The 72,089-nt window shown below is 38.2% G+C and overlaps 1 protein-coding gene across 2 annotated transcripts; it reads left to right on the top strand.

The window, feature by feature from the left end:
* The first annotated feature begins 56,782 nt into the window (after nt 1–56,782).
* Nucleotides 56,783–67,044, top strand: LOC118455180 (uncharacterized). 2 transcript variants are annotated; one of them, XM_087844442.1, is made up of 4 exons: nt 56,783–56,890; nt 59,028–59,624; nt 65,884–66,032; nt 66,320–67,044. In XM_087844442.1, exons 1-4 carry the CDS (start codon nt 56,873–56,875, stop codon nt 66,849–66,851), a joined length of 1,296 nt encoding a protein of 431 aa, XP_087700568.1. In that variant the 5' UTR covers nt 56,783–56,872; the 3' UTR covers nt 66,852–67,044. The 2 variants fall into 2 exon arrangements, with proteins under 2 accessions (XP_087700568.1, XP_087700569.1); XM_087844443.1 differs by lacking the exon at nt 56,783–56,890 and having other exon boundaries at nt 58,980–59,624.
* The last annotated feature ends 5,045 nt before the right edge of the window (nt 67,045–72,089 follow it).

The following is a 72,089-nucleotide window of genomic DNA, read 5'->3' as shown; positions in this document are numbered from 1 at the left end:
GATCCCCGTGCTGGGCAAACAGGTTTTGAAGCTGTTTGAGCTAAGATTTTCAAGTTATTCACATAATGAAAACCTATACTTTGTTTTGGACGAGTTCCCCATTCAAATGCATGTAATCGTAGGAAACGCACTGTCTTGACGAAATAAAGCGTTTATACAACTTCATATAAATAGCTGTAAGTCTTGATAGAAGAAGCATACACACATATTTAAGGCGTTATCTTATACAGTTCAAGATCCCCGTGCTGGGCAAACAGGTTTTGAAGCTGTTTGAGCTAAGATTTTCAAGTTATTCACATAATGAAAACCTATACTTTGTTTCGGGCGAGTTCCCCATTCAAATGCATGTAATTGTAGGAAACGCACTGTCTTGACGAAATAAAGCGTTTATACAACTTCATATAAATAGCTGTAAGTCTTGATAGACGACTCAGACACACATATTTAAGGCGTTATCTTATACAGTTCAAGATCCCCGTGCTGGGCAAACAGGTTTTGAAGCTGTTTGAGCTAAGATTTTCAAGTTATTCACATAATGAAAACCTATACTTTGTTTCGGGCGAGTTCCCCATTCAAATGCATGTAATCGTAGGAAACGCACTGTCTTGACGAAATAAAGCGTTTATACAACTTCATATAAATAGCTGTAAGTCTTGATAGAAGAAGCATACACACATATTTAAGGCGTTATCTTATACAGTTCAAGATCCCCGTGCTGGGCAAACAGGTTTTGAAGCTGTTTGAGCTAAGATTTTCAAGTTATTCACATAATGAAAACCTATACTTTGTTTCGGGCGAGTTCCCCATTCAAATGCATGTAATCGTAGGAAACGCACTGTCTTGACGAAATAAAGCGTTTTTGTACAACTTCATATAAATAACTGTAAGTCTTGATAGAAGAAGCATACACAAATATTTAAGGCGTTATCTTATACAGTTCAAGATCCCCGTGCTGGGCAAACAGGTTTTGAAGCTGTTTGAGCTAAGATTTTCAAGTTATTCACATAATGAAAACCTATACTTTGTTTTGGACGAGTTCCCCATTCAAATGCATGTAATCGTAGGAAACGCACTGTCTTGACGAAATAAAGCGTTTATACAACTTCATATAAATAGCTGTAAGTCTTGATAGAAGAAGCATACACACATATTTAAGGCGTTATCTTATACAGTTCAAGATCCCCGTGCTGGGCAAACAGGTTTTGAAGCTGTTTGAGCTAAGATTTTCAAGTTATTCACATAATGAAAACCTATACTTTGTTTCGGGCGAGTTCCCCATTCAAATGCATGTAATCGTAGGAAACGCACTGTCTTGACGAAATAAAGCGTTTATACAACTTCATATAAATAGCTGTAAGTCTTGATAGACGACTCAGACACACATATTTAAGGCGTTATCTTATACAGTTCAAGATCCCCGTGCTGGGCAAACAGGTTTTGAAGCTGTTTGAGCTAAGATTTTCAAGTTATTCACATAATGAAAACCTATACTTTGTTTCGGGCGAGTTCCCCATTCAAATGCATGTAATCGTAGGAAACGCACTGTCTTGACGAAATAAAGCGTTTATACAACTTCATATAAATAGCTGTAAGTCTTGATAGACGACTCAGACACACATATTTAAGGCGTTATCTTATACAGTTCAAGATCCCCGTGCTGGGCAAACAGGTTTTGAAGCTGTTTGAGCTAAGATTTTCAAGTTATTCACATAATGAAAACCTATACTTTGTTTTGGACGAGTTCCCCATTCAAATGCATGTAATCGTAGGAAACGCACTGTCTTGACGAAATAAAGCGTTTATACAACTTCATATAAATAGCTGTAAGTCTTGATAGAAGAAGCATACACACATATTTAAGGCGTTATCTTATACAGTTCAAGATCCCCGTGCTGGGCAAACAGGTTTTGAAGCTGTTTGAGCTAAGATTTTCAAGTTATTCACATAATGAAAACCTATACTTTGTTTCGGGCGAGTTCCCCATTCAAATGCATGTAATCGTAGGAAACGCACTGTCTTGACGAAATAAAGCGTTTATACAACTTCATATAAATAGCTGTAAGTCTTGATAGACGACTCAGACACACATATTTAAGGCGTTATCTTATACAGTTCAAGATCCCCGTGCTGGGCAAACAGGTTTTGAAGCTGTTTGAGATAAGATTTTCAAGTTATTCACATAATGAAAACCTATACTTTGTTTCGGGCGAGTTCCCCATTCAAATGCATGTAATCGTAGGAAACGCACTGTCTTGACGAAATAAAGCGTTTATACAACTTCATATAAATAGCTGTAAGTCTTGATAGACGACTCAGACACACATATTTAAGGCGTTATCTTATACAGTTCAAGATCCCCGTGCTGGGCAAACAGGTTTTGAAGCTGTTTGAGCTAAGATTTTCAAGTTATTCACATAATGAAAACCTATACTTTGTTTCGGACGAGTTCCCCATTCAAATGCATGTAATCGTAGGAAACGCACTGTCTTGACGAAATAAAGCGTTTATACAACTTCATATAAATAGCTGTAAGTCTTGATAGAAGAAGCATACACACATATTTAAGGCGTTATCTTATACAGTTCAAGATCCCCGTGCTGGGCAAACAGGTTTTGAAGCTGTTTGAGCTAAGATTTTCAAGTTATTCACATAATGAAAACCTATACTTTGTTTCGGGCGAGTTCCCCATTCAAATGCATGTAATCGTAGGAAACGCACTGTCTTGACGAAATAAAGCGTTTTTGTACAACTTCATATAAATAACTGTAAGTCTTGATAGAAGAAGCATACACAAATATTTAAGGCGTTATCTTATACAGTTCAAGATCCCCGTGCTGGGCAAACAGGTTTTGAAGCTGTTTGAGCTAAGATTTTCAAGTTATTCACATAATGAAAACCTATACTTTGTTTTGGACGAGTTCCCCATTCAAATGCATGTAATCGTAGGAAACGCACTGTCTTGACGAAATAAAGCGTTTATACAACTTCATATAAATAGCTGTAAGTCTTGATAGAAGAAGCATACACACATATTTAAGGCGTTATCTTATACAGTTCAAGATCCCCGTGCTGGGCAAACAGGTTTTGAAGCTATTTGAGCTAAGATTTTCAAGTTATTCACATAATGAAAACCTATACTTTGTTTTGGACGAGTTCCCCATTCAAATGCATGTAATCGTAGGAAACGCACTGTCTTGACGAAATAAAGCGTTTTTGTACAACTTCATATAAATAGCTGTAAGTCTTGATAGAAGAAGCATACACACATATTTAAGGCGTTATCTTATACAGTTCAAGATCCCCGTGCTGGGCAAACAGGTTTTAAAGCTGTTTGAGCTAAGATTTTCAAGTTATTCACATAATGAAAACCTATACTTTGTTTCGGGCGAGTTCCCCATTCAAATGCATGTCCGCACTGTCTTGACGAAATAAATTGTTTCTACAACTTCATATATATAGCTGTAAGTCTTGATAGAAGAAGCATACAAACATATTTACGGCGTTATCTTATACAGTTCAAGATCCCCGTGCTGGGCAAACAGGTTTTGAAGCTGTTTGAGCTAAGATTTTCAAGTTATTCACATAATGAAAACCTATACTTTGTTTCGGGCGAGTTCCCCATTCAAATGCATGTAATCGTAGGAAACGCACTATCTTGACGAAATAAAGCGTTTTTGTACAACTTCATATAAATAGCTGTAAGTTTTGATAGACGACTCAGACACACATATTTAAGGCGTTATCTTATACAGTTCAAGATCCCCGTGCTGGGCAAACAGGTTTTGAAGCTGTTTGAGCTAAGATTTTCAAGTTATTCACATAATGAAAACCTATACTTTGTTTCGGGCGAGTTCCCCATTCAAATGCATGTAATCGTAGGAAACGCACTGTCTTGACGAAATAAAGCGTTTTTGTACAACTTCATATAAATAGCTGTAAGTCTTGATAGAAGAAGCATACACACATATTTAAGGCGTTATCTTATACAGTTCAAGATCCCCGTGCTGGGCAAACAGGTTTTGAAGCTGTTTGAGCTAAGATTTTCAAGTTATTCACATAATGAAAACCTATACTTTGTTTCGGGCGAGTTCCCCATTCAAATGCATGTAATCGTAGGAAACGCACTATCTTGACGAAATAAAGCGTTTTTGTACAACTTCATATAAATAGCTGTAAGTTTTGATAGACGACTCAGACACACATATTTAAGGCGTTATCTTATACAGTTCAAGATCCCCGTGCTGGACAAACAGGTTGTGAAGCTGTTTGAGCTAAGATTTTCAAGTTATTCACATAATGAAAACCTATACTTTGTTTTGGACGAGTTCCCCATTCAAATGCATGTAATCGTAGGAAACGCACTGTCTTGACGAAATAAAGCGTTTTTGTACAACTTCATATAAATAGCTGTAAATTTTGAGAGACGACTCAGACACACATATTTAAGGCGTTATCTTATACAGTTCAAGATCCCCGTGCTGGGCAAACAGGTTTTGAAGCTGTTTGAGCTAAGATTTTCAAGTTATTCACATAATGAAAACCTATACTTTGTTTCGGACGAGTTCCCCATTCAAATGCATGTAATCGTAGGAAACGCACTGTCTTGACGAAATAAAGCGTTTTTGTACAACTTCATATAAATAGCTGTAAGTCTTGATAGAAGAAGCATACACACATATTTAAGGCGTTATCTTATACAGTTCAAGATCCCCGTGCTGGACAAACAGGTTTTGAAGCTGTTTGAGCTAAGATTTTCAAGTTATTCACATAATGAAAACCTATACTTTGTTTCGGGCGAGTTCCCCATTCAAATGCATGTAATCGTAGGAAACGCACTATCTTGACGAAATAAAGCGTTTTTGTACAACTTCATATAAATAGCTGTAAGTCTTGATAGAAGAAGCATACACACATATTTAAGGCGTTATCTTATACAGTTCAAGATCCCCGTGCTGGACAAACAGGTTTTGAAGCTGTTTGAGCTAAGATTTTCAAGTCATTCACATAATGAAAACCTATACTTTGTTTCGGGCGAGTTCCCCGTTCAAATGCATGTAATCGTAGGAAACGCACTATCTTGACGAAATAAAGCGTTTTTGTACAACTTCATATAAATAGCTGTAAGTTTTGATAGACGACTCAGACACACATATTTAAGGCGTTATCTTATACAGTTCAAGATCCCCGTACTGGACAAACAGGTTGTGAAGCTGTTTGAGCTAAGATTTTCAAGTTATTCACATAATGAAAACCTATACTTTGTTTCGGACGAGTTCCCCATTCAAATGCATGTAATCGTAGGAAACGCACTGTCTTGACGAAATAAAGCGTTTATACAACTTCATATAAATAGCTGTAAGTCTTGATAGAAGAAGCATACACACATATTTAAGGCGTTATCTTATACAGTTCAAGATCCCCGTGCTGGGCAAACAGGTTTTGAAGCTGTTTGAGCTAAGATTTTCAAGTTATTCACATAATGAAAACCTATACTTTGTTTCGGGCGAGATCCCCATTCAAATGCATGTAAACGTGGGAAACGCACTGTCTTGACGAAATAAAGCGTTTTTGTACAACTTCATATAAATAGCTGTAAGTCTTGATAGAAGAAGCATACACACATATTTAAGGCGTTATCTTATACAGTTCAAGATCCCCGTGCTGGGCAAACAGGTTTTGAAGCTGTTTGAGCTAAGATTTTCAAGTTATTCACATAATGAAAACCTATACTTTGTTTCGGGCGAGTTCCCCATTCAAATGCATGTAATCGTAGGAAACGCACTGTCTTGACGAAATAAAGCGTTTTTGTACAACTTCATATAAATAGCTGTAAGTCTTGATAGAAGAAGCATACACACACATTTAAGGCGTTATCTTATACAGTTCAAGATCCCCGTGCTGGGCAAACAGGTTTTGAAGCTGCTTGAGCTAAGATTTTCAAGTTATTCACATATTGAAAACCTATACATTGTTTCGGGCGAGTTCCCCATTAAAATGCATGTAATCGTAGGAAACGCACTGTCCTGACGAAATAAAGCGTTTTTGTACAACTTCATAAAAATAGCTGTAAGTCTTGATAGAAGAAGCATACACACATATTTAAGGCGTTATCTTATACAGTTCAAGATCCCCGTGCTGGGCAAACAGGTTTTGAAGCTGTTTGAGCTAAGATTTTCAAGTTATTCACATAATGAAAACCTATACTTTGTTTCGGGCGAGTTCCCCATTCAAATGCATGTAATCGTAGGAAACGCACTGTCTTGACGAAATAAAGCGTTTTTGTACAACTTCATATAAATAGCTGTAAGTTTTGATAGACGACTCAGACTCACATATTTAAGGCGTTATCTTATACAGTTCAAGATCCCCGTGCTGGACAAACAGGTTTTGAAGCTGTTTGAGCTAAGATTTTCAAGTTATTCACATAATGAAAACCTATACTTTGTTTCGGGCGAGTTCCCCATTCAAATGCATGTAATCGTAGGAAACGCACTGTCTTGACGAAATAAAGCGTTTTTGTACAACTTCATATAAATAGCTGTAAGTCTTGATAGAAGAAGCATACACACATATTTAAGGCGTTATCTTATACAGTTCAAGATCCCCGTGCTGGGCAAAAAGGTTTTGAAGCTGTTTGAGCTAAGATTTTAAAGTTATTCACATAATGAAAACCTATACTTTGTTTCGGCGAGTTCCCCATTCAAATGCATGTAATCGTAGGAAACGCACTGTCTTGACGAAATAAAGCGTTTTTGTACAACTTCATATAAATTAGCTGTAAGTTTTGATAGACGACTCAGACACACATATTTAAGGCGTTATCTTATACAGTTCAAGATCCCCGTGCTGGGCAAACAGGTTTTGAAGCTGTTTGAGCTAAGATTTTCAAGTTATTCACATAATGAAAACCTATACTTTGTTTCGGACGAGTTCCCCATTCAAATGCATGTAATCGTAGGAAACGCACTGTCTTGACGAAATAAAGCGTTTTTGTACAACTTCATATAAATAGCTGTAAGTTTTGATAGACAACTAAGACACACATATTTAAGGCGTTATCTTATACAGTTCAAGATCCCCGTGCTGGGCAAACAGGTTTTGAAGCTGTTTGAGCTAAGATTTTCAAGTTATTCACATAATGAAAACCTATACTTTGTTTCGGGCGAGTTCCCCATTCAAATGCATGTAATCGTAGTAAACGCACTGTCTTGACGAAATAAAGCGTTTTTGTACAACTTCATATAAATAGCTGTAAGTTTTGATAGACGACTCAGACACACATATTTAAGGCGTTATCTTATACAGTTCAAGATCCCCGTGCTGGGCAAACAGGTTTTGAAGCTGTTTGAGCTAAGATTTTCAAGTTATTCACATAATGAAAACCTATACTTTGTTTCGGGCGAGTTCCCCATTCAAATGCATGTAATCGTAGGAAACGCACTGTCTTGACGAAATAAAGCGTTTTTGTACAACTTCATATAAATAGCTGTAAGTCTTGATAGAAGAGGCATACACACATATTTAAGGCGTTATCTTATACAGTTCAAGATCCCCGTGCTGGGCAAACAGGTTTTGAAGCTGTTTGAGCTAAGATTTTCAAGTTATTCACATATTGAAAACCTATACATTGTTTCGGGCGAGTTCCCCATTCAAATGCATGTAATCGTAGGAAACGCACTGTCTTGACGAAATAAAGCGTTTTTGTACAACTTCATATAAATAGCTGTAAGTTTTGATAGACGACTCAGACTCACATATTTAAGGTGTTATCTTATACAGTTCAAGATCCCCGTGCTGGGCAAACAGGTTGTGAAGCTGTTTGAGCTAAGATTTTCAAGTTATTCACATAATGAAAACCTATACTTTGTTTCGGGCGAGTTCCCCATTCAAATGCATGTAATCGTAGGAAACGCACTGTCTTGACGAAATAAAGCGTTTTTGTACAACTTCATATAAATAGCTGTAGGTTTTGATAGACGACTCAGACACACATATTTAAGGCGTTATCTTATACAGTTCAAGATCCCCGTGCTGGACAAACAGGTTTTGAAGCTGTTTGAGCTAAGATTTTCAAGTTATTCACATAATGAAAACCTATACTTTGTTTCGGACGAGTTCCCCATTCAAATGCATGTAATCGTAGGAAACGCACTGTCTTGACGAAATAAAGCGTTTATACAACTTCATATAAATAGCTGTAAGTCTTGATAGAAGAAGCATACACACATATTTAAGGCGTTATCTTATACAGTTCAAGATCCCCGTGCTGAGCAAACAGGTTTTGAAGCTGTTTGAGCTAAGATTTTCAACTTATTCACATAATGAAAACCTATACTTTGTTTCGGGCGAGATCCCCATTCAAATGCATGTAAACGTGGGAAACGCACTGTCTTGACGAAATAAAGCGTTTTTGTACAACTTCATATAAATAGCTGTAAGTCTTGATAGAAGAAGCATACACACATATTTAAGGCGTTATCTTATACAGTTCAAGATCCCCGTGCTGGACAAACAGGTTTTGAAGCTGTTTGAGCTAAGATTTTCAAGTTATTCACATAATGAAAACCTATACTTTGTTTCGGACGAGTTCCCTATTCAAATGCATGTAATCGTAGGAAACGCACTGTCTTGACGAAATAAAGCGTTTATACAACTTCATATAAATAGCTGTAAGTCTTGATAGAAGAAGCATACACACATATTTAAGGCGTTATCTTATACAGTTCAAGATCCCCGTGCTGAGCAAACAGGTTTTGAAGCTGTTTGAGCTAAGATTTTCAAGTTATTCACATAATGAAAACCTATACTTTGTTTCGGGCGAGTTCCCCATTCAAATGCATGTAATCGTAGTAAACGCACTGTCTTGACGAAATAAAGCGTTTTTGTACAACTTCATATAAATAGCTGTAAGTTTTGATAGACGACTCAGACACACATATTTAAGGCGTTATCTTATACAGTTCAAGATCCCCGTGCTGGGCAAACAGGTTTCGAAGCTGTTTGAGCTAAGATTTTCAAGTTATTCACATAATGAAAACCTATACTCTGTTTCGGACGAGTTCCCCATTCAAATGCATGTAATCGTAGGAAACGCACTGTCTTGACGAAATAAAGCGTTTATACAACTTCATATAAATAGCTGTAAGTCTTGATAGAAGAAGCATACACACATATTTAAGGCGTTATCTTATACAGTTCAAGATCCCCGTGCTGGGCAAACAGGTTTTGAAGCTGTTTGAGCTAAGATTTTCAAGTTATTCACATAATGAAAACCTATACTTTGTTTCGGGCGAGTTCCCCATTAAAATGCATGTAATCGTAGGAAACGCACTGTCTTGACGAAATAAAGCGTTTTTGTACAACTTCATATAAATAGCTGTAAGTCTTGATAGAAGAAGCATACACACATATTTAAGGCGTTATCTTATACAGTTCAAGATCCCCGTGCTGGGCAAACAGGTTTTGAAGCTGTTTGAGCTAAGATTTTCAAGTTATTCACATAATGAAAACCTATACTTTGTTTCGGGCGAGTTCCCCATTCAAATGCATGTAATCGTAGGAAACGCACTGTCTTGACGAAATAAAGCGTTTTTGTACAACTTCATATAAATAGCTGTAAGTTTTGATAGACGACTCAGACTCACATATTTAAGGTGTTATCTTATACAGTTCAAGATCCCCGTGCTGGACAAACAGGTTGTGAAGCTGTTTGAGCTAAGATTTTCAAGTTATTCACATAATGAAAACCTATACTTTGTTTCGGGCGAGTTCCCCATTCAAATGCATGTAATCGTAGGAAACGCACTATCTTGACGAAATAAAGCGTTTTTGTACAACTTCATATAAATAGCTGTAAGTTTTGATAGACGACTCAGACACACATATTTAAGGCGTTATCTTATACAGTTCAAGATCCCCGTGCTGAGCAAACAGGTTTTGAAGCTGTTTGAGCTAAGATTTTCAAGTTATTCACATAATGAAAACCTATACTTTGTTTTGGGCGAGTTCCCCATTCAAATGCATGTAATCGTAGGAAACGCACTGTCTTGACGAAATAAAGCGTTTTTGTACAACTTCATATAAATAGCTGTAGGTTTTGATAGACGACTCAGACACACATATTTAAGGCGTTATCTTATACAGTTCAAGATCCCCGTGCTGGACAAACAGGTTTTGAAGCTGTTTGAGCTAAGATTTTCAAGTTATTCACATAATGAAAACCTATACTTTGTTTTGGGCGAGTTCCCCATTCAAATGCATGTAATCGTAGGAAACGCACTGTCTTGACGAAATAAAGCGTTTTTGTACAACTTCATATAAATAGCTGTAAGTTTTGATAGACGACTCAGACACACATATTTAAGGCGTTATCTTATACAGTTCAAGATCCCCGTGCTGGGCAAACAGGTTTCAAAGCTGTTTGAGCTAAGATTTTCAAGTTATTCACATAATGAAAACCTATACTCTGTTTCGGACGAGTTCCCCATTCAAATGCATGTAATCGTAGGAAACGCACTGTCTTGACGAAATAAAGCGTTTATACAACTTCATATAAATAGCTGTAAGTCTTGATAGAAGAAGCATACACACATATTTAAGGCGTTATCTTATACAGTTCAAGATCCCCGTGCTGGGCAAACAGGTTTTGAAGCTGTTTGAGCTAAGATTTTCAAGTTATTCACATAATGAAAACCTATACTTTGTTTCGGGCGAGTTCCCCATTCAAATGCATGTAATCGTAGTAAACGCACTGTCTTGACGAAATAAAGCGTTTTTGTACAACTTCATATAAATAGCTGTAAGTTTTGATAGACGACTCAGACACACATATTTAAGGCGTTATCTTATACAGTTCAAGATCCCCGTGCTGGGCAAACAGGTTTCGAAGCTGTTTGAGCTAAGATTTTCAAGTTATTCACATATTGAAAACCTATACATTGTTTCGGGCGAGTTCCCCATTAAAATGCATGTAATCGTAGGAAACGCACTGTCTTGACGAAATAAAGCGTTTTTGTACAACTTCATATAAATAGCTGTAAGTCTTGATAGAAGAAGCATACACACATATTTAAGGCGTTATCTTATACAGTTCAAGATCCCCGTGCTGGGCAAACAGGTTTTGAAGCTGTTTGAGCTAAGATTTTCAAGTTATTCACATAATGAAAACCTATACTTTGTTTCGGGCGAGTTCCCCATTCAAATGCATGTAATCGTAGGAAACGCACTGTCTTGACGAAATAAAGCGTTTTTGTACAACTTCATATAAATAGCTGTAAGTTTTGATAGACGACTCAGACTCACATATTTAAGGTGTTATCTTATACAGTTCAAGATCCCCGTGCTGGACAAACAGGTTGTGAAGCTGTTTGAGCTAAGATTTTCAAGTTATTCACATAATGAAAACCTATACTTTGTTTCGGGCGAGTTCCCCATTCAAATGCATGTAATCGTAGGAAACGCACTATCTTGACGAAATAAAGCGTTTTTGTACAACTTCATATAAATAGCTGTAAGTTTTGATAGACGACTCAGACACACATATTTAAGGCGTTATCTTATACAGTTCAAGATCCCCGTGCTGGGCAAACAGGTTTTGAAGCTGTTTGAGCTAAGATTTTCAAGTTATTCACATAATGAAAACCTATACTTTGTTTCGGGCGAGTTCCCCATTCAAATGCATGTAATCGTAGGAAACGCACTGTCTTGACGAAATAAAGCGTTTTTGTACAACTTCATATAAATAGCTGTAGGTTTTGATAGACGACTCAGACACACATATTTAAGGCGTTATCTTATACAGTTCAAGATCCCCGTGCTGGGCAAACAGGTTTTGAAGCTGTTTGAGCTAAGATTTTCAAGTTATTCACATAATGAAAACCTATACTTTGTTTTGGGCGAGTTCCCCATTCAAATGCATGTAATCGTAGGAAACGCACTGTCTTGACGAAATAAAGCGTTTTTGTACAACTTCATATAAATAGCTGTAAGTTTTGATAGACGACTCAGACACACATATTTAAGGCGTTATCTTATACAGTTCAAGATCCCCGTGCTGGACAAACAGGTTTTGAAGCTGTTTGAGCTAAGATTTTCAAGTTATTCACATAATGAAAACCTATACTTTGTTTCGGACGAGTTCCCCATTCAAATGCATGTAATCGTAGGAAACGCACTGTCTTGACGAAATAAAGCGTTTATACAACTTCATATAAATAGCTGTAAGTCTTGATAGAAGAAGCATACACACATATTTAAGGCGTTATCTTATACAGTTCAAGATCCCCGTGCTGGGCAAACAGGTTTTGAAGCTGTTTGAGCTAAGATTTTCAAGTTATTCACATAATGAAAACCTATACTTTGTTTCGGGCGAGATCCCCATTCAAATGCATGTAAACGTGGGAAACGCACTGTCTTGACGAAATAAAGCGTTTTTGTACAACTTCATATAAATAGCTGTAAGTCTTGATAGAAGAAGCATACACACATATTTAAGGCGTTATCTTATACAGTTCAAGATCCCCGTGCTGGACAAACAGGTTTTGAAGCTGTTTGAGCTAAGATTTTCAAGTTATTCACATAATGAAAACCTATACTTTGTTTCGGACGAGTTCCCTATTCAAATGCATGTAATCGTAGGAAACGCACTGTCTTGACGAAATAAAGCGTTTATACAACTTCATATAAATAGCTGTAAGTCTTGATAGAAGAAGCATACACACATATTTAAGGCATTATCTTATACAGTTCAAGATCCCCGTGCTGAGCAAACAGGTTTTGAAGCTGTTTGAGCTAAGATTTTCAAGTTATTCACATAATGAAAACCTATACTTTGTTTCGGGCGAGTTCCCCATTCAAATGCATGTAATCGTAGGAAACGCACTGTCTTGACGAAATAAAGCGTTTTTGTACAACTTCATATAAATAGCTGGAAGTCTTGATAGAAGAAGCAAACACACATATTTAAGGCGTTATCTTATACAGTTCAAGATCCCCGTGCTGGACAAACAGGTTTTGAAGCTGTTTGAGCTAAGATTTTCAAGTTATTCACATAATGAAAACCTATACTTTGTTTCGGACGAGTTCCCCATTCAAATGCATGTAATCGTAGGAAACGCACTGTCTTGACGAAATAAAGCGTTTATACAACTTCATATAAATAGCTGTAAGTCTTGATAGAAGAAGCAAACACACATATTTAAGGCGTTATCTTATACAGTTCAAGATCCCCGTGCTGGACAAACAGGTTTTGAAGCTGTTTGAGCTAAGATTTTCAAGTTATTCACATAATGAAAACCTATACTTTGTTTCGGGCGAGTTCCCCATTCAAATGCATGTAATCGTAGGAAACGCACTGTCTTGACGAAATAAAGCGTTTTTGTACAACTTCATATAAATAGCTGTAAGTTTTGATAGACGACTCAGACACACATATTTAAGGCGTTATCCTATACAGTTCAAGATCCCCGTGCTGGACAAACAGGTTTTGAAGCTGTTTGAGCTAAGATTTTCAAGTTATTCACATAATGAAAACCTATACTTTGTTTCGGGCGAGATCCCCATTCAAATGCATGTAAACGTGGGAAACGCACTGTCTTGACGAAATAAAGCGTTTTTGTACAACTTCATATAAATAGCTGTAAGTCTTGATAAAAGAAGTATACACACATATTTAAGGCGTTATCTTATACAGTTCAAGATCCCCGTGCTGGGCAAACAGGTTTTGAAGCTGTTTGAGCTAAGATTTTCAAGTTATTCACATAATGAAAACCTATACTTTGTTTCGGGCGAGTTCCCCTTTCAAATGCATGTAATCGTAGGAAACGCACTGTCTTGACGAAATAAAGCGTTTTTGTACAACTTCATATAAATAGCTGTAAGTTTTGATAGAAGAAGCATACACACATATTTACGGCGTTATCTTATACAGTTCAAGATCCCCGTGCTGGACAAACAGGTTTTGAAGCTGTTTGAGCTAAGATTTTCAAGTTATTCACATAATGAAAACCTATACTTTGTTTCGGGCGAGTTCCCCATTCAAATGCATGTAATCGTAGGAAACGCACTGTCTTGACGAAATAAAGCGTTTTTGTACAACTTCATATAAATAGCTGTAAGTTTTGATAGACGACTCAGACTCACATATTTAAGGCGTTATCTTATACAGTTCAAGATCCCCGTGCTGGGCAAACAGGTTTTGAAGCTGTTTGAGCTAAGATTTTCAAGTTATTCACATAATGAAAACCTATACTTTGTTTCGGGCGAGTTCCCCATTCAAATGCATGTAAACGTAGGAAACGCACTGTCTTGACGAAATAAAGCGTTTTTGTACAACTTCATATAAATAGCTGTAAGTCTTGATAGACGACTCAGACACACATATTTAAGGCGTTATCTTATACAGTTCAAGATCCCCGTGCTGGGCAAACAGGTTTTGAAGCTGTTTGAGCTAAGATTTTCAAGTTATTCACATAATGAAAACCTATACTTTGTTTCGGGCGAGTTCCCCATTCAAATGCATGTAATTGTAGGAAACACACTGTCTTGACGAAATAAAGCGTTTATACAACTTCATATAAATAGCTGTAAGTTTTGATAGAAGAAGCATACACACATATTTAAGGCGTTATCTTATACAGTTCAAGATCCCCGTGCTGGGCAAACAGGTTTTGAAGCTGTTTGAGCTAAGATTTTCAAGTTATTCACATAATGAAAACCTATACTTTGTTTCTGGCGAGTTCCCCATTCAAATGCATGTAATCGTAGGAAACGCACTGTCTTGACGAAATAAAGCGTTTTTGTACAACTTCATATAAATAGCTGTAAGTCTTGATAGACGACTCAGACACACATATTTACGGCGTTATCTTATAGAATTCAATATCCATCCCCGTGCTGGGCAAACAGGTTTTGAAGCGGTTTGAGCTAAGATTTTCAAGTTATTCACATAATGAAAACCTATACTTTGTTTCGGGCGAGTTCCCCATTCAAATGCATGTAATCGTAGGAAACGCACTGTCTTGACGAAAATAAAGCGTTTTTGTACAACTTCATATAAATAACTGTAAGTCTTGATAGAAGAAGCATACACACATATTTAAGGCGTTATCTTATACAGTTCAAGATCCCCGTGCTGGGCAAACAGGTTTTGAAGCTGTTTGAGCTAAGATTTTCAAGTTATTCACATAATGAAAACCTATACTTTGTTTCGGGCGAGTTCCCCATTCAAATGCATGTAATCGTAGGAAACGCACTGTCTTGACGAAATAAAGCGTTTTTGTACAACTTCATATAAATAGCTGTAAGTCTTGATAGAAGAAGCATACACACATATTTAAGGCGTTATCTTATACAGTTCAAGATCCCCGTGCTGGGCAAACAGGTTTTGAAGCTGTTTGAGCTAAGATTTTCAAGTTATTCACATAATGAAAACCTATACTTTGTTTCGGGCGAGTTCCCCATTCAAATGCATGTAATCGTAGGAAACGCACTGTCTTGACGAAATAAAGCGTTTTTGTACAACTTCATATAAATAGCTGTAAGTTTTGATAGAAGAAGCATACACACATATTTAAGGCGTTATCTTATACAGTTCAAGATCCCCGTGCTGGACAAACAGGTTTTGAAGCTGTTTGAGCTAAGATTTTCAAGTTATTCACATAATGAAAACCTATACTTTGTTTCGGGCGAGATCCCCATTCAAATGCAGGTAATCGTAGGAAACGCACTGTCTTGACGAAATAAAGCGTTTTTGTACAACTTCATATAAATAGCTGTAAGTCTTGATAGAAGAAGCATACACACATATTTAAGGCGTTATCTTATACAGTTCAAGATCCCCGTGCTGGGCAAACAGGTTTTGAAGCTGTTTGAGCTAAGATTTTCAAGTTATTCACATAATGAAAACCTATACTTTGTTTCGGACGAGTTCCCCATTCAAATGCATGTAATCGTAGGAAACGCACTGTCTTGACGAAATAAAGCGTTTTTGTACAACTTCATATAAATAGCTGTAAGTCTTGATAGAAGAAGCATACACACATATTTAAGGCGTTATCTTATACAGTTCAAGATCCCCGTGCTGGACAAACAGGTTTTGAAGCTGTTTGAGCTAAGATTTTCAAGTTATTCACATAATGAAAACCTATACTTTGTTTCGGGCGAGTTCCCCATTCAAATGCATGTAATCGTAGGAAACGCACTGTCTTGAAGAAATAAAGCGTTTATACAACTTCATATAAATAGCTGTAAGTCTTGATAGAAGAAGCATACACACATATTTAAGGCGTTATCTTATACAGTTCAAGATCCCCGTGCTGGGCAAACAGGTTTTGAAGCTGTTTGAGCTAAGATTTTCAAGTTATTCACATAATGAAAACCTATACTTTGTTTCGGGCGAGTTCCCCATTCAAATGCATGTAATCGTAGGAAACGCACTATCTTGACGAAATAAAGCGTTTTTGTACAACTTCATATAAATAGCTGTAAGTTTTGATAGACGACTCAGACACACATATTTAAGGCGTTATCTTATACAGTTCAAGATCCCCGTGCTGGGCAAACAGGTTTTGAAGCTGTTTGAGCTAAGATTTTCAAGTTATTCACATAATGAAAACCTATACTTTGTTTCGGGCGAGTTCCCCATTCAAATGCATGTAATCGTAGGAAACGCACTGTCTTGACGAAATAAAGCGTTTTTGTACAACTTCATATAAATAGCTGTAAGTCTCGATAGACGATTTAGACACACATATTTAAGGCGTTATCTTATACAGTTCAAGATCCCCGTGCTGGGCAAACAGGTTTTGAAGCTGTTTGAGCTAAGATTTTCAAGTTATTCACATAATGAAAACCTATACTTTGTTTCGGACGAGTTCCCCATTCAAATGCATGTAATCGTAGGAAACGCACTGTCTTGACGAAATAAAGCGTTTTTGTACAACTTCATATAAATAGCTGTAAGTCTTGATAGAAGAAGCATACACACATATTTAAGGCGTTATCTTATACAGTTCAAGATCCCCGTGCTGGGCAAACAGGTTTTGAAGCTGTTTGAGCTAAGATTTTCAAGTTATTCACATAATGAAAACCTATACTTTGTTTTGGACGAGTTCCCCATTCAAATGCATGTAATCGTAGGAAACGCACTGTCTTGACGAAATAAAGCGTTTATACAACTTCATATAAATAGCTGTAAGTCTTGATAGAAGAAGCATACACACATATTTAAGGCGTTATCTTATACAGTTCAAGATCCCCGTGCTGGGCAAACAGGTTTTGAAGCTGTTTGAGCTAAGATTTTCAAGTTATTCACATAATGAAAACCTATACTTTGTTTCGGGCGAGTTCCCCATTCAAATGCATGTAATCGTAGGAAACGCACTATCTTGACGAAATAAAGCGTTTTTGTACAAATAGCTGTAAGTTTTGATAGACGACTCAGACACACATATTTAAGGCGTTATCTTATACAGTTCAAGATCCCCGTGCTGGGCAAACAGGTTTTGAAGCTGTTTGAGCTAAGATTTTCAAGTTATTCACATAATGAAAACCTATACTTTGTTTCGGACGAGTTCCCCATTCAAATGCATGTAATCGTAGGAAACGCACTGTCTTGACGAAATAAAGCGTTTTTGTACAACTTCATATAAATAGCTGTAAGTCTTGATAGAAGAAGCATACACACATATTTAAGGCGTTATCTTATACAGTTCAAGATCCCCGTGCTGGGCAAACAGGTTTTGAAGCTGTTTGAGCTAAGATTTTCAAGTTATTCACATAATGAAAACCTATACTTTGTTTCGGACGAGTTCCCCATTCAAATGCATGTAATCGTAGGAAACGCACTGTCTTGACGAAATAAAGCGTTTTTGTACAACTTCATATAAATAGCTGTAAGTCTTGATAGAAGAAGCATACACACATATTTAAGGCGTTATCTTATACAGTTCAAGATCCCCGTGCTGGGCAAACAGGTTTTGAAGCTGTTTGAGCTAAGATTTTCAAGTTATTCACATAATGAAAACCTATACTTTGTTTCGGGCGAGTTCCCCATTCAAATGCATGTAATCGTAGGAAACGCACTGTCTTGACGAAATAAAGCGTTTTTGTACAACTTCATATAAATAGCTGTAAGTTTTGATAGACGACTCAGACACACATATTTAAGGCGTTATCTTATACAGTTCAAGATCCCCGTGCTGGGCAAACAGGTTTTGAAGCTGTTTGAGCTAAGATTTTCAAGTTATTCACATAATGAAAACCTATACTTTGTTTCGGGCGAGTTCCCCATTCAAATGCATGTAATCGTAGGAAACGCACTGTCTTGACGAAATAAAGCGTTTTTGTACAACTTCATATAAATAGCTGTAAGTCTTGATAGACGATTTAGACACACATATTTAAGGCGTTATCTTATACAGTTCAAGATCCCCGTGCTGGGCAAACAGGTTTTGAAGCTGTTTGAGCTAAGATTTTCAAGTTATTCACATAATGAAAACCTATACTTTGTTTCGGACGAGTTCCCCATTCAAATGCATGTAATCGTAGGAAACGCACTGTCTTGACGAAATAAAGCGTTTTTGTACAACTTCATATAAATAGCTGTAAGTCTTGATAGAAGAAGCATACACACATATTTAAGGCGTTATCTTATACAGTTCAAGATCCCCGTGCTGGGCAAACAGGTTTTGAAGCTGTTTGAGCTAAGATTTTCAAGTTATTCACATAATGAAAACCTATACTTTGTTTCGGGCGAGTTCCCCATTCAAATGCATGTAATCGTAGGAAACGCACTATCTTGACGAAATAAAGCGTTTTTGTACAAATAGCTGTAAGTTTTGATAGACGACTCAGACACACATATTTAAGGCGTTATCTTATACAGTTCAAGATCCCCGTGCTGGGCAAACAGGTTTTGAAGCTGTTTGAGCTAAGATTTTCAAGTTATTCACATAATGAAAACCTATACTTTGTTTCGGACGAGTTCCCCATTCAAATGCATGTAATCGTAGGAAACGCACTGTCTTGACGAAATAAAGCGTTTTTGTACAACTTCATATAAATAGCTGTAAGTCTTGATAGAAGAAGCATACACACATATTTAAGGCGTTATCTTATACAGTTCAAGATCCCCGTGCTGGGCAAACAGGTTTTGAAGCTGTTTGAGCTAAGATTTTCAAGTTATTCACATAATGAAAACCTATACTTTGTTTTGGATGAGTTCCCCATTCAAATGCATGTAATCGTAGGAAACGCACTGTCTTGACGAAATAAAGCATTTATACAACTTCATATAAATAGCTGTAAGTCTTGATAGAAGAAGCATACACACATATTTAAGGCGTTATCTTATACAGTTCAAGATCCCCGTGCTGGGCAAACAGGTTTTGAAGCTGTTTGAGCTAAGATTTTCAAGTTATTCACATAATGAAAACCTATACTTTGTTTCGGGCGAGTTCCCCATTCAAATGCATGTAATCGTAGGAAACGCACTATCTTGACGAAATAAAGCGTTTTTGTACAAATAGCTGTAAGTTTTGATAGACGACTCAGACACACATATTTAAGGCGTTATCTTATACAGTTCAAGATCCCCGTGCTGGGCAAACAGGTTTTGAAGCTGTTTGAGCTAAGATTTTCAAGTTATTCACATAATGAAAACCTATACTTTGTTTCGGACGAGTTCCCCATTCAAATGCATGTAATCGTAGGAAACGCACTGTCTTGACGAAATAAAGCGTTTTTGTACAACTTCATATAAATAGCTGTAAGTCTTGATAGAAGAAGCATACACACATATTTAAGGCGTTATCTTATACAGTTCAAGATCCCCGTGCTGGGCAAACAGGTTTTGAAGCTGTTTGAGCTAAGATTTTCAAGTTATTCACATAATGAAAACCTATACTTTGTTTCGGGCGAGTTCCCCATTCAAATGCATGTAATCGTAGGAAACGCACTGTCTTGACGAAATAAAGCGTTTTTGTACAACTTCATATAAATAGCTGTAAGTTTTGATAGACGACTCAGACACACATATTTAAGGCGTTATCTTATACAGTTCAAGATCCCCGTGCTGGGCAAACAGGTTTTGAAGCTGTTTGAGCTAAGATTTTCAAGTTATTCACATAATGAAAACCTATACTTTGTTTCGGGCGAGTTCCCCATTCAAATGCATGTAATCGTAGGAAACGCACTGTCTTGACGAAATAAAGCGTTTTTGTACAACTTCATATAAATAGCTGTAAGTCTTGATAGACGATTTAGACACACATATTTAAGGCGTTATCTTATACAGTTCAAGATCCCCGTGCTGGGCAAACAGGTTTTGAAGCTGTTTGAGCTAAGATTTTCAAGTTATTCACATAATGAAAACCTATACTTTGTTTCGGACGAGTTCCCCATTCAAATGCATGTAATCGTAGGAAACGCACTGTCTTGACGAAATAAAGCGTTTTTGTACAACTTCATATAAATAGCTGTAAGTCTTGATAGAAGAAGCATACACACATATTTAAGGCGTTATCTTATACAGTTCAAGATCCCCGTGCTGGGCAAACAGGTTTTGAAGCTGTTTGAGCTAAGATTTTCAAGTTATTCACATAATGAAAACCTATACTTTGTTTTGGACGAGTTCCCCATTCAAATGCATGTAATCGTAGGAAACGCACTGTCTTGACGAAATAAAGCGTTTATACAACTTCATATAAATAGCTGTAAGTCTTGATAGAAGAAGCATACACACATATTTAAGGCGTTATCTTATACAGTTCAAGATCCCCGTGCTGGGCAAACAGGTTTTGAAGCTGTTTGAGCTAAGATTTTCAAGTTATTCACATAATGAAAACCTATACTTTGTTTCGGGCGAGTTCCCCATTCAAATGCATGTAATCGTAGGAAACGCACTATCTTGACGAAATAAAGCGTTTTTGTACAAATAGCTGTAAGTTTTGATAGACGACTCAGACACACATATTTAAGGCGTTATCTTATACAGTTCAAGATCCCCGTGCTGGGCAAACAGGTTTTGAAGCTGTTTGAGCTAAGATTTTCAAGTTATTCACATAATGAAAACCTATACTTTGTTTCGGACGAGTTCCCCATTCAAATGCATGTAATCGTAGGAAACGCACTGTCTTGACGAAATAAAGCGTTTTTGTACAACTTCATATAAATAGCTGTAAGTCTTGATAGAAGAAGCATACACACATATTTAAGGCGTTATCTTATACAGTTCAAGATCCCCGTGCTGGGCAAACAGGTTTTGAAGCTGTTTGAGCTAAGATTTTCAAGTTATTCACATAATGAAAACCTATACTTTGTTTCGGGCGAGTTCCCCATTCAAATGCATGTAATCGTAGGAAACGCACTGTCTTGACAAAATAAAGCGTTTTTGTACAACTTCATATAAATAGCTGTAAGTTTTGATAGACGACTCAGACACACACATTTAAGGCGTTATCTTATACAGTTCAAGATCCCCGTGCTGGGCAAACAGGTTTTGAAGCTGTTTGAGCTAAGATTTTCAAGTTATTCACATAATGAAAACCTATACTTTGTTTCGGGCGAGTTCCCCATTCAAATGCATGTAATCGTAGGAAACGCACTGTCTTGACGAAATAAATTGTTTATACAACTTCATATAAATAGCTGTAAGTCTTGATAGACGACTCAGACACACATATTTAAGGCGTTATCTTATACAGTTCAAGATCCCCGTGCTGGGCAAACAGGTTTTGAAGCTGTTTGAGCTAAGATTTTCAAGTTATTCACATAATGAAAACCTATACTTTGTTTCGGACGAGTTCCCCATTCAAATGCATGTAATCGTAGGAAACGCACTGTCTTGACGAAATAAAGCGTTTTTGTACAACTTCATATAAATAGCTGTAAGTCTTGATAGAAGAAGCATACACACATATTTAAGGCGTTATCTTATACAGTTCAAGATCCCCGTGCTGGGCAAACAGGTTTTGAAGCTGTTTGAGCTAAGATTTTCAAGTTATTCACATAATGAAAACCTATACTTTGTTTCGGGCGAGTTCCCCATTCAAATGCATGTAATCGTAGGAAACGCACTATCTTGACGAAATAAAGCGTTTTTGTACAAATAGCTGTAAGTTTTGATAGACGACTCAGACACACATATTTAAGGCGTTATCTTATACAGTTCAAGATCCCCGTGCTGGGCAAACAGGTTTTGAAGCTGTTTGAGCTAAGATTTTCAAGTTATTCACATAATGAAAACCTATACTTTGTTTCGGACGAGTTCCCCATTCAAATGCATGTAATCGTAGGAAACGCACTGTCTTGACGAAATAAAGCGTTTTTGTACAACTTCATATAAATAGCTGTAAGTCTTGATAGAAGAAGCATACACACATATTTAAGGCGTTATCTTATACAGTTCAAGATCCCCGTGCTGGGCAAACAGGTTTTGAAGCTGTTTGAGCTAAGATTTTCAAGTTATTCACATAATGAAAACCTATACTTTGTTTTGGATGAGTTCCCCATTCAAATGCATGTAATCGTAGGAAACGCACTGTCTTGACGAAATAAAGCATTTATACAACTTCATATAAATAGCTGTAAGTCTTGATAGAAGAAGCATACACACATATTTAAGGCGTTATCTTATACAGTTCAAGATCCCCGTGCTGGGCAAACAGGTTTTGAAGCTGTTTGAGCTAAGATTTTCAAGTTATTCACATAATGAAAACCTATACTTTGTTTCGGGCGAGTTCCCCATTCAAATGCATGTAATCGTAGGAAACGCACTATCTTGACGAAATAAAGCGTTTTTGTACAAATAGCTGTAAGTTTTGATAGACGACTCAGACACACATATTTAAGGCGTTATCTTATACAGTTCAAGATCCCCGTGCTGGGCAAACAGGTTTTGAAGCTGTTTGAGCTAAGATTTTCAAGTTATTCACATAATGAAAACCTATACTTTGTTTCGGACGAGTTCCCCATTCAAATGCATGTAATCGTAGGAAACGCACTGTCTTGACGAAATAAAGCGTTTTTGTACAACTTCATATAAATAGCTGTAAGTCTTGATAGAAGAAGCATACACACATATTTAAGGCGTTATCTTATACAGTTCAAGATCCCCGTGCTGGGCAAACAGGTTTTGAAGCTGTTTGAGCTAAGATTTTCAAGTTATTCACATAATGAAAACCTATACTTTGTTTCGGGCGAGTTCCCCATTCAAATGCATGTAATCGTAGGAAACGCACTGTCTTGACGAAATAAAGCGTTTTTGTACAACTTCATATAAATAGCTGTAAGTTTTGATAGACGACTCAGACACACATATTTAAGGCGTTATCTTATACAGTTCAAGATCCCCGTGCTGGGCAAACAGGTTTTGAAGCTGTTTGAGCTAAGATTTTCAAGTTATTCACATAATGAAAACCTATACTTTGTTTCGGGCGAGTTCCCCATTCAAATGCATGTAATCGTAGGAAACGCACTGTCTTGACGAAATAAAGCGTTTTTGTACAACTTCATATAAATAGCTGTAAGTCTTGATAGACGATTTAGACACACATATTTAAGGCGTTATCTTATACAGTTCAAGATCCCCGTGCTGGGCAAACAGGTTTTGAAGCTGTTTGAGCTAAGATTTTCAAGTTATTCACATAATGAAAACCTATACTTTGTTTCGGACGAGTTCCCCATTCAAATGCATGTAATCGTAGGAAACGCACTGTCTTGACGAAATAAAGCGTTTTTGTACAACTTCATATAAATAGCTGTAAGTCTTGATAGAAGAAGCATACACACATATTTAAGGCGTTATCTTATACAGTTCAAGATCCCCGTGCTGGGCAAACAGGTTTTGAAGCTGTTTGAGCTAAGATTTTCAAGTTATTCACATAATGAAAACCTATACTTTGTTTCGGGCGAGTTCCCCATTCAAATGCATGTAATCGTAGGAAACGCACTATCTTGACGAAATAAAGCGTTTTTGTACAACTTCATATAAATAGCTGTAAGTTTTGATAGACGACTCAGACACACATATTTAAGGCGTTATCTTATACAGTTCAAGATCCCCGTGCTGGACAAACAGGTTTTGAAGCTGTTTGAGCTAAGATTTTCAAGTTATTCACATAATGAAAACCTATACTTTGTTTCGGGCGAGTTCCCCATTCAAATGCATGTAATCGTAGGAAACGCACTATCTTGACGAAACAAAGCGTTTATACAACTTCATATAAATAGCTGTAAGTCTTGATAGAAGAAGCATACACACATATTTAAGGCGTTATCTTATACAGTTCAAGATCCCCGTGCTGGGCAAACAGGTTTTGAAGCTGTTTGAGCTAAGATTTTCAAGTTATTCACATAATGAAAACCTATACTTTGTTTTGGACGAGTTCCCCATTTAAATGCATGTAATCGTAGGAAACGCACTGTCTTGACGAAATAAAGCGTTTTTGTACAACTTCATATAAATAGCTGTAAGTCTTGATAGAAGAAGCATACAAACATATTTAAGGCGTTATCTTATACAGTTCAAGATCCCCGTGCTGGACAAACAGGTTTTGAAGCTGTTTGAGCTAAGATTTTAGAGTTATTCACATAATGAAAACCTATACTTTGTTTCGGGCGAGTTCCCCATTCAAATGCATGTAATCGTAGGAAACGCACTGTCTTGACGAAATAAATTGTTTATACAACTTCATATAAATAGCTGTAAGTCTTGATAGAAGAAGCATACACACATATTTAAGGCGTTATCTTATACAGTTCAAGATCCCCGTGCTGGGCAAACAGGTTTTGAAGCTGTTTGAGCTAAGATTTTCAAGTTATTCACATAATGAAAACCTATACTTTGTTTCGGGCGAGTTCCCCATTCAAATGCATGTAATCGTAGGAAACGCACTATCTTGACGAAATAAAGCGTTTTTGTACAACTTCATATAAATAGCTGTAAGTTTTGATAGACGACTCAGACACACATATTTAAGGCGTTATCTTATACAGTTCAAGATCCCCGTGCTGGGCAAACAGGTTTTGAAGCTGTTTGAGCTAAGATTTTCAAGTTATTCACATAATGAAAACCTATACTTTGTTTCGGGCGAGTTCCCCATTCAAATGCATGTAATCGTAGGAAACGCACTGTCGTGACGAAATAAAGCGTTTTTGTACAACTTCATATAAATAGCTGTAAGTCTTGATAGAAGAAGCATACACACATATTTAAGGCGTTATCTTATACAGTTCAAGATCCCCGTGCTGGGCAAACAGGTTTTGAAGCTGTTTGAGCTAAGATTTTCAAGTTATTCACATAATGAAAACCTATACTTTTTTTCGGGCGAGTTCCCCATTCAAATGCATGTAATCGTAGGAAACGCACTGTCTTGACGAAAAACAGCGTTTATACAACTTCATATAAATAGCTGTAAGTCTTGATAGAAGAAGCATACACACATATTTAAGGCGTTATCTTATACAGTTCAAGATCCCCGTGCTGGGCAAACAGGTTTTGAAGCTGTTTGAGATAAGATTTTCAAGTTATTCACATAATGAAAACCTATACTTTGTTTCGGGCGAGTTCCCCATTCAAATGCATGTAATCGTAGGTAACGCACTATCTTGACGAAATAAAGCGTTTTTGTACAACTTCATATAAATAGCTGTAAGTTTTGATAGACGACTCAGACACACATATTTAAGGCGTTATCTTATACAGTTCAAGATCCCCGTGCTGGGCAAACAGGTTTTGAAGCTGTTTGAGCTAAGATTTTCAAGTTATTCACATAATGAAAACCTATACTTTGTTTCGGGCGAGTTCCCCATTCAAATGCATGTAATCGTAGGAAACGCACTATCTTGACGAAATAAAGCGTTTTTGTACAACTTCATATAAATAGCTGTAAGTTTTGATAGACGACTCAGACACACATATTTAAGGCGTTATCTTATACAGTTCAAGATCCCCGTGCTGGGCAAACAGGTTTTGAAGCTGTTTGAGCTAAGATTTTCAAGTTATTCACATAATGAAAACCTATACTTTGTTTCGGGCGAGTTCCCCATTCAAATGCATGTAATCGTAGGAAACGCACTGTCTTGACGAAATAAAGCGTTTTTGTACAACTTCATATAAATAGCTGTAAGTCTTGATAGAAGAAGCATACACACATATTTAAGGCGTTATCTTATACAGTTCAAGATCCCCGTGCTGGGCAAACAGGTTTTGAAGCTGTTTGAGCTAAGATTTTCAAGTTATTCACATAATGAAAACCTATACTTTGTTTTGGATGAGTTCCCCATTCAAATGCATGTAATCGTAGGAAACGCACTGTCTTGACGAAATAAAGCGTTTTTGTACAACTTCATATAAATAGCTGTAAGTCTTGATAGAAGAAGCATACACACATATTTAAGGCGTTATCTTATACAGTTCAAGATCCCCGTGCTGGACAAACAGGTTTTGAAGCTGTTTGAGCTAAGATTTTCAAGTTATTCACATAATGAAAACCTATACTTTGTTTCGGGCAAGTTCCCCATTCAAATGCATGTAATCGTAGGAAACGCACTGTCTTGACGAAATAAATTGTTTATACAACTTCATATAAATAGCTGTAAGTTTTGATAGACGACTCAGACACACATATTTAAGGCGTTATCTTATACAGTTCAAGATCCCCGTGCTGGGCAAACAGGTTTTGAAGCTGTTTGAGCTAAGATTTTCAAGTTATTCACATAATGAAAACCTATACTTTGTTTCGGGCGAGTTCCCCATTCAAATGCATGTAATCGTAGGAAACGCACTATCTTGACGAAATAAAGCGTTTTTGTACAACTTCATATAAATAGCTGTAAGTTTTGATAGACGACTCAGACACACATATTTAAGGCGTTATCTTATACAGTTCAAGATCCCCGTGCTGGGCAAACAGGTTTTGAAGCTGTTTGAGCTAAGATTTTCAAGTTATTCACATAATGAAAACCTATACTTTGTTTCTGGCGAGTTCCCCATTCAAATGCATGTAATCGTAGGAAACGCACTGTCTTGACGAAATAAAGCGTTTTTGTACAACTTCATATAAATAGCTGTAAGTCTTCATAGAAGAAGCATACACACATATTTAAGGCGTTATCTTATACAGTTCAAGATCCCCGTGCTGGGCAAACAGGTTTTGAAGCTGTTTGAGCTAAGATTTTCAAGTTATTCACATAATGAAAACCTATACTTTGTTTCGGGCGAGTTCCCCATTCAAATGCATGTAATCGTAGGAAACGCACTGTCTTGACGAAATAAAGCGTTTATACAACTTCATATAAATAGCTGTAAGTCTTGATAGAAGAAGCATACACACATATTTAAGGCGTTATCTTATACAGTTCAAGATCCCCGTGCTGGGCAAACAGGTTTTGAAGCTGTTTGAGCTAAGATTTTCAAGTTATTCACATAATGAAAACCTATACTTTGTTTCGGGCGAGTTCCCCATTCAAATGCATGTAATCGTAGGAAACGCACTGTCTTGACGAAATAAAGCGTTTTTGTACAACTTCATATAAATAGCTGTAAGTCTTGATAGAAGAAGCATACACACATATTTAAGGCGTTATCTTATACAGTTCAAGATCCCCGTGCTGGACAAACAGGTTTTGAAGCTGTTTGAGCTAAGATTTTCAAGTTATTCACATAATGAAAACCTATACTTTGTTTCGGGCGAGTTCCACATTCAAATGCATGTAATCGTAGGAAACGCACTGTCTTGACGAAATAAAGCGTTTTTGTACAACTTCATATAAGTCTGTAAGTCTTGATAGAAGAAGCATACACACATATTTAAGGCGTTATCTTATACAGTTCAAGATCCCCGTGCTGGGCAAACAGGTTTTGAAGCTGTTTGAGCTAAGATTTTCAAGTTATTCACATAATGAAAACCTATACTTTGTTTCGGGCGAGTTCCCCATTCAAATGCATGTAATCGTAGGAAACGCACTGTCTTGACGAAATAAATTGTTTATACAACTTCATATAAATAGCTGTAAGTCTTGATAGAAGAAGCATGCACACATATTTAAGGCGTTATCTTATACAGTTCAAGATCCCCGTGCTGGGCAAACAGGTTTTGAAGCTGTTTGAGCTAAGATTTTCAAGTTATTCACATAATGAAAACCTATACTTTGTTTCGGGCGAGTTCCCCATTCAAATGCATGTAATCGTAGGAAACGCACTGTCTTGACGAAATAAAGCGTTTTTGTACAACTTCATATAAATAGCTGTAAGTCTTGATAGAAGAAGCATAGACACATATTTAAGGCGTTATCTTATACAGTTCAAGATCCCCGTGCTGGGCAAACAGGTTTTGAAGCTGTTTGAGCTAAGATTTTCAAGTTATTCACATAATGAAAACCTATACTTTGTTTCGGGCGAGTTCCCCATTCAAATGCATGTAATCGTAGGAAACGCACTGTCTTGACGAAATAAAGCGTTTATACAACTTCATATAAATAGCTGTAAGTCTTGATAGAAGAAGCATACACACATATTTAAGGCGTTATCTTATACAGTTCAAGATCCCCGTGCTGGGCAAACAGGTTTTGAAGCTGTTTGAGCTAAGATTTTCAAGTTATTCACATAATGAAAACCTATATTTTGTTTCGGGCGAGTTCCCCATTCAAATGCATGTAATCGTAGGAAACGCACTGTCTTGACGAAATAAAGCGTTTTTGTACAACTTCATATAAATAGCTGTAAGTCTTGATAGACGATTTAGACACACATATTTAAGGCGTTATCTTATACAGTTCAAGATCCCCGTGCTGGGCAAACAGGTTTTGAAGCTGTTTGAGCTAAGATTTTCAAGTTATTCACATAATGAAAACCTATACTTTGTTTCGGACGAGTTCCCCATTCAAATGCATGTAATCGTAGGAAACGCACTGTCTTGACGAAATAAAGCGTTTTTGTACAACTTCATATAAATAGCTGTAAGTCTTGATAGAAGAAGCATACACACATATTTAAGGCGTTATCTTATACAGTTCAAGATCCCCGTGCTGGGCAAACAGGTTTTGAAGCTGTTTGAGCTAAGATTTTCAAGTTATTCACATAATGAAAACCTATACTTTGTTTCGGACGAGTTCCCCATTCAAATGCATGTAATCGTAGGAAACGCACTGTCTTGACGAAATAAAGCGTTTATACAACTTCATATAAATAGCTGTAAGTCTTGATAGAAGAAGCATACACACATATTTAAGGCGTTATCTTATACAGTTCAAGATCCCCGTGCTGGGCAAACAGGTTTTGAAGCTGTTTGAGCTAAGATTTTCAAGTTATTCACATAATGAAAACCTATACTTTGTTTCGGGCGAGTTCCCCATTCAAATGCATGTAATCGTAGGAAACGCACTGTCTTGACGAAATAAAGCGTTTATACAACTTCATATAAATAGCTGTAAGTCTTGATAGAAGAAGCATACACACATATTTAAGGCGTTATCTTATACAGTTCAAGATCCCCGTGCTGGGCAAACAGGTTTTGAAGCTGTTTGAGCTAAGATTTTCAAGTTATTCACATAATGAAAACCTATATTTTGTTTCGGGCGAGTTCCCCATTCAAATGCATGTAATCGTAGGAAACGCACTGTCTTGACGAAATAAAGCGTTTTTGTACAACTTCATATAAATAGCTGTAAGTCTTGATAGACGATTTAGACACACATATTTAAGGCGTTATCTTATACAGTTCAAGATCCCCGTGCTGGGCAAACAGGTTTTGAAGCTGTTTGAGCTAAGATTTTCAAGTTATTCACATAATGAAAACCTATACTTTGTTTCGGACGAGTTCCCCATTCAAATGCATGTAATCGTAGGAAACGCACTGTCTTGACGAAATAAAGCGTTTTTGTACAACTTCATATAAATAGCTGTAAGTCTTGATAGAAGAAGCATACACACATATTTAAGGCGTTATCTTATACAGTTCAAGATCCCCGTGCTGGGCAAACAGGTTTTGAAGCTGTTTGAGCTAAGATTTTCAAGTTATTCACATAATGAAAACCTATACTTTGTTTCGGACGAGTTCCCCATTCAAATGCATGTAATCGTAGGAAACGCACTGTCTTGACGAAATAAAGCGTTTATACAACTTCATATAAATAGCTGTAAGTCTTGATAGAAGAAGCATACACACATATTTAAGGCGTTATCTTATACAGTTCAAGATCCCCGTGCTGGGCAAACAGGTTTTGAAGCTGTTTGAGCTAAGATTTTCAAGTTATTCACATAATGAAAACCTATACTTTGTTTCGGGCGAGTTCCCCATTCAAATGCATGTAATCGTAGGAAACGCACTGTCTTGACGAAATAAAGCGTTTTTGTACAACTTCATATAAATAGCTGTAAGTCTTGATAGAAGAAGCATACACACATATTTAAGGCGTTATCTTATACAGTTCAAGATCCCCGTGCTGGACAAACAGGTTTTGAAGCTGTTTGAGCTAAGATTTTCAAGTTATTCACATAATGAAAACCTATACTTTGTTTCGGGCGAGTTCCACATTCAAATGCATGTAATCGTAGGAAACGCACTGTCTTGACGAAATAAAGCGTTTTTGTACAACTTCATATAAATAGCTGTAAGTCTTGATAGAAGAAGCATACACACATATTTAAGGCGTTATCTTATACAGTTCAAGATCCCCGTGCTGGGCAAACAGGTTTTGAAGCTGTTTGAGCTAAGATTTTCAAGTTATTCACATAATGAAAACCTATACTTTGTTTCGGGCGAGTTCCCCATTCAAATTCATGTAATCGTAGGAAACGCACTGTCTTGACGAAATAAATTGTTTATACAACTTCATATAAATAGCTGTAAGTCTTGATAGAAGAAGCATACACACATATTTAAGGCGTTATCTTATACAGTTCAAGATCCCCGTGCTGGGCAAACAGGTTTTGAAGCTGTTTGAGCTAAGATTTTCAAGTTATTCACATAATGAAAACCTATACTTTGTTTCGGGCGAGTTCCCCATTCAAATGCATGTAATTGTAGGAAACGCACTGTCTTGACGAAATAAAGCGTTTTTGTACAACTTCATATAAATAGCTGTAAGTCTTGATAGAAGAAGCATACACACATATTTAAGGCGTTATCTTATACAGTTCAAGATCCCCGTGCTGGACAAACAGGTTTTGAAGCTGTTTGAGCTAAGATTTTCAAGTTATTCACATAATGAAAACCTATACTTTGTTTCGGGCGAGATCCCCATTCAAATGCATGTAATCGTAGGAAACGCACTGTCTTGACGAAATAAAGCGTTTATACAACTTCATATAAATAGCTGTAAGTCTTGATAGAAGAAGCATACACACATATTTAAGGCGTTATCTTATACAGTTCAAGATCCTCGTGCTGGACAAACAGGTTTTGAAGCTGTTTGAGCTAAGATTTTCAAGTTATTCACATAATGAAAACCTATACTTTGTTTCGGACGAGTTCCCCATTCAAATGCATGTAATCGTAGGAAACGCACTGTCTTGACGAAATAAAGCGTTTATACAACTTCATATAAATAGCTGTAAGTCTTGATAGAAGAAGCATACACACATATTTAAGGCGTTATCTTATACAGTTCAAGATCCCCGTGCTGAGCAAACAGGTTTTGAAGCTGTTTGAGCTAAGATTTTCAAGTTATTCACATAATGAAAACCTATACTTTGTTTCGGACGAGTTCCCCATTCAAATGCATGTAATCGTAGGAAACGCACTGTCTTGACGAAATAAAGCGTTTTTGTACAACTTCATATAAATAGCTGTAAGTCTTGATAGAAGAAGCAAACACACATATTTAAGGCGTTATCTTATACAGTTCAAGATCCCCGTGCTGGGCAAACAGGTTTTGAAGCTGTTTGAGCTAAGATTTTCAAGTTATTCACATAATGAAAACCTATACTTTGTTTCGGGCGAGTTCCCCATTCAAATGCATGTAATCGTAGGAAACGCACTATCTTGACGAAATAAAGCGTTTTTGTACAACTTCATATAAATAGCTGTAAGTCTTGATAGAAGAAGCATACACACATATTTAAGGCGTTATCTTATACAGTTCAAGATCCTCGTGCTGGACAAACAGGTTTTGAAGCTGTTTGAGCTAAGATTTTCAAGTTATTCACATAATGAAAACCTATACTTTGTTTCGGACGAGTTCCCCATTCAAATGCATGTAATCGTAGGAAACGCACTGTCTTGACGAAATAAATTGTTTATACAACTTCATATAAATAGCTGTAAGTCTTGATAGAAGAAGCATACACACATATTTAAGGCGTTATCTTATACAGTTCAAGATCCCCGTGCTGGGCAAACAGGTTTTGAAGCTGTTTGAGCTAAGATTTTCAAGTTATTCACATAATGAAAACCTATACTTTGTTTCGGGCGAGTTCCCCATTCAAATGCATGTAATCGTAGGAAACGCACTGTCTTGACGAAATAAAGCGTTTTTGTACAACTTCATATAAATAGCTGTAAGTTTTGATAGAAGAAGCATAGACACATATTTAAGGCGTTATCTTATACAGTTCAAGATCCCCGTGCTGGACAAACAGGTTTTGAAGCTGTTTGAGCTAAGATTTTCAAGTTATTCACATAATGAAAACCTATACTTTGTTTCGGGCGAGATCCCCATTCAAATGCATGTAATCGTAGGAAACGCACTGTCTTGACGAAATAAAGCGTTTATACAACTTCATATAAATAGCTGTAAGTCTTGATAGAAGAAGCATACACACATATTTAAGGCGTTATCTTATACAGTTCAAGATCCTCGTGCTGGACAAACAGGTTTTGAAGCTGTTTGAGCTAAGATTTTCAAGTTATTCACATAATGAAAACCTATACTTTGTTTCGGACGAGTTCCCCATTCAAATGCATGTAATCGTAGGAAACGCACTGTCTTGACGAAATAAAGCGTTTATACAACTTCATATAAATAGCTGTAAGTCTTGATAGAAGAAGCATACACACATATTTAAGGCATTATCTTATACAGTTCAAGATCCCCGTGCTGAGCAAACAGGTTTTGAAGCTGTTTGAGCTAAGATTTTCAAGTTATTCACATAATGAAAACCTATACTTTGTTTCGGACGAGTTCCCCATTCAAATGCATGTAATCGTAGGAAACGCACTGTCTTGACGAAATAAAGCGTTTTTGTACAACTTCATATAAATAGCTGTAAGTCTTGATAGAAGAAGCAAACACACATATTTAAGGCGTTATCTTATACAGTTCAAGATCCCCGTGCTGGGCAAACAGGTTTTGAAGCTGTTTGAGCTAAGATTTTCAAGTTATTCACATAATGAAAACCTATACTTTGTTTCGGGCGAGTTCCCCATTCAAATGCATGTAATCGTAGGAAACGCACTATCTTGACGAAATAAAGCGTTTTTGTACAACTTCATATAAATAGCTGTAAGTCTTGATAGAAGAAGCATACACACATATTTAAGGCGTTATCTTATACAGTTCAAGATCCTCGTGCTGGACAAACAGGTTTTGAAGCTGTTTGAGCTAAGATTTTCAAGTTATTCACATAATGAAAACCTATACTTTGTTTCGGACGAGTTCCCCATTCAAATGCATGTAATCGTAGGAAACGCACTGTCTTGACGAAATAAAGCGTTTATACAACTTCATATAAATAGCTGTAAGTCTTGATAGAAGAAGCATACACACATATTTAAGGCGTTATCTTATACAGTTCAAAATCCCCGTGCTGAGCAAACAGGTTTTGAAGCTGTTTGAGCTAAGATTTTCAAGTTATTCACATAATGAAAACCTATACTTTGTTTCGGGCGAGTTCCCCATTCAAATGCATGTAATCGTAGGAAACGCACTGTCTTGACGAAATAAAGCGTTTTTGTACAACTTCATATAAATAGCTGTAAGTCTTGATAGAAGAAGCAAACACACATATTTAAGGCGTTATCTTATACAGTTCAAGATCCCCGTGCTGGACAAACAGGTTTTGAAGCTGTTTGAGCTAAGATTTTCAAGTTATTCACATAATGAAAACCTATACTTTGTTTCGGGCGAGTTCCCCATTCAAATGCATGTAATCGTAGGAAACGCACTGTCTTGACGAAATAAAGCGTTTTTGTACAACTTCATATAAATAGCTGTAAGTCTTACTAGAAGAAGCATACACACATATTTAAGGCGTTATCTTATACAGTTCAAGATCCCCGTGCTGGGCAAACAGGTTTTGAAGCTGTTTGAGCCAAGATTTTCAAGTTATTCACATAATGAAAACCTATACTTTGTTTCGGTCGAGTTCCCCATTCAAATGCATGTAATCGTAGGAAACGCACTATCTTGACGAAATAAAGCGTTTTTGTACAACTTCATATAAATAGCTGTAAGTCTTGATAGAAGAAGCATACACACATATTTAAGGCGTTATCTTATACAGTTCAAGATCCCCGTGCTGAGCAAACAGGTTTTGAAGCTGTTTGAGCTAAGATTTTCAAGTTATTCACATAATGAAAACCTATACTTTGTTTCGGACGAGTTCCCCATTCAAATGCATGTAATCGTAGGAAACGCACTATCTTGACGAAATAAAGTGTTTATACAACTTCATATAAATAGCTGTAAGTCTTGATAGAAGAAGCATACACACATATTTAAGGCGTTATCTTATACAGTTCAAGATCCCCGTGCTGAGCAAACAGGTTTTGAAGCTGTTTGAGCTAAGATTTTCAAGTTATTCACATAATGAAAACCTATACTTTGTTTCGGGCGAGTTCCCCATTCAAATGCATGTAATCGTAGGAAACGCACTGTCTTGACGAAATAAAGCGTTTTTGTACAACTTCATATAAATAGCTGTAAGTCTTGATAGAAGAAGCAAACACACATATTTAAGGCGTTATCTTATACAGTTCAAGATCCCCGTGCTGGACAAACAGGTTTTGAAGCTGTTTGAGCTAAGATTTTCAAGTTATTCACATAATGAAAACCTATACTTTGTTTCGGGCGAGTTCCCCATTCAAATGCATGTAATCGTAGGAAACGCACTGTCTTGACGAAATAAAGCGTTTTTGTACAACTTCATATAAATAGCTGTAAGTCTTACTAGAAGAAGCATACACACATATTTAAGGCGTTATCTTATACAGTTCAAGATCCCCGTGCTGGGCAAACAGGTTTTGAAGCTGTTTGAGCCAAGATTTTCAAGTTATTCACATAATGAAAACCTATACTTTGTTTCGGTCGAGTTCCCCATTCAAATGCATGTAATCGTAGGAAACGCACTATCTTGACGAAATAAAGCGTTTTTGTACAACTTCATATAAATAGCTGTAAGTCTTGATAGAAGAAGCATACACACATATTTAAGGCGTTATCTTATACAGTTCAAGATCCTCGTGCTGGACAAACAGGTTTTGAAGCTGTTTGAGCTAAGATTTTCAAGTTATTCACATAATGAAAACCTATACTTTGTTTCGGACGAGTTCCCCATTCAAATGCATGTAATCGTAGGAAACGCACTGTCTTGACGAAATAAAGCGTTTTTGTACAACTTCATATAAATAGCTGTAAGTCTTACTAGAAGAAGCATACACACATATTTAAGGCGTTATCTTATACAGTTCAAGATCCCCGTGCTGGGCAAACAGGTTTTGAAGCTGTTTGAGCCAAGATTTTCAAGTTATTCACATAATGAAAACCTATACTTTGTTTCGGACGAGTTCCCCATTCAAATGCATGTAATCGTAGGAAACGCACTATCTTGACGAAATAAAGCGTTTATACAACTTCATATAAATAGCTGTAAGTCTTGATAGAAGAAGCATACACACATATTTAAGGCGTTATCTTATACAGTTCAAGATCCCCGTGCTGAGCAAACAGGTTTTGAAGCTGTTTGAGCTAAGATTTTCAAGTTATTCACATAATGAAAACCTATACTTTGTTTCGGGCGAGTTCCCCATTCAAATGCATGTAATCGTAGGAAACGCACTGTCTTGACGAAATAAAGCGTTTTTGTACAACTTCATATAAATAGCTGTAAGTCTTGATAGAAGAAGCAAACACACATATTTAAGGCGTTATCTTATACAGTTCAAGATCCCCGTGCTGGACAAACAGGTTTTGAAGCTGTTTGAGCTAAGATTTTCAAGTTATTCACATAATTAAAACCTATACTTTGTTTCGGGCGAGTTCCCCATTCAAATGCATGTAATCGTAGGAAACGCACTGTCTTGACGAAATAAAGCGTTTTTGTACAACTTCATATAAATAGCTGTAAGTCTTACTAGAAGAAGCATACACACATATTTAAGGCGTTATCTTATACAGTTCAAGATCCCCGTGCTGGGCAAACAGGTTTTGAAGCTGTTTGAGCCAAGATTTTCAAGTTATTCACATAATGAAAACCTATACTTTGTTTCGGTCGAGTTCCCCATTCAAATGCATGTAATCGTAGGAAACGCACTATCTTGACGAAATAAAGCGTTTTTGTACAACTTCATATAAATAGCTGTAAGTCTTGATAGAAGAAGCATACACACATATTTAAGGCGTTATCTTATACAGTTCAAGATCCTCGTGCTGGACAAACAGGTTTTGAAGCTGTTTGAGCCAAGATTTTCAAGTTATTCACATAATGAAAACCTATACTTTGTTTCGGTCGAGTTCCCCATTCAAATGCATGTAATCGTAGGAAACGCACTATCTTGACGAAATAAAGCGTTTTTGTACAACTTCATATAAATAGCTGTAAGTCTTGATAGAAGAAGCATACACAAATATTTAAGGCGTTATCTTATACAGTTCAAGATCCTCGTGCTGGACAAACAGGTTTTGAAGCTGTTTGAGCTAAGATTTTCAAGTTATTCACATAATGAAAACCTATACTTTGTTTCGGACGAGTTCCCCATTCAAATGCATGTAATCGTAGGAAACGCACTGTCTTGACGAAATAAAGCGTTTATACAACTTCATATAAATAGCTGTAAGTCTTGATAGAAGAAGCATACACACATATTTAAGGCGTTATCTTATACAGTTCAAGATCCCCGTGCTGGGCAAACAGGTTTTGAAGCTGTTTGAGCTAAGATTTTCAAGTTATTCACATAATGAAAACCTATACTTTGTTTTGGGCGAGTTCCCCATTCAAATGCATGTAATCGTAGGAAACGCACTGTCTTGACGAAATAAAGCGTTTTTGTACAACTTCATATAAATAGCTGTAAGTTTTGATAGAAGAAGCATACACACATATTTAAGGCGTTATCTTATACAGTTCAAGATCCCCGTGCTGGACAAACAGGTTTTGAAGCTGTTTGAGCTAAGATTTTCAAGTTATTCACATAATGAAAACCTATACTTTGTTTTGGGCGAGTTCCCCATTCAAATGCATGTAATCGTAGGAAACGCACTGTCTTGACGAAATAAAGCGTTTTTGTACAACTTCATATAAATAGCTGTAAGTCTTGATAGAAGAAGCAAACACACATATTTAAGGCGTTATCTTATACAGTTCAAGATCCCCGTGCTGGACAAACAGGTTTTGAAGCTGTTTGAGCTAAGATTTTCAAGTTATTCACATGATGAAAACCTATACTTTGTTTCGGGCGAGTTCCCCATTCAAATGCATGTAATCGTAGGAAACGCACTGTCTTGACGAAATAAAGCGTTTTTGTACAACTTCATATAAATAGCTGTAAGTTTTGATAGACGACTCAGACACACATATTTAAGGCGTTATCTTATACAGTTCAAGATCCCCGTGCTGGGCAAACAGGTTTTGAAGCTGTTTGAGCTAAGATTTTCACGTTATTCACATAATGAAAACCTATACTTTGTTTCGGGCGAGTTCCCCATTCAAATGCATGTAATCGTAGGAAACGCACTGTCTTGACGAAATAAAGCGTTTTTGTACAACTTCATATAAATAGCTGTAAGTCTTGATAGAAGAAGCATACACACATATTTAAGGCGTTATCTTATACAGTTCAAGATCCCCGTGCTGGGCAAACAGGTTTTGAAGCTGTTTGAGCTAAGATTTTCAAGTTATTCACGTAATGAAAACCTATACTTTGTTTCGGACGAGTTCCCCATTCAAATGCATGTAATCGTAGGAAACGCACTGTCTTGACGAAATAAAGCGTTTATACAACTTCATATAAATAGCTGTAAGTCTTGATAGAAGAAGCATACACACATATTTAAGGCGTTATCTTATACAGTTCAAGATCCCCGTGCTGGGCAAACAGGTTTTGAAGCTGTTTGAGCTAAGATTTTCAAGTTATTCACATAATGAAAACCTATACTTTGTTTCGGGCGAGTTCCCCATTCAAATGCATGTAATCGTAGGAAACGCACTGTCTTGACGAAATAAAGCGTTTTTGTACAACTTCATATAAATAGCTGTAAGTTTTGATAGACGACTCAGACACACATTTAAGGCGTTATCTTATACAGTTCAAGATCCCCGTGCTGGGCAAACAGGTTTTGAAGCTGTTTGAGCTAAGATTTTCACGTTATTCACATAATGAAAACCTATACTTTGTTTCGGGCGAGTTCCCCATTCAAATGCATGTAATCGTAGGAAACGCACTGTCTTGACGAAATAAAGCGTTTATACACCTTCATATAAATAGCTGTAAGTCTTGATAGAAGAAGCATACACACATATTTAAGGCGTTATCTTATACAGTTCAAGATCCCCGTGCTGGACAAACAGGTTTTGAAGCTGTTTGAGCTAAGATTTTCAAGTTATTCACATAATGAAAACCTATACTTTGTTTCGGGCGAGTTCCCCATTCAAATGCATGTAATCGTAGGAAACGCACTGTCTTGACGAAATAAAGCGTTTATACACCTTCATATAAATAGCTGTAAGTCTTGATAGAAGAAGCATACACACATATTTAAGGCGTTATCTTATACAGTTCAAGATCCCCGTGCTGGGCAAACAGGTTTTGAAGCTGTTTGAGCTAAGATTTTCAAGTTATTCACATAATGAAAACCTATACTTTGTTTCGGGCGAGTTCCCCATTCAAATGCATGTAATCGTAGGAAACGCACTGTCTTGACGAAATAAAGCGTTTTTGTACAACTTCATATAAATAGCTGTAAGTTTTGATAGACGACTCAGACACACATATTTAAGGCGTTATCTTATACAGTTCAAGATCCCCGTGCTGGGCAAACAGGTTTTGAAGCTGTTTGAGCTAAGATTTTCACGTTATTCACATAATGAAAACCTATACTTTGTTTCGGGCGAGTTCCCCATTCAAATGCATGTAATCGTAGGAAACGCACTGTCTTGACGAAATAAAGCGTTTATAAAACTTCATATAAATAGCTGTAAGTCTTGATAGAAGAAGCATACACACATATTTAAGGCGTTATCTTATACAGTTCAAGATCCCCGTGCTGGACAAACAGGTTTTGAAGCTGTTTGAGCTAAGATTTTCAAGTTATTCACATAATGAAAACCTATACTTTGTTTCGGGCGAGTTCCCCATTCAAATGCATGTAATCGTAGGAAACGCACTGTCTTGACGAAATAAAGCGTTTATACACCTTCATATAAATAGCTGTAAGTCTTGATAGAAGAAGCATACACACATATTTAAGGCGTTATCTTATACAGTTCAAGATCCCCGTGCTGGGCAAACAGGTTTTGAAGCTGTTTGAGCTAAGATTTTCAAGTTATTCACATAATGAAAACCTATACTTTGTTTCGGGCGAGTTCCCCATTCAAATGCATGTAATCGTAGGAAACGCACTGTCTTGACGAAATAAAGCGTTTTTGTACAACTTCATATAAATAGCTGTAAGTTTTGATAGACGACTCAGACACACATATTTAAGGCGTTATCTTATACAGTTCAAGATCCCCGTGCTGGGCAAACAGGTTTTGAAGCTGTTTGAGCTAAGATTTTCAAGTTATTCACATAATGAAAACCTATACTTTGTTTCGGGCGAGTTCCCCATTCAAATGCATGTAATCGTAGGAAACGCACTGTCTTGACGAAATAAAGCGTTTATAAAACTTCATATAAATAGCTGTAAGTCTTGATAGAAGAAGCATACACATATATTTAAGGCGTTATCTTATACAGTTCAAGATCCCCGTGCTGGGCAAACAGGTTTTGAAGCTGTTTGAGCTAAGATTTTCAAGTTATTCACATAATGAAAACCTATACTTTGTTTCGGGCGAGTTCCCCATTCAAATGCATGTAATCGTAGGAAACGCACTGTCTTGACGAAATAAAGCGTTTATACACCTTCATATAAATAGCTGTAAGTCTTGATAGAAGAAGCATACACACATATTTAAGGCGTTATCTTATACAGTTCAAGATCCCCGTGCTGGGCAAACAGGTTTTGAAGCTGTTTGAGCTAAGATTTTCACGTTATTCACATAATGAAAACCTATACTTTGTTTCGGGCGAGTTCCCCATTCAAATGCATGTAATCGTAGGAAACGCACTGTCTTGACGAAATAAAGCGTTTTTGTACAACTTCATATAAATAGCTGTAAGTCTTGATAGAAGAAGCATACACACATATTTAAGGCGTTATCTTATACAGTTCAAGATCCCCGTGCTGGGCAAACAGGTTTTGAAGCTGTTTGAGCTAAGATTTTCAAGTTATTCACATAATGAAAACCTATACTTTGTTTCGGGCGAGTTCCCCATTCAAATGCATGTAATCGTAGGAAACGCACTGTCTTGACGAAATAAAGCGTTTTTGTACAACTTCATATAAATAGCTGTAAGTTTTGATAGACGACTCAGACACACATATTTAAGGCGTTATCTTATACAGTTCAAGATCCCCGTGCTGGGCAAACAGGTTTTGAAGCTGTTTGAGCTAAGATTTTCACGTTATTCACATAATGAAAACCTATACTTTGTTTCGGACGAGTTCCCCATTCAAATGCATGTAATCGTAGGAAACGCACTGTCTTGACGAAATAAAGCGTTTATAAAACTTCATATAAATAGCTGTAAGTCTTGATAGAAGAAGCATACACACATATTTAAGGCGTTATCTTATACAGTTCAAGATCCCCGTGCTGGACAAACAGGTTTTGAAGCTGTTTGAGCTAAGATTTTCAAGTTATTCACATAATGAAAACCTATACTTTGTTTCGGGCGAGTTCCCCATTCAAATGCATGTAATCGTAGGAAACGCACTGTCTTGACGAAATAAAGCGTTTTTGTACAACTTCATATAAATAGCTGTAAGTCTTGATAGAAGAAGCATACACACATATTTAAGGCGTTATCTTATACAGTTCAAGATCCCCGTGCTGGGCAAACAGGTTTTGAAGCTGTTTGAGCTAAGATTTTCACGTTATTCACATAATGAAAACCTATACTTTGTTTCGGACGAGTTCCCCATTCAAATGCATGTAATCGTAGGAAACGCACTGTCTTGACGAAATAAAGCGTTTATAAAACTTCATATAAATAGCTGTAAGTCTTGATAGAAGAAGCATACACACATATTTAAGGCGTTATCTTATACAGTTCAAGATCCCCGTGCTGGGCAAACAGGTTTTGAAGCTGTTTGAGCTAAGATTTTCAAGTTATTCACATAATGAAAACCTATACTTTGTTTCGGGCGAGTTCCCCATTCAAATGCATGTAATCGTAGGAAACGCACTGTCTTGACGAAATAAAGCGTTTATACACCTTCATATAAATAGCTGTAAGTCTTGATAGAAGAAGCATACACACATATTTAAGGCGTTATCTTATACAGTTCAAGATCCCCGTGCTGGGCAAACAGGTTTTGAAGCTGTTTGAGCTAAGATTTTCAAGTTATTCACATAATGAAAACCTATACTTTGTTTCGGGCGAGTTCCCCATTCAAATGCATGTAATCGTAGGAAACGCACTGTCTTGACGAAATAAAGCGTTTTTGTACAACTTCATATAAATAGCTGTAAGTCTTGATAGAAGAAGCAAACACACATATTTAAGGCGTTATCTTATACAGTTCAAGATCCCCGTGCTGGATAAACAGGTTTTGAAGCTGTTTGAGCTAAGATTTTCAAGTTATTCACATGATGAAAACCTATACTTTGTTTCGGGCGAGTTCCCCTTTCAAATGCATGTAATCGTAGGAAACGCACTGTCTTGACGAAATAAAGCGTTTTTGTACAACTTCATATAAATAGCTGTAAGTTTTGATAGACGACTCAGACACACATATTTAAGGCGTTATCTTATACAGTTCAAGATCCCCGTGCTGGGCAAACAGGTTTTGAAGCTGTTTGAGCTAAGATTTTCACGTTATTCACATAATGAAAACCTATACTTTGTTTCGGACGAGTTCCCCATTCAAATGCATGTAATCGTAGGAAACGCACTGTCTTGACGAAATAAAGCGTTTATAAAACTTCATATAAATAGCTGTAAGTCTTGATAGAAGAAGCATACACACATATTTAAGGCGTTATCTTATACAGTTCAAGATCCCCGTGCTGGACAAACAGGTTTTGAAGCTGTTTGAGCTAAGATTTTCAAGTTATTCACATAATGAAAACCTATACTTTGTTTCGGGCGAGTTCCCCATTCAAATGCATGTAATCGTAGGAAACGCACTGTCTTGACGAAATAAAGCGTTTATACACCTTCATATAAATAGCTGTAAGTCTTGATAGAAGAAGCATACACACATATTTAAGGCGTTATCTTATACAGTTCAAGATCCCCGTGCTGGGCAAACAGGTTTTGAAGCTGTTTGAGCTAAGATTTTCAAGTTATTCACATAATGAAAACCTATACTTTGTTTCGGGCGAGTTCCCCATTCAAATGCATGTAATCGTAGGAAACGCACTGTCTTGACGAAATAAAGCGTTTTTGTACAACTTCATATAAATAGCTGTAAGTCTTGATAGAAGAAGCAAACACACATATTTAAGGCGTTATCTTATACAGTTCAAGATCCCCGTGCTGGACAAACAGGTTTTGAAGCTGTTTGAGCTAAGATTTTCAAGTTATTCACATGATGAAAACCTATACTTTGTTTCGGGCGAGTTCCCCTTTCAAATGCATGTAATCGTAGGAAACGCACTGTCTTGACGAAATAAAGCGTTTATAAAACTTCATATAAGTAGCTGTAAGTCTTGATAGAAGAAGCATACACACATATTTAAGGCGTTATCTTATACAGTTCAAGATCCCCGTGCTGGGCAAACAGGTTTTGAAGCTGTTTGAGCTAAGATTTTCAAGTTATTCACATAATGAAAACCTATACTTTGTTTCGGGCGAGTTCCCCATTCAAATGCATGTAATCGTAGGAAACGCACTGTCTTGACGAAATAAAGCGTTTTTGTACAACTTCATATAAATAGCTGTAAGTCTTGATAGACGACTCAGACACACATATTTAAGGCGTTATCTTATACAGTTCAAGATCCCCGTGCTGGGCAAACAGGTTTTGAAGCTGTTTGAGCTAAGATTTTCACGTTATTCACATAATGAAAACCTATACTTTGTTTCGGGCGAGTTCCCCATTCAAATGCATGTAATCGTAGGAAACGCACTGTCTTGACGAAATAAAGCGTTTATACAACTTCATATAAATAGCTGTAAGTCTTGATAGAAGAAGCATACACACATATTTAAGGCGTTATCTTATACAGTTCAAGATCCCCGTGCTGGGCAAACAGGTTTTGAAGCTGTTTGAGCTAAGATTTTCACGTTATTCACATAATGAAAACCTATACTTTGTTTCGGACGAGTTCCCCATTCAAATGCATGTAATCGTAGGAAACGCACTGTCTTGACGAAATAAAGCGTTTATAAAACTTCATATAAATAGCTGTAAGTCTTGATAGAAGAAGCATACACACATATTTAAGGCGTTATCGTATACAGTTCAAGATCCCCGTGCTGGGCAAACAGGTTTTGAAGCTGTTTGAGCTAAGATTTTCAAGTTATTCACATAATGAAAACCTATACTTTGTTTCGGGCGAGTTCCCCATTCAAATGCATGTAATCGTAGGAAACGCACTGTCTTGACGAAATAAAGCGTTTATACAACTTCATATAAATAGCTGTAAGTCTTGATAGAAGAAGCATACACACATATTTAAGGCGTTATCTTATACAGTTCAAGATCCCCGTGCTGGGCAAACAGGTTTTGAAGCTGTTTGAGCTAAGATTTTCACGTTATTCACATAATGAAAACCTATACTTTGTTTCGGGCGAGTTCCCCATTCAAATGCATGTAATCGTAGGAAACGCACTGTCTTGACGAAATAAAGCGTTTATAAAACTTCATATAAATAGCTGTAAGTCTTGATAGAAGAAGCATACACACATATTTAAGGCGTTATCGTATACAGTTCAAGATCCCCGTGCTGGGCAAACAGGTTTTGAAGCTGTTTGAGCTAAGATTTTCAAGTTATTCACATAATGAAAACCTATACTTTGTTTCGGGCGAGTTCCCCATTCAAATGCATGTAATCGTAGGAAACGCACTGTCTTGACTAAATAAAGCGTTTTTGTGCAACTTCATAAAAATAGCTGTAAGTTTTGATAGAAGAAGCATACACACATATTTAAGGCGTTATCTTATACAGTTCAAGATCCCCGTGCTGGGCAAACAGGTTTTGAAGCTGTTTGAGCTAAGATTTTCAAGTTATTCACATAATGAAAACCTATACCTTGTTTCGGGCGAGTTCCCCATTCAAATGCATGTAATCGTAGGAAACGCACTGTCTTGACGAAATAAAGCGTTTTTGTACAACTTCATAAAAATAGCTGTAAGTCTTGATAGAAGAGTCAGACACACATATTTAAGGCGTTATCTTATACAATTCAAGATCCCCGTGCTGGGCAAACAGGTTTTGAAGCTGTTTGAGCTAAGATTTTCAAGTTATTCATATAATGAAAACCTATACTTTGTTTCGGGCGAGTTCCCCATTCAAATGCATGTAATCGTAGGAAACGCACTGTCTTGACGAAATAAAGCGTTTATACAACTTCATATAAATAGCTGTAAGTCTTGATAGAAGAAGCATACACACATATTTAAGGCGTTATCTTATACAGTTCAAGATCCCCGTGCTGGGCAAACAGGTTTTGAAGCTGTTTGAGCTAAGATTTTCAAGTTATTCACATAATGAAAACCTATACTTTGTTTCGGCAAAATTCCCCCATTCAAATGCATGTAATCGTAGGAAACGCACTGTCTTGACGAAATAAAGCGTTTATGTACAACTTCATAAAAATAGCTGTAAGTCTTGATAGAAGAGTCAGACACACATATTTAAGGCGTTATCTTATACAGTTCAAGATCCCCGTGCTGGGCAAACAGGTTTTGAAGCTGTTTGAGCCAAGATTTTCAAGTTATTCACATAATGAAAACCTATACCTTGTTTTGGGCGCATTCCCCCTTTCAAATGCATGTAATCGTAGGAAACGCACTGTCTTGACGAAATAAAGCGTTTTTGTACAACTTCATAAAAATAGCTGTAAGTCTTGATAGAAGAGTCAGACACACATATTTACGGCGTTATCTTATACAATTCAAGATCCCCGTGCTGGGCAAACAGGTTTTGAAGCTGTTTCAGCCAAGATTTTCAAGTTATTCACATAATGAAAACCTATACTTTGTTTCGGCCGCATTCCCCCATTCAAATGCATGTAATCGTAGGAAACGCACTGTCTTGACGAAATAAAGCGTTTTTGTACAACTTCATAAAAATAGCTGTAAGTCTTGAGAGAAGAGTAAGACACACATATTTACGGCGTTATCTTATACAATTCAAGATCCCCGTGCTGGGCAAACAGGTTTTGAAGCTGTTTGAGCCAAGATTTTCAAGTTATTCACATAATGAAAACCTATACCTTGTTTTGGGCGCATTCCCCCTTTCAAATGCATGTAATCGTAGGAAACGCACTGTCTTGACGAAATAAAGCGTTTTTGTACAACTTCATATAAATAGCTGTAAGTGTTGATAGAAGAAGCATACACACATATTTACGGCGTTATCTTATACAATTCAAGATCCCCCTGCTGGGCAAACAGGTTTTGAAGCTGTTTGAGCTAAGATTTTCAAGTTATTCACATAATGAAAACCTATACTTTGTTTCGGGCGAGTTCCCCATTCAAATGCATGTAATCGTAGGAAACGCACTGTCTTGACGAAATGAAGCGTTTTTGTACAACTTCATATAAATAGCTGTAAGTCTTGATAGAAGAGTAAGACACACATATTTAAGGCGTTCTCTTATACAATTCAAGATCCCCGTGCTGGGCAAACAGGTTTTGAAGCTGTTTGAGCTAAGATTTTCAAGTTATTCACATAATGAAAACCTATACTTTGTTTCGGGCGAGTTCCCCATTCAAATGCATGTAATCGTAGGAAACGCACTGTCTTGACAAAATAAAGCGTTTTTGTACAACTTCATATAAATCGCTGTAAGTTTTGATAGACGACTCAGACACACATATTTAAGGCGTTATCTTATACAGTTCAAGATCCCCGTGCTGGGCAAACAGGTTTTGAAGCTGTTTGAGCTAAGATTTTCAAGTTATTCACATAATGAAAACATATACTTTGTTTCGGGCGAGTTCCCCATTCAAATGCATGTAATCGTAGGAAACGCACTGTCTTGACTAAATAAAGCGTTTTTGTGCAACTTCATAAAAATAGCTGTAAGTCTTGATAGAAGAGTCAGACACACATATTCACGGCGTTATCTTATACAGTTCAAGATCCCCGTGCTGGGCAAACAGGTTTTGAAGCTGTTTGAGCTAAGATTTTCAAGTTATTCACATAATGAAAACCTATACCTTGTTTCGGGCGAGTTCCCCATTCAAATGCATGTAATCGTAGGAAACGCACTGTCTTGACGAAATAAAGCGTTTATACAACTTCATATAAATAGCTGTAAGTCTTGATAGAAGAAGCATACACACATATTTAAGGCGTTATCTTATACAGTTCAAGATCCCCGTGCTGGGCAAACAGGTTTTGAAGCTGTTTGAGCTAAGATTTTCAAGTTATTCACATAATGAAAACCTATACTTTGTTTCGGCAAAATTCCCCCATTCAAATGCATGTAATCGTAGGAAACGCACTGTCTTGACGAAATAAAGCGTTTATGTACAACTTCATAAAAATAGCTGTAAGTCTTGATAGAAGAAGCATACACACATATATAAGGCGTTATCTTATACAGTTCAAGATCCCCGTGCTGGGCAAACAGGTTTTGAAGCTGTTTGAGCCAAGATTTTCAAGTTATTCACATAATGAAAACCTATACCTTGTTTTGGGCGCATTCCCCCTTTTAAATGCATGTAATCGTAGGAAACGCACTGTCTTGACGAAATAAAGCGTTTTTGTACAACTTCATATAAATAGCTGTAAGTGTTGATAGAAGAAGCATACACACATATTTACGGCGTTATCTTATACAATTCAAGATCCCCGTGCTGGGCAAACAGGTTTTGAAGCTGTTTGAGCTAAGATTTTCAAGTTATTCACATAATGAAAACCTATACTTTGTTTCGGCCGCATTCCCCCATTCAAATGCATGTAATCGTAGGAAACGCACTGTCTTGACGAAATAAAGCGTTTTTGTACAACTTCATAAAAATAGCTGTAAGTCTTGAGAGAAGAGTAAGACACACATATTTAAGGCGTTATCTTATACAATTCAAGATCCCCGTGCTGGGCAAACAGGTTTTGAAGCTGTTTGAGCTAAGATTTTCAAGTTATTCACATAATGAAAACCTATACCTTGTTTTGGGCGCATTCCCCCTTTCAAATGCATGTAATCGTAGGAAACGCACTGTCTTGACGAAATAAAGCGTTTTTGTACAACTTCATAAAAATAGCTGTAAGTCTTGATAGAAGAGTCAGACACACATATTTACGGCGTTATCTTATACAATTCAAGATCCCCGTGCTGGGCAAACAGGTTTTGAAGCTGTTTCAGCCAAGATTTTCAAGTTATTCACATAATGAAAACCTATACTTTGTTTCGGCCGCATTCCCCCATTCAAATGCATGTAATCGTAGGAAACGCACTGTCTTGACGAAATAAAGCGTTTTTGTACAACTTCATAAAAATAGCTGTAAGTCTTGATAGAAGAGTCAGACACACATATTTACGGCGTTATCTTATACAATTCAAGATCCCCGTGCTGGGCAAACAGGTTTTGAAGCTGTTTCAGCCAAGATTTTCAAGTTATTCACATAATGAAAACCTATACTTTGTTTCGGCCGCATTCCCCCATTCAAATGCATGTAATCGTAGGAAACGCACTGTCTTGACGAAATAAAGCGTTTTTGTACAACTTCATAAAAATAGCTGTAAGTCTTGAGAGAAGAGTAAGACACACATATTTACGGCGTTATCTTATACAATTCAAGATCCCCGTGCTGGGCAAACAGGTTTTGAAGCTGTTTGAGCCAAGATTTTCAAGTTATTCACATAATGAAAACCTATACCTTGTTTTGGGCGCATTCCCCCTTTCAAATGCATGTAATCGTAGGAAACGCACTGTCTTGACGAAATAAAGCGTTTATGTACAACTTCATATAAATAGCTGTAAGTCTTGATAGAAGAAGCATACACACATATTTAAGGCGTTATCTTATACAGTTCAAGATCCCCGTGCTGGGCAAACAGGTTTTGAAGCTGTTTGAGCTAAGATTTTCAAGTTATTTACATAATGAAAACCTATACTTTGTTTCGGCAAAATTCCCCCATTCAAATGCATGTAATCGTAGGAAACGCACTGTCTTGACGAAATAAAGCGTTTTTGTACAACTTCATAAAAATAGCTGTAAGTCTTGATAGAAGAAGCATACAAACATATATGTGGCTTTCTCTTATACAATTCAAGATCCCCGTGCTGGGCAAACAGGTTTTGAAGCTGTTTGAGCTAAGATTTTCAAGTTATTCACATAATGAAAACCTATACTTTGTTTCGGGCGAGTTCCCCATTCAAATGCATGTAATCGTAGGAAACGCACTGTCTTGACGAAATAAAGCGTTTTTGTACAACTTCATAAAAATAGCTGTAAGTCTTGATAGAAGAGTCAGACACACATATTTAAGGCGTTATCTTATACAATTCAAGATCCCCGTGCTGGGCAAACAGGTTTTGAAGCTGTTTGAGCTAAGATTTTCAAGTTATTCATATAATGAAAACCTATACTTTGTTTCGGGCGAGTTCCCCATTCAAATGCATGTAATCGTAGGAAACGCACTGTCTTGACGAAATAAAGCGTTTATACAACTTCATATAAATAGCTGTAAGTCTTGATAGAAGAAGCATACACACATATTTAAGGCGTTATCTTATACAGTTCAAGATCCCCGTGCTGGACAAACAGGTTTTGAAGCTGTTTGAGCTAAGATTTTCAAGTTATTCACATAATGAAAACCTATACTTTGTTTCGGGCGAGTTCCCCATTCAAATGCATGTAATCGTAGGAAACGCACTGTCTTGACGAAATAAAGCGTTTTTGTACAACTTCATATAAATAGCTGTAAGTTTTGATAGACGACTCAGACACACATATTTACGGCGTTATCTTATACAATTCAAGATCCCCGTGCTGGGCAAACAGGGTTTGAAGCTGTTTGAGCTAAGATTTTCAAGTTATTCACATAATGAAAACCTATACTTTGTTTCGGGCGAGTTCCCTATTCAAATGCATGTAATCGTGGGACACGCACTGTCTTGACGAAATAAAGCGTTTTTGTACAACTTCATATAAATAGCTGTAAGTCTTGATAGAAGAAGCATACACACATATTTAAGGCGTTATCTTATACAGTTCAAGATCCCCGTGCTGGGCAAACAGGTTTTGAAGCTGTTTGAGCCAAGATTTTCAAGTTCTTCACATAATGAAAACCTATACTTTGTTTTGGGCGCATTCCCCCTTTCAAATGCATGTAATCGTAGGAAACGCACTGTCTTGACGAAATAAAGCGTTTTTGTACAACTTCATATAAATAGCTGTAAGTCTTGATAGAAGAAGCATACACACATATTTACGGCGTTATCTTATACAGTTCAAGATCCCCGTGCTGGGCAAACAGGTTTTGAAGCTGTTTGAGCCAAGATTTTCAAGTTATTCACATAATGAAAACCTATACTTTGTTTCGGCCGCATTCCCCCATTCAAATGCATGTAATCGTAGGAAACGCACTGTCTTGACGAAATAAAGCGTTTTTGTACAACTTCATAAAAATAGCTGTAAGTCTTGATAGAAGAGTAAGACACACATATTTACGGCGTTATCTTATACAATTCAAGATCCCCGTGCTGGGCAAACAGGTTTTGAAGCTGTTTGAGCCAAGATTTTCAAGTTATTCACATAATGAAAACCTATACCTTGTTTTGGGCGCATTCCCCCTTTCAAATGCATGTAATCGTAGGAAACGCACTGTCTTGACGAAATAAAGCGTTTTTGTACAACTTCATATAAATAGCTCTAAGTCTTGATAGAAGAAGCATACACACATATTTAAGGCGTTATCTTATACAGTTCAAGATCCCCGTGCTGGGCAAACAGGTTTTGAAGCTGTTTGAGCTAAGATTTTCAAGTTATTTACATAATGAAAACCTATACTTTGTTTCGGCAAAATTCCCCCATTCAAATGCATGTAATCGTAGGAAACGCACTGTCTTGACGAAATAAAGCGTTTTTGTACAACTTCATAAAAATAGCTGTAAGTCTTGATAGAAGAAGCATACAAACATATATGTGGCTTTCTCTTATACAATTCAAGATCCCCGTGCTGGGCAAACAGGTTTTGAAGCTGTTTGAGCCAAGATTTTCATGTTATTCACATAATGAAAACCTATACTTTGTTTTGGGCGCATTCCCCCTTTCAAATGCATGTAATCGTAGGAAACGCACTGTCTTGACGAAATAAAGCGTTTTTGTACAACTTCATAAAAATAGCTGTAAGTCTTGATAGAAGAGTCAGACACACATATTTACGGCGTTATCTTATACAATTCAAGATTCCCGTGCTGGGCAAACAGGTTTTGAAGCTGTTTGAGCTAAGATTTTCAAGTTATTCACATAATGAAAACCTATACTTTGTTTCGGCAAAATTCCCCCATTCAAATGCATGTAATCGTAGGAAACGCACTGTCTTGACGAAATAAAGCGTTTATGTACAACTTCATAAAAATAGCTGTAAGTCTTGATAGAAGAAGCATACACACATATTTAAGGCGTTATCTTATACAGTTCAAGATCCCCGTGCTGGGCAAACAGGTTTTGAAGCTGTTTGAGCCAAGATTTTCAAGTTATTCACATAATGAAAACCTATACCTTGTTTTGGGCGCATTCCCCCTTTCAAATGCATGTAATCGTAGGAAACGCACTGTCTTGACGAAATAAAGCGTTTTTGTACAACTTCATATAAATAGCTGTAAGTGTTGATAGAAGAAGCATACACACATATTTACGGCGTTATCTTATACAATTCAAGATCCCCGTGCTGGGCAAACAGGTTTTGAAGCTGTTTGAGCCAAGATTTTCAAGTTATTCACATAATGAAAACCTATACCTTGTTTTGGGCGCATTCCCCCTTTCAAATGCATGTAATCGTAGGAAACGCACTGTCTTGACGAAATAAAGCGTTTTTGTACAACTTCATAAAAATAGCTGTAAGTCTTGATAGAAGAGTCAGACACACATATTTACGGCGTTATCTTATACAATTCAAGATCCCCGTGCTGGGCAAACAGGTTTTGAAGCTGTTTGAGCTAAGATTTTCAAGTTATTCACATAATGAAAACCTATACTTTGTTTCGGCCGCATTCCCCCATTCAAATGCATGTAATCGTAGGAAACGCACTGTCTTGACGAAATAAAGCGTTTATACAACTTCATATAAATAGCTGTAAGTCTTGATAGAAGAAGCATACACACATATTTACGGCGTTATCTTATACAATTCAAGATCCCCGTGCTGGGCAAACAGGTTTTGAAGCTGTTTGAGCCAAGATTTTCAAGTTATTCACATAATGAAAACCTATACCTTGTTTTGGGCGCATTCCCCCTTTCAAATGCATGTAATCGTAGGAAACGCACTGTCTTGACGAAATAAAGCGTTGTTGTACAACTTCATATAAGAGAGAGACTTCTGAAGAGTTTCTTGTGAGGGAGCTGGTGGTGAAGATCACAAGGTCCTCCTTCATTCCTGCCATGAGCTTCAGTCTTCCTGATGCTTCTCTCAGTGGGTCAACAGAACATCTGGCACAGGACAGCTGTGATGAAAGACAAGGAAGAAGTTTCTCCAAACCTCTGGACCAAGGAAACCCACCTGGGTCCTGATGGTCTCCCACACTACTTTCACCCCTGCTGGATGTAGCTGTTGATAATAATCTGCACTCTGTTCACTATTATGAAATGAAAAGAACAAGTTGCACTACAGTACTGATACCTTCTTCTGCTCTTTTCAAACTTTCCATGTTACCAGGCTGTAGAGTGCTTTCAACATTTCAACACTTTTAAATCCATTACACACTCACAGTCTTATGTGAAAATCTCCAAGGACAGCATTACACTTTTGCTATGAACAGTAACTCTGGACCTCTGTGGAGTGTGAAGCTGATCTCATTACTGTCTAAAAATGGATAAGAAAACCGAAGGAGTGCTGAATCATTGAAAAATACACAGTAACAGGTGTGTAGCATCGCTAACTAGGTAGCAAGAAGCCTCTAACACAGTGTGTATGCTAGCGGCTAATCTAGCAAACAAATGAACAGAGTGATTTTAGGTGTTGTAGAAGGATAAGATGATAAGCTGTGTGTGTTTTTCCTAATGACCTGGTTGTATTTACCTTAATTGAAGGAGTGGTGAGTGTGGGTAAAGCCATGAGCAGATAAAGCGGATGAGTGGGACTAGGTACGTGTGCTGAAATGAGGCAAAAAAGCTGATGCTGAAGAATCTGGTGAAAACATAGTGGCGCCGCCAGCAGGTTTCCAAGCAGGGTAGCAGGAAGGCTTTAACGCGGTAACCCCTCCAACATTGGCAGTCCCATTTTGTGAAAGCCAATAAAAAAAAAATACGTATGTTGTCATGTGTAATTTGTGTGTAACAATATTGCACAAGAAGCTTAATATATACTTCAGAAAAACAATAACAAAAAATTAAAAACATTGTTGATGAACAAAAGATACATCTATTTGTTTTTCATGCAGGCTGTGTGGTGCACGCTGTTAAGAAGCCAGCAGGCGAATCTCAGAGTTAAACGACCCAGGATCGAGTCTGCTATGGGGGGTAGGCCGAGCGCCAAGAAAAAAAAAAAAAAGCTCTGGACTACCTCTCTTTTTGGGTTTTTTGCTTCTTCTTTTTTTCCTCTAACTGCAATTAAAATCTCAGGTAAGCATTTAGTTTTAAGGCGGCCTTTAACACACCCTATATATGTCCGCTCAAATCTTATCAGTCATACAATGGACCTTATTAGCACAACTTAGACCCATACATATTCTACACTGCAATCATCGAGTCCATCCTCACCTCCTCCATCACCGTGTGGTACCCTGGAGCCACTATCAGGGACAAACAGAGACTGCAGCGTGTTGTGCGCTCTGCTGAGAAGGTGATTGGCTGCAGACTCCCATCTCTGCAGGACCTGTACACCTCCAGGACACTGGGGCGTGCAGCTCGGATCACAGCTGACCCTTCTCACCCTGGACACAGTCTGTTTGACCTGCTCCCCTCAGGCAGGAGGCTCCGGTCCATTCGCACCAGAACCTCTCGCCATAAGAACAGTTTCTTCCCCTCTGCTGTTGGACTCATGAACAATAACCATATGACTGTTCCCACCACTAACACATGACCCTACACTGTGTTCACTGCATCATTCCATGTTTGCACTGATCACCACCTGCACTCATGTATATATGTATATCTACTTAGCACTTTTAATTTTTATGTTTATTTAAGCATTATCTGACAGTATGTTTGCACTAAGTACCGCAGCAATTTCCTAATGTTGTAAACCTGCTCAACATTTGGCAATAAAACCCTTTCTGATTCTGATTCTGAACACAATCTTGTTGAGGGATTGGAGTTAGTTCAGTGAGAGAGTTATTTGTAAAGAAAACAATTTTTACTAGCAGTCAAAAAAGAATGTGTACACTTATGTCTGTTTTTTTTTTTTTTTGTTAAATACGAACATAATTATAGCAGAAGTGCTGCCATGTGTCTGGCCAGAAAGAGAGTACCAATTTGTTTATTTGGTAGTTCAATGAAGGGCTTCAGTTAGTTAAGAGTGAGAAAAAAAACTTTGGTTCATGTTGGCAGGTTTGTCTTCTTGTACAAGATTTGAAATTTAAAAAAACAAAACCACATGTTCGAAAATATTTTTGTGGGTTTTCTCTTGTTTGTTTGTTTGTTTTTTGTACTACTTGAACAGTAAAGTAGTCCTCACATGAGATGACAGTGCCAGCAGTGGCCCACAGCTCATTGAAGTTTGAGACCCCTGCCCTAGACCAACGTAACACAGGTGAGAACCAGATGTAACAATGTTGAATGTCAGAGCAAATAGATGAAGTACGAGAGAAGAATGTATGAAAGATTGTATTGAAATGTCCTGGAGCTGTATGTGAGGCATTCAGGGAACATCGGTCATTTATGTGGAGAGAAATATGTCTCAAAAGTGTTACAAATGAATACAGTATGATCCACAAATATAAACTAAGATTTAACAAATATGTGCAGTGATTGATGCGCTCTCAGGCATGTGCTTCAATCCACACACAAATACAAAACAATTGACCAGACGTACAACTGTTTCACAAACTCTATAAAGCATTCACACTCCAATGGATGCATCAGAAAGCAACTTGGGATTACGATCTTGTCCAAGGATATTTCGCCTGCAGACTGGAGCAGCCAGGGATCAAACCAGAAAACTTTCTGATCAAAAGCTGACTTGTGCTAAATGCTGAACGGCAGCCACCCAATTTTAGCCATCCAAGATTAAATGGCACATTCTTTAATTACAGAGTTAGGGGTTGTTACATGGAACTCAAAAGAAATAATGAACCCATCTCATGTCCTGTGTCTTCTAAAGCTGTCTGTACTTTTACCTCCAAAGTTCATGAGCAAACAGTTTGCAGGCCTCTAATTATCAGGCTGTACTCAAGCGCTTGAATTCAACCTAAAAGCTGTGCTGTCATACAGAACCAAGTACCCTCCGCGGAAACTATAGCTAATGTCACAACTGGATCTGACGAGACAGCTATGATTTCTGGACTCGAAGTAAATAATCCTGAGTCAATGTATACACCATCAGTTTGTTTGTTTTGCTTTCATAACAAATAGTTTGAGCCATATACAAATACAGAAGTGACAAAAGGAAACATATTTACAATCCAAAGTCAGAGTAACAGTTTTCAGTAGCACAGTCTTTTATTTACAGTCTGCTTCTCCTGGTGGTAAACCTCTATCACATGTTTGGATTAAAATTTGGCCTTTAAAGCTGCTGGTTCCAGCTTAAGCAATATTTTAAAAATACTAAATTCTTCATTGGTTTAAGCTGTGGGGTTTGCTATACACTGGCAGAAAATTGCAGAGTAAATGGTGAAAACAAAGAAACTAAATCACAAGATCCTTGAATTCCATCTTTTCTATTAACAGAAACTCCAACAAATTTGTGGCCAATTGATGATGTTTAGGATATGAAAAGTCCAGTCCAGCAGGTGGCGGTAATGCGCCTTAACGCTTTAACCGCCAAAAAATACAAAAGAAGAAGAAGCCGAGTTCCCGCTTTATGGCGTTTTTCTCTGAGTTTATTGTCGACTGATTTAAAGGTAAGCCCCGAGCTAATATTAATCCGAGTTTAGTTAATCTTGAGTTTAGCTCTTGAATGAGGCTTTCTGTTGCTCTCCTCGGTGTCTCTTCTCAAGTTTTTGTGAACCAGTTGAAAAAAAATCAGACTAAATTGACTCAAGCTGCTCTAAACTAATACACAGAAAGATATCAGCAAAAGGTTGTGAAACACAGAGAAGAAAATAATTTTATTAGACAAAAGCATTTAAATGAGCTCATTGTAATCAGAGTTTCTGTTATTTTATTAGTCTGTTATTAAGCGCTAATTAGCATCTCATTTTAGAAACAAATACAGCCTCGAACCCTAAGAGGGGATCTGTGTTCTTATCACATTTAAAAGTACTGCAGATTTTTTAAAGCTCCAAACAAAACTGAAATGGAGGAACAAAGATATATAGAATAAAATAGTCTTTTATTGTCTTTGTACATATCCAACTAAATTGTGGGTGCTCCACACCAACTGTGCATGGAAAACAATATAAATAGTAAGACAGTAAGAATAAATAACATATAAGAGGAGTATATACAAAGAGGAGGAAGGCACACATTAGAGAACAGAATGCTTGAAAGTAGTGCAATGGACTTGATACAAGTAGAGAATCGGAGTGTGACTGAGTGATGAGGGTTACTCAGATCATGGCTCAGATTTCTAAACCCACTCAGATGGGATAATCTTCCACGGCACACCTGATCATTTCTCACGGCACACGTATATGCCGTTGTTTTGTTTTTGTTCTTGGCCAGGGCATTTTTTAAAGAGGAATTGCTCTCCTGGTACTGGTGTGCCATACTTCTTGGTATCAGTGCTCAAACATTTTGTGTTTGTTTCAAGCAAGTTGTCCACCCAAGGAAGCTAAAATTTGTTGTTTGTGCTCTCAGATGAACATATGAGACACTTTGACTCTTCAGTGCAGTGTGGAGCCTAACAAAGTTCTGTTTTCTGTCCCAGCTGATCAGCAGGAGGAGAAGAGTCTGACGGAGCAGCAGAGGAAATTTCAGCTACTTGGACTCAGCTCAGCCACTGCAGAGAAAACAATGAGCTCAACACAGAAGGTGACAGATACTAGTGTTAAGAAATACTCCATTAAAAGCTGAAGTACATATATATATTTTTGCTAAACTAACTGAACCTTGTGCTATATTATTGTAATGTAATAATCATGGAATAATACAATGCCTACATTGTAGAGGGTGCCTTTTCCTCTAAAGAGGAAAATGGGCACGGAAGAGGTTAAAGTGGGATTCAGCAGGATTCAACCCTAAAATCAGCTGCAGTGGCTCAGTGTGTGGAAAAGAGTCAAAGCTCACAATCATTTCTATTGAGAGCTCATGTCGTTTTCTTAATGTACAGGCTGTGATCAGCTGACCTGCTGCTCTCTGTGGATGTACACAACTGAATTCAACCAGATGTCTGCAGATGTTTCATGAGTTGTCCTGGCTGATTTCCATCCTCTACACCAGGGGTGTTAAACTCAATTGCACACGGGACCAAAACTCAAGGCACACTTTAGGTCGCGGGCCAAACAAGATAAACATTTATTGAACACACTAAAACAATGTTTTTTAAACATAGATATGAATAAAAACAGACAGGAATATTATTCCAGAATAAATTAACTTAAAAAAATCTACTTTAACTTTAAATATTTTGAGCTTCATAAAAATATATCCTGTCAAAATTATGCAAGTTAGAAATATGAACATGGTGCCAAAAACCCCAGAAAAAATAAATGAAAACATACACAAGGTTCGAGCTGCATGTAGACGGAGCTGGGCATTGCTGCAGGAATGGAACTAATAAACTGTGCGGGCCATTCAGTGTCGTACTTTGCCTTGAGTGTACCATTACACTGCAGCTCCATCTGAATCTGCACAGGTGCAGTTTCCACGTAAATGGGTTGCGAAGCAGCTCGAAATTCTGTTTGTGCTTCACAGTCACCAAAGTGCCGTGCGAACTTAGTGCGCTCAGTTTATCAGCAAAGTGCGCCGACTTGGTTCAACATTACTTAACAGGGAAAGTGAGACAGGTTGCACTGGTGCATTTGTGACAGCTTCACTTGAAATGTCTTCACCGCATCATACATGCCATGTCCATTGTTAAATCTCCCAATTCTTTTGATCTTTGGGCTGAAGGAAGGACAATACTTGGTGTATAAATGCTCAATCAGCAATCATTTTATTCCATACAATTCAACACTTTTGAGCATAAATCATGCGGAGGGGAGATGAGCGCGGGAGGGTGTCCCGTTTCTCACATTCTTATAGCTTCAGCCCCCCTCCACCTAGACATAAACTGACAGATTTCCTTGCTGACCTCAGAAACTCTTATTGAGAACTTTTTCCCAACGTAGCCAATGTACCTCTGTATGATAAGGAATGTCAGCAAACTCTGAATCTATTTCCCACATAGAAGGATAAAATTGACGGTGATTTAAACCTTTCAGCTCAAAATTTACGGTTTGCGTTACATGCTCCATTTTGAGGACTTTACCACATAGCCTGGTGTATGATGCAGGATTGGATTTCATGTTTAGGCTCAAATCAATTTGATCTTTGATGCCCACAGTGATGAATAATAACTCCCCTCAAATGCCTTAAACCAGAAGTAACAAGCCTGTTTTGAAAATGTAAGGAGTAGAAAATACAAATATATAATTTTTTTAATGTAGCTGCGAATTCATCCAGATGTCAGCAGATGTTTCATGAGTTGTCCTGGCTGATTTCCATTCTCTGCACTGACAGTACACTGTCTTTATATTAGACACTATACTGTTGGTATGTGGGTGGAGCTCAGTGAATGAATGTCAGCATCATGAGCTTAAGTTTAAGTTAATCACTGCTACACTTGATGTAACCTAACTCTGCCATGAGCACCACAGTCACTGTGCACCAGTCACACACTCTTCTTTACTTTAAATCCATCACATTACAGTACACTTGCCTGCTTATCCTGCACTAACCTGCAGAGGAATTTACTGCAGTCTTTAAATCACATTGTGAGACAAACTGTACACAAACAGTTTGTGTGTTTCAACTTATCAGCACCTGCAGTCGTTCAGGTTCTGGTGGTGTTTGGTGCCACACTCACCTTCAGGTTTAAAACTAGTGTTAATGGAGGGAGTTTGAAGCTTCAGTTTGTTTAATGAATGCATCTCACTCACTGCCTCTGTTTGTATCTCTGTCACTGCAGGACCAACATGGACCGAGAAGTCAGCGCTCTCAGGAGGCCGACAAACCTCACAGAAGAAAGAGAGAGAAAAAAAACACCTGTGACGAGTGTGGGAAGGATTTTACCTGGAAGTCTAAACTAAAACAACATCAGCTCATCCACACTGGAGAGAGACCGTTCAGCTGTGACTTGTGTGGAAAGTCGTTTTCCTGGAAGAATGCCCTAAAAACACACCAAGTCATCCACAGTGGAGTTAAAGCTTACAGCTGTGATCAGTGTGGCAGAGCTTTTACTCAAAGTAGCAGCTTACAGAAGCATCTAGTTACCCACTCTGGAATTAAGGCATACAGCTGTGACATCTGTGGAAAAACTTTCAGCCGGTTAGGGAGCCGAAATATACACCTACGCATTCACTCCGGAGAAGATGTGTACTGGTGTGATCAGTGTGGCAAATACTTTACAACAGACGCACATTTACAAAGCCACATGTTTACCCACACTGAGGAGAGACCTTATCAATGTGACCTGTGTGAGAAGACTTTTAAAACTCCACATTACCTGAGATTACACCAACAGATCCACACCAGAAAGAGACTCTACAAGTGCAGTTACTGTGAGGTATGTATTTTTTATTTTTATCTTGTAAGTTCAGTCTGGCTGTTTGGAACAAGTCTGCTCATTAAATTGTGTTAGCATGTTAGCACTTCTACTGCACCGAAGAGTAGCTCTGAGCGATTATTCAGATTTTCATTTCATTTAAGTGTAAGTCAGATGTTACTGTAATGGGCTTGTTCAAAATCACTACCCTTTCAGCTTGTTCGTGGCCAAAAATGGCCACCCCTTGTTTACGTTTACAAAATGCTATAAAATTCATATATATTAAGAAAAATCTTCACTTTTTTTTTACTTGTTTTTTTAGATTAGCATTAGTGCTGTTCATGAAAATCAAAATTTCATTCAAATTCAGAATTTTAACCCTTTAAATACCAGTTAGATCACATAATCCTAGGAACTCATAAATGTAAAAAATCATAAAACCCATATTTTTTTCCAAATAAAACATGCCATCTGATTTATTTTCTAATCATGATGAAGGTTAGATGTATAGCAATAATTAACTGTATCAATACATTTTATGCATCTTTGTTCTTTTGTGCAGTGACAGAAAAACAAAAAAACTCCCTCTCAGCTTGTTCGTGGCCAAAAATAGCCATCCCCTGTTTACGTTTACAAAATACTATAAAATTAATATATATTAAAACATTTTTCTACTTTCATTGACTTGATTTTTTAAATTACAGGGCTCGCAAAAATGATAGCCCGATGGGCAGGGCAGAGATAGATTTTTCCAGTCGGGCTACCAAAATCTATCTCTGCCCTGCCCATCGGGCTATCATAGGAAGGAAAATATATGTCAATGCTTTTGCATTCTTTCGGAAATGTAGCTGGGTAATTATGTCATTGGCATCGATGAGCCACTGTCAATATGTGACATATTGAAATCGCGTTTGAATTTGCGCTTGTTTTTTGCTTTCACTTTGCAATCGCGCGAACTGTGTATAGAGAGCGACAGTACTGATTGGTGAGTGATGATAATTTGCGCACCAATTCCTCTGACATCGTCTTATCAATCGTTAGCTTACTATGCAAACATGACAAGTGAAATCTCCCGCAGCTTAAACATGTGAGAGGTTGATCGCGCAGAGAATTTCTGAGCGTTATGTGAGTGCGTGTGTAAAAGCAGCAGGATATATATTTTAGTTCTGCTGAGCCAAATAAGACAGGTCAGGGTGAAGAAGTGACCACAAAACGGAAAAGTTATGACAAATCAGACTATAAGGCAAAAAGAAAGTGCAGCTTTATGGTTTCATGGACAAAATAATTTCTGTGGCTGCAATATGACACGCTATATAACCAGGGGTGCACATAAGTGGTCCGCAGGTGCGCATTCGCTGTCAAAATAAAAAACGCGCACAAGATAAGAAGTTGCAACGCGTGTTTGCATACATAAGATTTTCTGGAGGAGGACAGACATTTGTTTAGAACTCTTAAAGATGTCAAAGAAGCAAGCTCCTTTAAGCAATTACTGTGATGTTCCTCCACCTCCAAAGAAATGTCAGAAGGAGTCCGAACCACAAAAGAAGCGCGTATTCTCGGAAAAGTGGTTGCAGGAGGTGCGCTGGCTTCAAACAAATGATGAACGCACAGAGATGTGGTGCGGAATGTGCCGTGAAAATCCCACTCTAGCGGACAAAAACAGTGCCTTTTATATAGACGCAAACGCACGTTGCAACTTCTTATCTGGTGCGCGTCTTTTATTTTGACAGCGAATGCACACATGCGGACCACTTATGTGCACCCGTGTAAATAACATAATGTTCTGCCGGGTGTGTTGTTGGTTTTCCCTCGATTTCTGAGTCGACAAGCGCCTTTGTTACTGGGACCAGTCATTTTAAGAAAGGCACCCATTAGAACCCATGAGAAATGCAAGAAATGCATTATTGCTCAGTCTACATGTTCTACATAGTTCTTACAAGTTCATAGAAATTTCTGTTCAATTAGAACCAAGTATTTGAGTTGATGATTGTAATTTTTATACAATGTTGTAATTTGTTTTTCAACAATTTTTTGATTAATGTTTTGTTTCCTTTACAATATTATACTTTAATGTATAATATTGTAAAGGAAACAAAACAGGAAACAAAACATCAATCAAAAAATTGCTCTCTTTTTTATTCGGGCTACTTAAATTTATTTTGGGCTACCAAAAACTGAAGAGTCCCTGCCCGAAGGGGTACCAGGGATTTTAAAATTTTGCGAGCCCTGAATTAGCACCACTCCTAGTCATGAAAACCAAAATATAATTCAAATTCAGATATTATACCCTTTGAATACCAGTCAGATTATGTATTATTACTACACTTTTGGGGGGAAATAGTAATAAAGTTCACATTTTTTAGCATATGAATGATAAAACCTAATATTTCTTTTTATCATCATTGCAGGTCAGTAACAGTACCAGTAAGAGTGATTTATTTATACTTTTTTTAAAAGGGGGGTGGGGGGTGGGGGGGGGGGGGGTTGAATGGCCAAAAAGAAAATCACAAATAGTGTGTTAGTGGCCAGAAAGGCAGTTTAATGACCAAATAACCACTGAAATGACCAATAAGATGATCAAAATTTATATTCCAGTGTGTGCTTCTGTGTGCATCCTCATTAGCAGCAGGATGTACTAACCACATTAGAGTGGTTTTATAGGCACACTTTCTACACCTTGTGCAAGGGGCTGCTGTTCCAATCCTGGAGATGCGCCTTTTGCACCTTCGTCTCATTTCGTTTGTGGGGTGTGGGTCACACTCTTGTTCAGACTACTGTATCTTGAGATGAATGGCAGAAGTGGCTGAGAATTAAGGTGTAACTACAGGGGTCCAACAAAGAATGGCCACGCATCATACTGATGTCTTCTCTCACTCTTATTGTCTTCAGACACCGTGAAAACTGAAGAAACACAAAGTTTACAACATAAATGTTTTGAGCTTATCAGTCTCTCATATCAGTGTCCATAAACAGTCTATGTTACAGGATTGCATGCAACTTCCGCTTCTTGTGCAACAAAATCAGCAAATTGTTTGAAGCTTGGATATTCTTCTTTTTGCCGTAACTGCACTGTGACATGACGATTCCAACAAGAAGTCACCCAGTCAGGAAGTTTTTGAAGCAATTTTTGATTCTCTTCACAGTCATTTAAGACCTGCAGTTCTTTGATGTATGGCATAGCATTGCTGCAGGCTGTCAGAAAATCACTGAATTGTCTCAGTTTAAGCGACTCTCTGGAACCAATCTTTGGCCAGTTGTTCAGTTTTTCCCTAAATGTACGCTGAATTATAAAGGGGTGGCCATACCGAGCATTCAAAGCTTCCCAAGCTTGGTCATATGCTTCGTCATCTTTTCTGTAAAAGCTTCCCTCCAATACAGACCGTGCTTCTCCACTGATGTATTTGCGTAGGTAGAACAACCTGTCAGCTGGATTTGTGCATCGCCGCTCTATCAAAGCTTTGAAACTAGTGCTCCACTCTAAGAACTTAAGTGGGTCCCCTGAGAAGACTGGGGGCTCAGGTGCAGGAAGTCTGGTGAGGACTATTGTGTCATGCAAGGCTTGCATTAACAATGACTCATTGTTATTATTGTTTGGTTGTTCATTGTTATTATTCTTGTAGGTTTGCTCTGGTATGATTTCTTTAGGAGCTAATAGAGGACAACTGACTATCGCACTGTGTGCGCTTTTGTCTTCTCCACAGTCTTCACTTGAATCTGCTTGAGAATAAGCCTTTAGCTTTGCAGTTATTACCTGAAGATCTTGCTGATTTTCTAGTCTTTTAAGCTCTTGCCTTTGTGTAGCAATAGCCTCCTCCATCTCTATCTCGGCCTGCTTCGCGGCCTTCACACCTTCGCCTCCCGTGCAGGTTTGTAAGGGTGCACAGCAGCTAAAAGATCTTCTTTGTTATAAAAAAGTCAAAAGTAGATCTCAGGCTGCTAATGCAGGGAACTGCATACAGGGTCACCCCTGGTTTGATACCAGTGGGCACTGGATTGTAGAGCAGTCTCTCTTCAGTGGTGGGACCCACATGGTTTTCCTTTCAGTTCAGTTTCAGTTTCAGTTTTCAGTTTTATTTGTCATATGCAAGTTAGCACAGGGTCAACATTGCAATGAAATGTGTTTGACGAGCAGCAGTCACTCAGCAGCATGGTACAGTAGGAGAAAATATAATAAAATATAATAAAATAAAATAAAATATAAAAATAGTAAGGAGCTAAATATTAGAGAGACATGGTATAAGAGAAAAGATGACTAAATATATATGTATCTATAAATATAAATATATATACACTAGTGATTAAATAAGAAAATCTTGAAAAGAAATATGACGGGAGGGCAGATGGGATATTGCACAGGAATGAGCAGCAGAAAATTACAGTATTGCACTTTTAAATATAAATATCAATGACAATAAAGTGAAGTGATCAGTGCAGATTAAACACTTGTGAAGCTGCAGGGTAGCTTCTGAGTGCTGTGTTGTGTGTGTTTAAGTGTTGTGGTTGAGGTGTTGTATGGCTTGGTGGTAAAAACTGTTTTTAAGTCTTGTAGTCCGAGCAGACAGACTCCTGTAACGTCTGCCAGATGGTAACAAGGAGAACAGCTGATGTGCTGGGTGGCTGTGGTCCTTGATGATGCTGTGTGCTTTACGGAGGCATCGCTGGAGGTAAATGTCCTGAATGGCAGGAAGCCTCGTGCCAGTGATGTGCTCTGCTGCCTTCACCACCCTCTGTAGTGCTTTACGGCTGCTGGCAGAGCAGCTTCCGTACCAAACTGTGATGCAGCTCGTCAGCAAGCTCTCAATTGCACACCTGTAAAAATTTGAGGTGATGTTGGCGTTCATGCTAAACTTCCTCAGCCTCCTCAGGAAGTAAAGCCGCTGGCGAGCTTTCCTGATAGCAGTGTCTGTGTGGGATGAGGGATCCACTCAGTCACCGGCTCCTCGGTCTCAGAAAATGCTCCTATGTTCTTTTCCATCAGCTGCTCGGCCTCCACCTCCATGCCCCTCGACCCCAATCCTCCCCCAAAGAAGAGGATTCAGGCACTGGCTAGTACTCATCATCAGTGGTGATGCAGTCAGCCTCTTTGGAGATTGGCCCCTCATCTTCTGGAGAGGAAGTTTCTTCATCTTGGGCAGATGTCTTTTCTTCAAGGGCAGAGGACTGCTTGGTGTCCTTGCTCTCTGACCAGATCATATAGACAGTGCTTGACCTTCTTGCCATATTGCCAGAATAAATGATCTGGAAGCTGTTAGGCTTACTTACAACAGTAGCTCTGTCTGCACCTGCATAAACTCCAGGACACGTTTACAAACAGTGTTTGTTGTTGTTTGCGCTGCAGCTGCAGGTTTGAACTCTGCAAAATGTCCTGTGATTGGGGTTTTTTTGTTTTTGTTTTTGTTTCTAGAGTTAATATTTTGGGTATGGTCTCTTTTTATGAAAAATACAAGAGTAAAAGTGCTTTTAGCATGTGCTTCAAAGCTAAGTTTTACTGGGAAGCTCAAAGCTCAATAGCCTGCATCCACAGAAATTCATTGCAGCCTATGTAATGTTTGATGCGTCATTATTTATTCCAGTCTATCTTGCAAATACATGTTTGTGCTGCAATGTCATGCACAAACACAAACTATTAGATCCTTAAGATCAAACCTATGTCAAAATTGTTTCATTATTCTGGTCCATTGGAGTGTGGTCAGCCATCAAAGGCCGCTACTAGAAACTAGGAATATTACATGAAATTGCTTGTTTGGCCAAAAATGGGTAAATGATGTAATTTGGTAAAAAACATTAAAAACTACAATTTTCATGTGTTGAGTTTAGAATGAAAGCAATTTTACCTAAATCGCATGATATAGTACTGCTAATAACAAGGAATCAAAAAAGGTGGTTATAATGGGTTTCAATTGGCCAAAAATGGCCACGATAGAGTCAAGAGGAACAATTTGGTGTATAGTGAATATTATTGATATTATTAAGGAGCTGATGTTGAAAATTAAAAAATCTGAAAAAAATACACACCTTTGGGAAGTTTCATTCCATTTGCATTAACAGAACAAAAATGGTTGAAAAAAGAAAAGTGAAGTGGCCACAAATGGCCAGGATATAAGCATTCCTGTAGTATTATGGTGGTAGTATTGTAGTTATTGTAGCCCAGTAAACTGAGTGTGTTAATCGAAACAGTAAAATGTAACTGGACGTCTGCAGAGATGCTTTTTATTTCAGGCAACTTTCAGGATAAAAGTGTTGAAGGACTGACTTACACTGTCTTTGTGTCTTTGTTTAGAAGCAGAGCAACATAGATGGATCCACTTCTCAACCCTGTCATCGCTGTGGTGGTGGGAAAGACTTTCGTTGTGACATCTGTGGAAAAACTTTCAGTCAGCAAGCCAGCCTAAAAATACATCAACGCAAACACACTGGAGACAAACTGAAACGGTAAATGGACTGATTCTTATATAGCGCTTTTCTACTCTCTCGGAGCACTCAAAGCGCTCTATACAACATGCCACATTCACCCAATCACACCCATTCTCACAAGCACTTTATCTATACTTAGCGCTATCTAATTACATTCACACTCCGATGGACACATCGGAGAGCAACTTGGGGTTAGTATCTTGCCCAAGGATACTTGACATGCAGACTGGAGGAGCCAAGGATCGAACCACCAACCTTCCGATCAGTAGGTGACCTGCTCTACCTCCTGAGCTACAGCCACCATACTGCAAAGAATGTGGGAGAAGCTTCCCCACATCAACTGAGTTAAAACGACATGAACTCTTTCACAGTGGGGTCAAAAAGCACCTTTGTGATCAGTGTGGGTCATCCTTCACCACTGCAGGTCACCTTAAAACACACAAACGAGTCCACACAGGAGAGAAACCATACAAGTGCAGACACTGTGACAAAAGCTTCTCACGTTCAAGTAGTCGCAATGAGCATGAACGTACACACATGGAAGGAAACTACAGCTGTGAGCAGTGTGACAAGAGCTTCAGTAATCTCAGTTCATACTCTGCACACAAACGATCCCACGTTACTAATAAACTGTTTCACTGTTACCAATGTTCCAAAACATTCACTTCATTATCTGCTCTGTGCAAACATCAGCGTGATCACGCAGGGCTGAAATCGTTCCCATCACAGGACGACAGTGAATCTGAAGAGAGAGAAACATCCTCTTCTGGTTTCAGAGTCCAACTTAAAACCCTGGAGATCAGGCTCCACAGAGTTCAGATCGGCTCTCCTTAAAGATCTAATGAGGCTATGAATCAAAATGTTCCTGTAGTTCAATGTTAATCTTTATAAATTGTTCTTCTGTAGTGTTTGTGTTCAGTGGTTACCTTTTTTTTTTCAGTGGTTGGATGAAAAATCAGTTTCCTGTTGTTCAAGTTTTTATTGAATGTATTTTGTTAAATAAAGTTTTAAAAAAAAGTTAAATAAAGAATTGGTTTAACGACAAAGATTTTGAGCCACGATGTCATTTCCTGTATTTCAGAGTAAAGACTGAAGTGACAAATGGAAACATGTTTACAGTCATGGAATAAACACTGATGGGTCATCTGTAGGTAGTACTATTGCTGACCTGACAGACTCGACCTTGTTTACAAAGAAAGAAAGGAACTGATTACATGTGTCAGCAGAGGCTTTCAGGGTTGTTTAGAGTAGAGCTGATAGTCTTAAAAAGAACACGGGGATTTTGACAATTTAACACAATGATCTGGGAAAAATATCTGTTTCTTTCATTTTTACTGTATTCTGATCAAATTTCCAACATTCTTTTAACATTTCAAAAGAAACCTGCAAATTGTCTTTCTTCAACTTTCACACCTGGCCCTAAAAACACCACCATCCGTGCATCACCCTTGTGACAGTCTAATGAACCTAACATGTAAGTGATACATAACACACATTTACACTGGCTGCATATATAAACCCAGGGGGGCAGAGCAGAACTCTGTATGTTCGCGCTCACATATTCAGGCTTTCCAGAGGCGTTTACAATCAGAAGAAGCAGAACAATGAATCATCAACACCCCGCAGAAGAACACAGCAAGCAACAACTCTAACAATAAAGACGTGCTGGAGCCAAAAGGTGCAGCTAGCGAGTTTTAAACGATAACGCACAGGACCAAAGGGGGAGAGGGTAAAAACCCACTGCCTCCTGAGATAAAGATCAGCAAGTCAAGCTGGCAGCAGATGACACAAAAAGCTCTCTGGAGGAGGCGGCGACTGTGGAGCAGGCCGATGGAGAGGCGGATCGGCAGACAGGAAGCTCCCGGGGTCCCACAACAAGATGTTGCGCGTCAGACTGGAGCAGGATATCCCCATGTTGGTGACACTGCCCATCGAGGTTCAGCCCAACTTGGCAAACCAACCCTTCCCTTTCTAGGACACCACACTGGCAGATCTGGGCATCCAAGACTGAGTCTCACTCCGTGTGGGGACTTTTTTTTGTTTTTGTTTGTTTTGTTTTTTTTCAATATATTTTTATTGATTTTATAATTGAGCAGCATACAACAATCACCTTCAAAAGAACACAATAGAAGGTGGACGGCAAGTCAACAAGGTGGTAATACAGCATACATAAATGTTAAGACAGAGTATATTTCACTTAAGTTTATCCATCAGGCTAATGAGTGGTTGCCAAATCTTATAAAACACACTCTCTCGGTTAGACAAGGTAAACCTGATTTTCTCCAGATGGAGTACATTTCCAAATTCTCTCAACCACATTTCGAAGGTAGGAGGTTTATCAGACTTCCAGCTGAGAAGTATCAGCTTTCTAGCCACAAGAGTAGTCATTGACACAACCTGCGTCTCTGTCTTGTCCCTTGCCCATCCCGGTTCAGACACCCCGAATAATGCTGCAAAGGGGGTACATGGGCGGCATCACGGGCATCGGCAAAAAAAAATAAAAATAAAAAATTGCTCGTACTCATGCTGCCCCGACATCAGCCAGCGCATATTGGGATTGGCATGGGCACCGATCGGTTTCCTATCGCCCATTTGCTGGGAGTAAGGGCGCCCTGTCATGGTCTGGGGGAGCCTGAGTAACTTTCCACAGCATCAGCTCTCCTCCTCTGGGTGGAGCCCTTCCTGCCCCTCCCCGTTCCTCAGCTGCAGGCAATTATTCTGGCAGTATTTAGGAGCAGCGCACACAATGAGTCTTCGCCAGATCGTCTGCTAACCTCAGTTAATTCACAGCCTCATGTTCCTGTGTATTTATCAGTGTGCATTACCTACCTCTCTCTTCCTGTCTCCTAGTCGGTACCTGGACTCGTCATTCCAAACCTTGCCATAGCCTTGCTTCTCGATTCCGGTCAGCTGCTGCTTAATTCTTTTCAGACAAACTGCCATTCTCACCTGCCTGCCTCCCTGCAAACCTATATCGGACTCAGCACTTGCCTGGACCTTGCCTCGCCTCCACCTCCAGCTAATCCCCGCCTGCAAACACGTAAGCCATCCCAGCTTGTCAAATGGGGAAACACTCACAACTCCTTGGACTGTTCTAATTTTCCTCTCCTACGTTTCAGTGCCCTGGTCTGCCACAGTTTCCACCAGCCCCACTCCAGTCTCAGCAGTTTAGTGACCTGACTGTTCCATGCTCGCCCTAGCCCCGCACTTCACAGACACCACGCTTTTGCACAAAGCTTAATCTTGTTTTTTGTCTTGAATATTTATGTTAGGAACACTTGTAAATAAAAGTTTTTGTTTTCGCAAATCACTTCGAGCTTCCGGTCTTTGGTTCTGCGCCTGAGTCCATTCCACGCCACGGGCCTCTGAGCCCTGACACACCCTCCGTTTGCTAGGTGCGCCTACTTCTTGCAGTACAGGGAGGAGAGGGCGGGGCGGCGGGGGGATTCTCTGGCTGGCTGGAGCAGCATCTAATAACCAACTCGCAAAATAAAACAAAATAAAAACGGAACAACAAACACAAAAACACCAGACATCATGATACAGACTTATAATTTGCCCCGATGTTTTTTAGAAATTCTATACGCGAAAAGTGAGCGCGAGAGCCCTCGGTGCGCCTGCTTGCTGCTGAAGTCAAAATAAACTTTATTGTCATCTCCGCTACATACAGTAGAGAGACGAGACGACGAGGCTCCAGTTACAGCAGTGCAAATAAACAAACAATAAATATAAGTAGAGTAAGAAAATAAATATACACTTTAGGACTCGGGGTAAAGGGATCAATAACAATTGAAAATTTATAATTTACAGTTTGATGATCTCACACACAACCCGTCGAAAGGGGAGGGGCCGGCTGCTTCCAAATAGAGCATATTTCATTCATAATGTTGTAAATCCAAGCCCATTATGTATTCATGATTTGAATCCTGGGTTGTGTGAAATCCCAGAAATAAACCCTAGACAAAGTGAATCTGTGAACTAAGGTGTAGGTCTATTAGGTTATGTTGTGGCAATCCTCGAGTTGGGGGATTTGTGTTCATACTGGAGTGCAAAATTAAAACCAATGTAAGATGGACAAGAAAAGTTCAAAGCCATCAGGTGCTCAATTTAGAAAATATAGAAAAGAAGAGGAAGAGAAATGAGCAAAAGATCCAGGTAAGCAGATGTGTCACTGGATAATGGCAGGTCATCCTGAAACAATCAGAATCAGAATACTTTATTAATCCCTAAGGAAATTATGTGGATTACAGCTGCTCCAAGAAGAAATGGTAAAAATAGTAACAGTAACAGACTAAACTCCAAACAATACATTATGTTACAGATTTTAATATTAATTAGTCATTGTCAATTGTTAATTTGTTCTGTTATCATTGTATGACGAATTATGATGGCTGTTTGGTAGCTCTCTCTCTCTTCATGTGTGTGTTTCTCTGGCGAAATTCAGTATGGTTCCGACAACCGTTTTATGTTAATGTATAATCCTTAATATGTTTTATGTGTGTGTATGTGTGTGTATGTGTGTGTGTGTGTGTGTGGGGGGGGGGGGGGGGGGGGGGTGCCAGAGGGAGTGTTCGCCCGGGGCGCCAAACAGGCTAGGACCACCACTGGCCGAGGCTCATCTTCTCCTCCTACGTACGAACACCTCACTTCGGCTGCCACATCTGGCCTTAATCCCCGGAAAATATGGCCATATAGATGATGCTCATATGTGGAGGTGACGCCCATCATGTCATCTTTCGGTATTCCACCGTTAGCATCAAACACAGTTGTCATACGATGTACGAAGTCATCCACTGATTCATCTTTTCTTTGTTTGCAAGCTTGAATCTATTACATGTCCACCTTATCCGGGAAAACCTCCTTTAGCTTATTTATCAGGTGGGCCACTGCAGTACAATATTCATGGTTTTCTTCGTGCTCGTAGGTTAGGTGTTTTATTCTCAGCGTAGGATCAGGCAAATGCGGTGATATGGTTCCAGCATGGTTCCAGCTTGCCTGCCATTGCGCCACTTCTACCATTGGCAGCCGCAGCTCTCCTCCTCTCGCCTGTCACTGTCTTTGCGTTCTCTGCACAGCCTGGAGCTTTTCGTTTTCCTCGCTGCTGTCTTCTTCCTCCGTATTGTCGCGCTCAGGATCAGTGGGACAATATTCAGATTGATCCATGGAGAGGGGAAGGACGTAATATCCATGGCGTCTGTCCTTATTTCTTCCATTTTTCCTGCTCATTTCTCCGTCCCCATCTTTTCTTTTTTGTTTCTTCAGCCCACGACGCGCTCTGTGCTTGGAGGGCACCTCTTGTCCTTATGGCTGGTTTGGGCGTAACTTTCCCTACTTCCTCTTGGTGGGCCTGCTGCTCTTCAGCCGCCTAACTGGCGCCAGCATCTTCTGGGAGTGGGTTGCGTGGTGCAGAGCAGGATCTAAGGGGAAAGGAGCCCAGGTCGGCATCAGCTTTCAGGCTTTGCAAAGCAGCCTGTACTGGGGAAAGAGTGGAAGCACAAACATGAACATGAACAATTGTTCTACATGTTATACAGTGGCGGAAGAGGCGCTGAGGCCTTTTTCTCTTTCATTAACATGCACTTCTCTAGGCAGTTCTTTCAATGCTGCTTTCCTTTCTCTCCATTCAGCTTCTACCATCCACATTTTCAAACATTCTTTCTCCTCGCTTACCCTACGTCAATCTACCGTCTTAACTTTCTCTTTCTTTCAGAGCTTTTCTTCCTCTTCCTGCAACTGTTTCTCTACTTTCTTCAACAACACTCAGAGATCCTTTTTCAGGAAACCCATTTTCTTTTTGCCACTTAACAACATATTTCATGCACCCAATCCCCCATTTCTTAATCATACAGTCAAATATAAAATTGCTACTCCCCTTTGTCTAGAATTACAACAAGCCGAGAACACATTAGGAAACTCAGGTGTTTTAAGTTCATTCGAACCTCTAAGAGGTCTGTGGGTCTCTTGTAAAAGGACAACATCTGCCTGTAGTTTTTTGAGTTGGTTAAATATTTTTAACCTCTTTTCTCTGGAGCCAGCTCCATTTATATTCCATGTAACAAACCTCAGTGCCCC

This window comes from Neolamprologus brichardi, chromosome 7 (genome assembly GCF_056152115.1).
Source record: "Neolamprologus brichardi isolate AB-2024 chromosome 7, ASM5615211v1, whole genome shotgun sequence".
NCBI classification, from domain to species: Eukaryota; Metazoa; Chordata; class Actinopteri; order Cichliformes; family Cichlidae; genus Neolamprologus; species Neolamprologus brichardi.
This window is presented reverse-complemented; position numbering and strand designations above follow the sequence as displayed.

Coding starts and splice junctions, on each gene's coding strand:
- LOC118455180 (XM_087844443.1), top strand. CDS start 58,980: ATGAATGCATCTCACTCACTGCCTCTGTTTGTATCTCTGTCACTGCAG. Junction 59,625..65,883: donor ACAAGTGCAGTTACTGTGAG/GTATGTATTTTT, acceptor GTCTTTGTTTAG/AAGCAGAGCAACATAGATGG. Junction 66,033..66,319: donor CACACTGGAGACAAACTGAA/ACGGTAAATGGA, acceptor GCTACAGCCACC/ATACTGCAAAGAATGTGGGA.